Genomic DNA, 72,089 nt, shown 5'->3' with positions numbered 1-72,089 from the left:
TATATTCAACAATCATCCCTGGATTTGTTTCAATAAGCCTTGTACACAACCAAGGTAACAACTTATATGAACATGTGATTCAGCACATCTTTGATGAAATCCTCGTGATTGTATTCTAATATCAACATCTCTTGCTGAATATGGGACCGGTAAGTTAGACCTTACAATTGTTTCGTTCAATCTACATTATAACATCTAATGAATAAACATAAATATTTAAAAATATATAAATACACGGAATCATTTAAGATTAGATATTCTTTTGATATAACTTACCATTGTCCTCCATTCTCAATTGTTTCATCGTCTTCAACTATTGATGCTAAACATATATATACACGTGCAAATCGGTCACTAAATTGAAACATGTTTGTCAAGTCTTCATCATTTTTCAATGGTTGAAGTGCACATAGATCAAACGGGAGAGTATATGAAAATGTTGGTCCCACTATATCGATGTTTGTTTTCCCACAAATCCTTGAAACAAAATCATTATATGTCATTGATTGTTCTAAACTTAGACTCTCTCGTCTCCCACTCATATATTCCACATTGCCATGTTCATCCCTTACCAGCTCTTCTCCAATGTGTAGATAACAATAAATTGTATTACTTGGATCCATTTAAATGGTACTCGATCATGTGCAGCCCCTGTTTAGAAACATGAACCTTTAGTCAAGCTGAAACAATGAACTAATTTCTTAATAACACTGTCAAAACCAACTTACTTATAACAAAACTTATTATCATGCCTATGACCATCATATATTAATACATCGTTTATCTTTGAAACTTTACAAACGAGCTTCATTTACATTTCATGGTCTACAATTAATGGTGTAAATATAAACATGCACAGTGTATACTTAACATTAAGCAATGCAATTATTCTATTTTATTTTGTAGTAATTTGCTATGTTATATAAGTTAGGGAGTGAAACTCTCAATTCATGGGCCAACCATAGCCAAATTGTGCTAATGTCACTGTCTTCAGGCCAGCCCCTGAAACAACAGGTCTTCCTTTATTTTTCCCACTGCCCAGATTAAACCACAACAATGTTTACAACTAAAGGTCTACCTCCAAACAAATGGGTCAGCCTTTAATTCACTTACTACAACCTCTTATGAAAACAATAATTTCATCCAAATGTCATTATCTGAATTACGGTCAACCCCTTCATCTAAGGGTAAACCCCTACTATGACCACTACACACATAAACAAAACAAATTTCATATTTGTGATTGTGACCATCAAATTTACACCTAAGGCTCCACTACTATTTTCCCTAATTCCCACATAAATTCATGTCTGCTTTACTACATTTGTTTTATTTCTTCTTCAATTCAACCCTCATTCATTACAAATTCAAAACTTTTATGAAGAAATTTATTCAAACTTTACTCCCAATCATTTTTAAAATTTATACTCATTTACTCATGACTAAATATGAATTCTTTTCCTATGCATTAAATTCACCAATTAACAACTATAAAAAATTCCTCAACCTACTCATTTTGGAATCCCATATAAACAACATTAAACAGCAAAACATCTTGAATCCCATATAAACAACATTAAACAACAAATTGTTTGAACATTCCTAAAAATTGTATTCCCTTCTCATGCAATAGTCATATTTTTCTTCTCTTTTCCATATTATTTTCAACAACCACATACAACACAAACACAACAATTCAGAAAATAAAACAAAATCAATATAGTTTACCACCATCTCATTTTCCTATCATTTATCAAATTTTAAACCATATTTCATTTCAAATAAACCCTAAATAAATTAAAATATAAATTTAGATGCAATATTAATGAACATTCAACATGTAGAAATATGCAATGTAATCAAGTTTAAATCACAAAATTGCACAAATCACATAACTATGACATTATTTAAATCTCAAAGAATCAAAATGACAAATCAAAATAAAAAGTTATTACAAAATTTAATAAAATACATATATTACCTGGAAAAACACTTGCTTTAAAAGTTAAATGCAACTACAATATTTATATTCTTCGTTCTCTCGCTTTCTCAATTGCTTTCTTTCTCCTTTTTCGATGTAAAAGCAAAAGATGAAGTACAACAAGGAGAAAAATGATTATCGGTGCTAAAATGAGAAGAAGGAAATGAGTTTTTTGTCTACCTAGCCTTTGTTAGGGGGTTCACACTTGGACTTTTGTTTTCAGATTGATGTTTGGTGGGAAAATGATGATGTCGTCTTCCTTATGGTGATGGAGGAGAAACAAAATAAGAGATCAAGTTTGGAGGTTCTTTTGGGGTTGATGGGTTATCGCGAATTGAGAAGCTACCAAATTTTTTATGGATCGTTTCGCCTTGTGATGGGTTGTGCATGTGAATGAAGAAGAAAGAACATAGGTTTTTGGTGTTAAGGTTTGGTTGAAGAAAGAAGAAGACATTTGGGGGTAAACATTTTTTAAAAAATCAATCAATGTGGAGTGTCTAGTTGGATGGTGACATGTACATGATCCATGTCATCAGATTTAGTGGGTAGCTGACTTGGATCTTACTTACGTGACTTTTCCAAGTGGGTGATCCAACTAGGAGAGATCTCAAAGTGCAAGAGGGTATTTTTGGAAGGGTCTCAACATTACTATTAAAGTGTATGAAATATCATTTATTTTCCCAAAAATCCACTGAATTTGAAAAGTAAAAAGCAAAGTTTCTAAAAGGCAAAATTTTGCCCCTTGGTGTATGCTTACATAAATTTCCCTTTTTGTATTTTTAATTAATCAGTTGTATTTTCTGTTTGGCTCTGTTTTGTAAAAAAAAAACTTATAACCTGGTGAGTCAATTACAAGTGTAGCTCTCCAGGCTCTATATAGTCATGCATTTTGGGCATTTTGAATACATTTTCAGAAGCATGAATGAATTGCATATTTTCTCCATAAACTCTTTTTATTTTTCTTTTGATACAACTAATATCGTATTAGAGCATTTCCTTCTGCTCATCTCTGTTCGCTTTCATCTTTTTGTCTAATGGCTCAAGGTAATCAATGGAATGCGCATGTTGTGGTTAGATATTTCAAGTCATCACTAATGGAGGATTCTAGTAGCCCATTTTATCTTCATAATGGGGACCATCCTAGGGTCGTTCTCATCTCACACCCTTTAACTAGGAACAATCACAACACCTGGAGTAAAGTGATGATGATGGCCTTGACGACAAAGAACAAAGTTGATTTTGTCGATGACACCATTCTTTGTGTGGCACCAGACAATCTTCTCTTCAATGCTTGGACCCACTATAATAGCATGGTAATTCCATGGCTTCTTAATTTCATTTCTAAAGAAATAACGAATACTTTGATGTACATTGCGATGACTTGTGAGATTTGGAACAATCTTAGGGACCGTTTTTTGCTAAAGCAACGCCCCTCATATTTTTTTTCAGTTAAAGAAACATCTGATCGCTTTGTAGCAAGGGATGCTCGATGTCAATAAATATGACACTCGTTTCAAGATACTTTGGGAAGAGCTTAAGAACTTTCAACCCCTACATTCTTGTCACTGTGACAAAATGCAAGCGTGGTCAAAGTATTAGCACTAGGAGTATGTCATATAGTCTTTGATGGGTCTGAATGAGTCTTATGCTCAGTCATATGGTAAGATTTTGATAATGAAGCCTACTCCACCATTCAAAATGTTATAAGATACATGGATATCCACAGGATATAAACCTAAATTGAAGAATACACCAAGTCATGCTCACACTAATCGGACCTCTGTTCTCTTTGATGACTCAGCTCTTTCTAAATCAATGTTAGGTCATCTCTCTTATAGCCAATGTCAATAGCTTATAGCCTTATTGAGCTCCCAGCTACCATGTAGCTCAACTACCTTAGTGGAATCACAATTGCAAGAAGGTTCTTCTATGTCTTGTTTCAGTGGTAAAGTGATTCTTTTTCTCCTCTATTTCTCATATTCTGATTCCATCTTATTCTTGGGTATTGGATATTGGGGCAATGTGTCATGTGTGTTGTTCCCTACAATTGTTCAAAACCTGTTCTCTATCACATAATTCCATTGTCACTCTTCCAAATGGACATTTTGTTGTTGTCACTAGAGTAGGGTCTGTTGAATTGCTTGATCGTTTCATTATCGAAAATGTTTTATATGTCACATAGTTCTGTTTCAATCTCCTTTTCATTAGTGTCCTCACTCAATATCATCTATTACTTAGTGCATTTTGTATCTGAATCTTGTTTTATCCAGGATCGTATGCAATGGAAGATGATTGAGATGGATAGATGCAATGACAATCTCTATGTTTTGGATCCTACTAACCTTTTTCCTATACCTTCTAATGTCACAGTTGTTTGTAATAATGCCTCAAAGATCGAACACGGGCTTTCGCACAAAGGAGGCAATGGTTCAAGCATTTGGTGAGTGTTTTCCCTTCCCCTAGTTCAATGATGTTGATTGCTATTGGAAACTATTGTGTTTCAAAAAACTATAATGATGAACTTGTTCCAATGAAACCTCTATTAATCTCTATACTGAGTATTTATGTACGTTTTTGGAAGTTGTTATATTGTTGAAGTGATTTGGAGCAAAAAGAAATGAACTAAAATAAGGAGGAATGAAAAGTATGAACCATCTGCTTTCCAAATTTTCAAAATGGTCATTTTGGAAATTGAAAAAAAAGTTTGCCATAAGTCACATTCTTTAGCTCCGATCACTGTATTTTCAACTTTACATAGACACTTGAATCATAGAAGTCCTCCTAATAATTAACAGTTTATGCACAAATTTTCAAACTAATTTGGTTCCTTGGTATACAAAGAATACTCATTCATATCTTTTCTTGGATAAGAAAATGATGTTTTCTAATGTCACTATACAAGGCTAGAGATAAGAATTCGTTTTCACTTACTAGAAAATAACTATTTGCGTGTGTCACAATTTGTATATGTAATACCCCAAACCCAGTTTAGGGGTAAAATCGTAATTTAAAAATTAATTAATTAATCTAATAAGGGTATAAAAGTCTTTTCACTTTAAAAAGCCTTAGGTATAAATTAGATTTTCCCTATCTTCTCTATTCAAAAAACCGTTTTACACGGAGACCAGAAATATCAAAGAGCATTGGGTTGAAGATTAGGAGGTTTAGGGTTTGAAGATCAACTTTTTAGGTATGATTTTAATCATTGGATTAGTATTTTATATTCATTAATTAGATTTGAATACTTTAGAAATCTCAATCTAAATTAGGGTTTGTTTAGTTTATTTTATTTTATTTTTATCAAAAGATTAGAAATTTATGAATGCAGATTAATTTATTGATGAAAATTGGAAAATTTCAATTGAATAAAAATAAATTAGTGGAAGAAGAGAAATTTTATATTTAGAAAATAAATAAATAAATTGTTTGTGGAGGCTTTAGATTGAAAAAGAAAAATAATGATAAATTAAATTAATTATAATAAGAAGAATAGCATGTTTCGGAACTATGTTAGGGTGACAATTTCAAAAAGAAAAAAAGAAAAAGAAAAGAATAACGAATATGAGATTGTTGAGTGAAAAAAAAAAATCAATCTAACAATGAGAGTCAAAGGGTAAAAGAGTGGTAGAGAAATAAATTAAAATAATAATAATAATAATAAGTGGAATTGGTGGGGTTGTTGGAGTTGTTAAAAGTACATGGTAGTTTGTTAAGTAAAAGAGGATATTGGGATTAATAATAATAATAATAATAATAGTTTTTTTACAAGCTTTAATTTAATTTAAGTATATAAAAAAATAAATAGTTATGATAGAATTAGAGAGGAATATGAATTTTATAAAAATTTGGAAACTTATTAAATTAATTTATTATTATTTAGGAAGTTGAAAATAATATTATTTGTAATAATGTTAACATAGAAAATTAATTAGAATTATTGAGAACTATATAAAATATTATTAGGATTGTCAAATTTATATCTTTAGATAAATAATCAATAATAAATGTTGTGTATGATATTATGTTAGGTGAAGAGTAAATTCTCCAAGCTAAATTCTTCAAGATTTTGAGTGCTTCTTTAAGGTAAAGGAAATTGATGTAGATTTTGTAAAAGGAAATAAGTTTATATCTATATATATATATTATATTTTGAAATGTGTAAAAATATTATTTCTATTTCTATACATGGATCAAATATATGTTTTGTAGGAAAAATATGTTTGAGCATTTTCTTTGTTTATGAAAAATGAAAATTGTGAAGATAATATTTTGTTTTATAAGTTTGAATTAATGAAATGAAGTGTTTAACTCTAGTTTCTATGACCCTATTCAACGGGTTATAATTGTTGACATATCCGGCTCTAATCAACGAGTTATAATAGTTGATATTATATGACTTTAGTCAACAGGTTATAATAGTTGACCTTATGGCCTCTTGTCAACGGGTTATAATTGTTGACTTTTGGTTTTGTTCACCCTAAATGGAACAAATTTGAAACTAGCCACTCATTTATAAAGTCCCACCTAATTGGGCACCATTTGTTATTTGGTAATTAGAGTAAAGATATTTTGAATGCATTTGATTTGGTTTTTATGATAAATTGTTTTGGAATGAATATAAGAATGTTTTATTGAAAAGTTTGATTGTATTAGCATTTTGAACTCAAAAGGTTTTATGAAATAATTATATATTGTATCTCTAGTTTGTAATTGTAATTGAAAATGTTTGATCCATAAAACTGCATTGATGTTCCTTCTTGAACTTTAAGCTCATGCCTCTTTGTTGATAATTTTTCAGTTACTCTCAGTTTGGACTATGAATGATGGCTAGGTTGGGGAATTTTTCTTTGTTAAGATTTTGGTTCAAACTTTATTTTGGATATTGTTTAAATCTTAAAATTTAATTCCCGTTTGGATTATTTGAGTTTGAAGTTATTTGGACAATAACACTTGGGTAGATGTGTTAGTTTTTAAAGTTGATTATATAATTTATTTATTTTACTACTCTTAATAGGAATTTGGTAACTAGTAATTTACAGTTACAAAATGAATGTTTGTATTGTTTCCACTTTGAGCCTTTAGGTTTGAGGTGTGAAATGACTATCATGCCCATAGAATAGGTTTTGGGGCGTGACAATATATGCATGTGTACGGGTGTTACTTTGAAGTTAGATTCTTTAGCAAGCTTGATTTTTCAATGTATCATTTCCATTCAAAGAGAATGCCTATAATGTCTCAAAAATATGAAGATTTTGCTAATTATCATTGTTGGTATGATGTACATTGTGGTCTATATTCTAGTGGTTTAAACTTTTAGAAAAATTAGTAACTCAACATTTATGGTTAACAGTAGGTTATATACATTGTGGGTTGATATTCTAACAACTTAAAACTTTAGGTCAATTAGTAGCCTACAAACATTGTACCAAAACTATGGTTAACTTTGGTCGATTGGAAGCCTAACATGGTATTAGAGTTACAGTTCACTTAGGTGAATCGGTAGCCTCCAAAGCTTAAGTTTTTTAGTCTGTTGGAGTAGCCTAGCATGGTATCAGAGTTTTGAGTATCATAACCTAAATCAATTAGGTTATGGGGTTAAGGAGTCATCACGGCTTTAAAATACGTTTACAAAATTAAAAGAAGTTCATACTTACGTTTATAAGGTTAAAATGTGTTCATACTTATATAATGTCAGAAACTTTCATCTTTCTCGATATGAAACATCACAAATACTCTTATACACCAACTACCAAACAAGTCAATACTCAATTGGAGACAACATTTAATAACCTTTTTTTGTTTCTCTTATTTACTAGAAAATTGAAATAAATATAATTTACTTATTTTAAAATAGTGAGTAATAAAAATTTTTATTTGAATTTAAACAAATATTCTTTGTTTTCATCCATCCACATTTCAACAAGCAATTAACTTCCCGTTGGTTTGAAATACGTTAACGAGTGCCGGACCTGCCGGTAGCATCTTCCTTTCCATCATTTTCTCCTCGTTCCACACTTCACATCCAACCCAAAATTTAAAACATTTTGGAGGGAAAGAGTAATGGAGGATTCCATAGGGAGCTTCTGCAAAACCCTAGCTTCCTTCTGCAACCATCTACACTCCAGTTGTCACGCTCTCAAACAATCCGTCGACCGCCGCCCTATTCCTCTCGGTCCTTCTTCTTCTTCTTCTTCTTCTTCTTTCTATTTCTTCTGATTTGTTGCCCTAACTTATTTTTTCCTGCAACCAAACAGCGCCTATTGGAGGTTAAAATTTGAATTCTGCTGTTTTGTGTTAACAGATTCGGCGTCTTCCACCTTCGTACAATGCCTCAAGCGCAGAATATCATCCGCCAGCAGTGATCTCAACCTGCTTGAAACGATGTCATTCGGGACCGTCTCTTTCGAAGAGCTGTTGGGTCACTGCAGTGAAGTTTATAAAAAGAATCAGAGCGATCTTTCTGAGCTCGAAGATCGCCTAAGGGACTATGGATACGTCCCCAGTGCGTTACTTTACTCCTGCCTTTAACTCTCCCATTGGTTGCTGAGAAAACAGTGTTATGCTCGGCTGACTGTTGATTTTTATTTTGTTTTCTTCTCCTTTTCTTAGCATCCAAACAGAGCAAAATTCACTTCCCGCTTTAGTTTTTATTTTCTGAAATCGACGATTTTGATTTTTGTCTTTTTGGTCTAGATCTTGTGATTGATGATGACGATGATGAGGCTTCTGGTTTACCAACACCTCTGGGTTTAGACTCAAGGATTTCGGATTCTGCAACTGATTCGATTGGCAAGAAGTTCGATGAGGACCCTTTGTATCCTTATAGTCTAATTGTTAATTACCTGAACAAGTCTAACTTTATAAGCGATGTAACTGGGGATCCTTACTATGTAGTTCTAAGTGAAAACATTTTTCTTTTGTTGTTTTGATTTCCAGAAAATTAAAAACTCACCACAATTGAGGAAATAGTTGAATCGGACACGGTTGGGTTCAGGTCTTCATATTCTGGTTCCTAAAAATCTAAGAAAATTGAGGTTTTGATACCTTTTTCTTTTTCCACATTTTCTCAAACAACCAAATCAAGCACAAAGGATAAAAGAAGTTGAGTTTAATTAGCTAAGCATTGGGTTTATTAGTCAGAGTTTTTTCTGTCTTCCTTGACATTCTTTAGATCAGATGAGTCATTAAGTTTAAAGAATCTTGGTCTTTCTGAAGTTTGCCTTGCCACTTTAGCATCAGAAGGTCAGTGAGTACATTATTACCATTTTCCATTGTTGATTTTATGTACTCCTTGAATAAAAAAATTTCTGAGGTGAACTGTGATTTATCTTGACACTTATTTGTGTGTAATGTAGGACTTTTTTGTTTTTTACTAACACAAATTTCCCTCTCTCCGTGCAGCTTATGAAGAGATTGATAACCCAAATATATCCTGGAAAGAACCAATTAAGTAAGTTTTAAAGTTTTTCATGTTGTCTGATGAACTCGTTCTTCATATAGCCTTTTGGTGCTCACTGTATACAACTTGTGTACTTTTGTGCGCTGTTTGCCCTAATTAATACCTTCTCTTATTTATCAAAAAAAAAAAAAATGTTTGTTTTCTGATGTTTAGGCTTTATGAGGATAAATTACACAATGTAGAGGGGCTATCTCAGTCTGCTACAAAGATATTAGGGTCCATTGCAGGTAATAAGCCATTGAGCTTTTGCTTATTGCGATTCTCCTACTCTAGCATGTTTTTTCCATTAAATAATACCTGGTTGACAGATTCTATTTTTCATCCTTCTTATTATTCATTATGAACTGTAGGGGAAGTGGGAGATGACTTGAACTCAGTTGGAGCTCCTAAATCTGTGATAAATGTATCAAAGAATGATTATGAACAGCTCCCTTCCTATATGAAAACCTTGGTATCATGGGAGGTAAGAAGTTCTATATATTGCTGTGATTAAACTAATGTTAGTGGCCAATGCAGCAAATAGAAAAGAGACAATGCTCTAGATCACCATCCACAGTCATTATTCTCATTTCTGCATCTGAAAACATAAGATGGAAAACCTTAATTAAAATATAAACTACTCATAACAATTGGGAATGCTTACTCTTAAGCTTATATTAAGGTTAAAATTTACATTGCTATGACCTCGAGACTATCAAAATCAATTAAAATAGAACAATTTTATCTTGATTTTGTTTCTTCATTTCAGTTTCTTCAGGTATTTATTCTTGGTTTGTGGGTGGGTGGAGCAAACATGACCTCATTTGACATTTTTTATCTTGTCATTACTGCCATGCTCAAGACTTTTCTTAGATTGCATCCTACAATGAATGTGACCCAGGTCTGGTTTGCAGGTCTGTTAAAAATTCCTGGGTAGATAAATGGAACTATTTGGAGATATTTAGTTCAGAAGTGAAAGATATTGTTGAAATTCATGGGCTGGAGTGAAGAATTTTGGATGTCATTATGTTGTAAATTGCAAAATGCAACTTGGATGATTGGCTCTCCAATTTTCTAAGCTCTACCCATCATATTAGAAGTGCTACTGTACCTCTATGTACTGGCAATAGAATACAATATTAACAATTTCTTGCATAGGTTGGAGTTCTAATGTTTGTCTATCACTTATTTATAGGAATTTTAACTCTATGAATCCTCTACTTTCCACAGTTCTGTATTTGAAGAACTGTCATGATAATTTACTGATATTCATTGATTAATTTCTTCATAACCGAGTGACAACTGCTTCCTTTTGTTTCTGTGATCATAATATCTATATTTAAGCACAAAAAACCATATGATATTTCTCATAATTAGTATTTTCTTTAAAAAAAAAGTCAGTTTGTTGAAATTTTCTTAAATTCCTAGCCATCTTGTTGTATTCAAAGCTTAGAAGCGTAATTTTGCAGGATCTGCTTGCTACTGTGGAGAAGATGAACTCAGGGCTGAGGAATAAAGAGAGGGGCAACTTCTTCCACCAACATGAACTTGAATCATTGGAGTTGGGTATGTGTTTTCAACAAATATTTCTCCATCCCTTGATTTAATACAAGGAAAACAATAGAGCTGCCAGGTGCTGATGTTGAAACAAGCATAATATGCCATCAGATGATGCAAGGGTGCACATGCACTGAAGCCTTCATTTCTATATCTAAACCAGCCAACTTTCCTCAACAAGGAAAAGTGTCAGTAACTGGCAGTGTTATATTACTTCTGCTAGTATTGCAAAATGCCTGCAAGAGATCTCCCTTAAGAAAACAACTGGTGCAAACACCCAAAAGATGTTGCAAGTGATCCCAACACTTGGGTTGATCCTTGTATCTGCAAATCCTGAATTTTGATGAAATAGGCAATAACAGGTTTCTGTTGCAAGTCACTGAATTTTAGTCAGGTGGTTCTGTTAGTACCTTGAACCTTCACACTAGATTGGGCTTAAATTTGTCGCTTTGGTGCTATTTTATTGTTGCAGGACCTAAAGCGAGATCTTATCTGCTGCTCCTCGTGCGCATGAATTTGCTGGTCGTGGAGACGGTTGACGGTTCAATTTCCTATCGAGTATTGTAGGCGAGGCATTAAAATATAACTGCTGAGGTAGCCATTAGACCCATCTTATCATCAATGTGAGCACAGTTTTCAAACTCTTGGATTGAAATATCATGTTGCCAGTTGCTCCAATGTTCAAAGCATATAAAACCAAAAACCTTGTCATGTTCCTCTTTTAGTCACATGGAAGTGTGTAAATTTTGGGTAGTGTTCCTCAGTCCAAATTATAAATAACTGCATCCAAGATGAGATGGCTGATCAACTGTTGTTCACTTACTCTCATTCACACTGAATGCTGATAGGGATCCAATGTCATTATACACACTAACTTATGCGACTCTTCAGATGTCTTCCATGTTTCTTTGGTTTCCCCATCATCATCTATGCTGCCTTTTGCCCAATTATTTGCCTTTTAAGCTTAATTTCTCACCACTGCAGCCTGCAGATTCCTTTTGAGCCTCATAATCTCTTGCTAGGCCCTGTTAAGTTAAAATTATAGAGGAAGCAGTAAGCACTCATTAAATAGGAGATTAAGAATCATTTTTAGGTAGTGACCATGAAATATTCCTTGTATCAGTTTGGAAATGTGACCCAACCCAACTTGTGGCCCTAGTAATGGACAGGTGGTAATTTGAGTATAAAATAAGACAAAATATGTAAATATAAATCGATGTAAACACCATTCAGAGGTTCTTTTTGGCACAAGTTGAAAAGGATAGAAGGAATAAGTCAAGAAAAAGATAATCCTTTGGTTTGAAGTTAGATGTTGAATCCCATGGTGAAGCTAATCAACATCATTTTACACTCTACCCTAACCATATCCAAGAATAATATTTCATAGAAAGCAAGATTTATTCTTTCCACACTATCAAACATTCAACCATATAAAAACTACATCATCAATCATGCAAAAGAAACACATCAACAGAAATAAGCCAAATTGCTAAAAATTCAACCTCCTACTTCTATGCACAGCGTGATCCTACTCTAAATCAAAATTCCCACTTAGGTCAACATCTCAAAAGGTGAAATATAGAGTAAAGTAACACTATAAAAAGGGTGAGAGATAGGCTGGTAAAGCAAACTTAAATACCACTAAAAAATCTAAAGCAAAAGCATAAAAGGATAACAATAATTAGGCCTTAAGACAGGCTAAAACATAATTTCTAAAAGTAGGATCGACAATGGAACAAGTGTTTTTGTTACAAGCCCCACCCTTAATAAGATGAGTTTGAGAGAAGTCTATATAATTAGGATTAGGTTTGAGAATTTCTTTAAAAGATGAGTTGCATTTAGATATTGCCCTGTTGTGGCTTGCTTTGCTGCAATTATATATACTATTAAATAAAAAATAACTTTTTTTTTCTATTTTTCCTTTTTAACATATATATGATAAAAAATAAATTTATTCCGCATAAAAATAAATTGTATAAACTTATAATATTTATTTATGTATAAATTATATTTCACTTCTAATACAATTAATTCTTTAAATAATAAAAAAAAATTAAATGGGGTCATAAAGATATGAGAAATTCCTTTACCCATCCCATTCTATTTATTTTTAATTATTTATTTGGGACAGATGGATAGGGTTGAGTTAGAGGTGACTTGCCCTATTGTTATTGCTATCTAAAAGAAAAGGGAAAAGAATGAAATTGGTCCTATAATTGTATCTACATCAATCCACATCAATTAGTATTTAATTCAATTAGGCAGTTTCATAAAAAAAATAAGGTAGGGTAACTTTTTCCTCGTCGAGTCAATAAGGTCATAAAACATTTCGATTTTTTATCTTTTATTTTTAATGGATTTACCCAGACCAATACATGATTTTCTTTTAATCTTTTTGGGATCAAGTCTTATATTAAGAGATCTAGGAGTGGTATTACTTACCAATTAGATCGATTCTGCTTTTTCATTAGGATTGGTTTTTATTTGTATATTCTTATTTTATATTCCATCAAACTCCCATTTTGTAGCTACTGCACAACTCTTTATTTACATGGGAGTTATAAATGTTTTAATCATATTTGCTATGATGTTCATGAATGGTTCAAAATATTACAAAGATTTTAATCTTTAGAACATTGGAGATGGGGGGTTACTTCGGTAGTTTGTACAAGTATTTTTGCTTCACTAATTACTACTATTCTAGATATGTCATGGTACGGAATTATTTGGACCACAAGATCAAACCAAATTATAGAACAAGATTTGATAAGTAATAGAAACATGCCCAACATAACTAAGCACAACAAAATAAGTTGATAGGCTATAGGGCTTGCTCTTAGGGACTAACTTCTACTTAACCTTAATTAGACTAATAGACTCCTCATTTGAAAAAGAAAAAAGAAAAAGGATTCGATATAAAAGTTCAGTGAATGATCATGATATATAAGTATTAAGATGGTTAGTCCAACGTAAAACTATTCTAGAGCATATCATATAATAAATTTTAGTATAAAAAACTATTATAGTGCTTGTGTTTCTTCAAGGGGTTAATGCTAACAAAGAGTATCAAGTTCCAAGTAGAAGGCCTTTCAATCATGGTTCCTAGGAGTACTAGGATTGTCCCCACAAGGACTCAGTGATTTCACTGGTAGAGGCAAGAAATGGGTGTGTTGAAATGGTGTTTGTTGCAAATAAAGCTCTATAATTTTGTAAGTATAGTGGTTTTAGTCCACAATCTAAATTAATAAAATTAACAAGATAGACATCAAGAGTAGGGCTCCACAAGGACACCCACCCTTAGCTTAATCCTCTTCTTTAACTAGTTACTTTTGACTAGAGGTTAAGCAAGAGACAAGGTGATGAACCAGTGCTTTTGGCCTTAGGTTCACACCTTGACTCTACACTAAAATAAGTTATGCTCTACTTAAGATAAGGTCAATTTAATCTTGCTCAAACTTACTTTCAAGGTTGCTTGATTTTTTACCCTTATAATCTTGTAGCAAGCATTTGGCATAGATATACTTAAGCTTCACACATGGTGAATCCATAGTTTTAAAAGGCTCAAGGCGCACCAAGGCGCAAAGTAGTCCTGGAGCATGAGGCGCAAGGCGCACCTAAGGCGCGGGCTTTAGTGAAGTGAGGCGCACCCTAATTTACTTATATATTTTCTCCTATTTTCCTCTATATATATATATATATATATATATATATATATATATATATATATATATATATATATATATATATATATATATATATATATATATATATTCTTCTTCACTTCTCCAGCACGGCTGAGGCTAGGGCACGATTGGGAGTGGTCTCTGGTTGAGAAAGACCAGAAAAGGGGGCTGGAATGGAGGAACAGGCCAAAACGGCGTCATTTTGGCCTGTTTTTTTTTTTTTTTAAAAGGAACAGGGTCCAAAACGACGTCGTTTTGGACCCTTCCTTTTAAATTAAAAAGGGCCAAAACGACGCCGTTTGGTCCCACAAATTTAAAAAAAAAAAAATTAGGGTTGAGGGTGTAGAGTTCTGCAACCTGACGAGAGGAAGAAGAAAAAGAAGAAGGAGAAGGAGAAGGAGAAAGAGGGGTGCGTACCTGGTCGGACCGTCGAAGGCGACTCAGGCGAGGCGCCGGAGGGTGGCGTCACGTCGCCCCGAGCCTAGGCGCACCTTTCACAACTATGGGTGAATCATGACATAAGGCTATAAATTATCATGATTCACCAGGTTACTATACTACATGGACTCTCAATCTTGAAAGGGTATTAAGTTTATGTCAAAATCAATAGGAGACTTTAACTTATGGGTGAGACCCTATCATATATCCCTGTGGATTTGGTCATTATTGATGGATGCTAGTAGCAATAGATATTTTCAATAAAGATATCATTATATCTCATGGTATTGGGATAGTGTGTCTCTTTTGGTGATCCAAAAGACATATGATCTAGAAGACTATAGTCATATCATTTCTTTTAGTAGAAATTTGACATATGTTTCTTAGAATTAGAGTATGTCAATCGATCACATAATAAGAAATATTTGTAACTCAATAGTTAATCTTAATAAGTGATAACACTACCTTGTTAAATTACAAACATCAATTTATAAAGGGTCTACATGCAGTAGATAGTAGGTCACGGACCTAAGCCGCGCCTAGTAATTTCATATGATGTTGGAGTGTAGTGATTCTTTTTAGTAGAGTGTTGAATCAACTTCAAAATTGGATTTAAAGAAAGCCAGTATTTTCCTATAATTCCTAGTGGTCCCCGCTCAAACTCCTAATTCATGGAGGCATGTTTGTTTTGAGGGATTTGAGTTTCTAGTTTATAAGTATGTATAAGGGTGTTTTGGTATACGTGCAAGGTTGCACTAGATTTTATGAATTGTCTTTTTGGTATAAATCAACTAATTAATTGGAACATACTAGGACTAATTAATTATGACACAATTGGGTTAGATTATGTAACTCAAACCCAATTTGAGTTCAAGTAAGTTAAACCCATAGGAAGCCCTATAAATACTCTTGTTAAAGGTTAGAGTTTTAGTTTTGTTTGTCAATTTCTAAAGAGAGCCTCTAGAGAAAAACCCTAGCCACCCTCTAGAGAGAAAAGTCTACACTTTTCTTGTGCCCAACTCCATCGAAGGAGAGATCAAATGGAAGAGCACCTGATAGATGAGCTCTCTTTAAACCAAAAATAAACAATTTCCTTTTTTTTTTAATAAACATTTTTCTTAAATCAAATAAAAAATAAAAATAAATCATTTTTTTTTATAAATAAAAAAGATTCAAGTATATATTGTGAAAAAAAAGTCATTTTCTTATTAAAAATCATTTTTACTAATAAAATTGAATTGAATTTTAATATTTTTGTAAATAAAATTGTAAAAGTCTTGTTTTCTATAAAAATAATAAAATCAATTTGCTTGCAAATAAACTTGAATTGAAACATCTTTTGTAGATAAATTTATAAAAAAAATAAAAATAAAGTTAAATTTAAATAATTTGTAAAAATCACTTTCCTTAAATAAAAACTAAATTGAAATACTTTTGTAAGTAAAATTATAAAAATTCATTATTTTCCTAACAAAAAGGTAAATAAAAATTATTTTCTAAATAAATTTGTTTTTAATAAATTCTTTTAATAATAATGAGTAAGAATAACTTTCTTAAAAATAAAACTTGAATATAAAAATAAAATTGAATCAAATCATTTGTTAAAAATAAATTGAAACTTTTTATTTGTAAATAAATAAAATGAAAATGTTTTTAATATAAATAAATTCTTTTTAAAATTTCTTTAAAATGTTGTAATCTTTAAAATAATCAAATAATTCTTTTAATCATTTTGATAAATCACTTTGTGCAATTCTTTTATTATTCATTTCGTATTCTTATTATTTGTGTTTGCAATTGACATGTATATTCTTGTTATTCATGATTAATTAATTAATTGTCATAGTTCATTTTTACTTAGTAAAAACCTTTTTAAGGTTTAAAGGGGTGTTACCCTACGATACTTTCTCAATAAGTAACTTAATCCCCATATTCAAACTCGATTTTTGTAGAGTCACATTAAGGTTTTGTTTCTTATTTTGTTTTTTTTTTTTTTAAAATAACAAAAAGAAGTGATGACTCCAAATTTTCAAAAAATCGTTTTTTCACAATATAATAAAAAACGAGTCTTATCATCGAGTGGGAATGCAAATGAAAAATGCAAGTCCACAATATTGCATTATCGCATTCACCTGCATGGTTGTAAGGAAAAATAAAAGAAATAGTTGTATGAAATAGAAACAAGAATAAAAAGATTCCAAAGAGGGAAAAAATTGAAAAGAAAAGAAAATGAGAAATAAAAGGACCTCACTGATAGTGAATTAAGAATAAAGTGAGATCTCTAGTGTGAAAGACATAAAAATTTATTCTAGTAAGATTTCAAATGAATAGTATATTTAGGTACGGACACATATCCTTCAATGAAAGCTTGAGAATGATAGTGCATTGCTTGAGTATGTATAAACATTTGCATCATATGAACGATGAATTTATATAAACTGATTGAATGATGTCTAACATATGTTTGAATATATTGTTAGAAAAAAAATGATTTATTTATTTTGTTTATGAAAATTATAAATATTTGATATGATATATATTTAATTTTGTATGGTTGAGGTTTCATTTAATGTATAAAGTATAAATAAAATATTATAATATTTTGGTATACTATGATATTGTATTCATCTAGAATCGTTAACCCCATTGGGTGCAAGACACCTTACTAAGTAACGTGAAAATGTTCACCTCTTTCTTTTTAAAAGTTTTTAAATGTAAATATTATTCCTGAGGAACTAAAGGAAAATCAAGGAGTGTTCCAAAAAGTCCTAAAAAGTGAATAACTTAACAATGATTGTTCTTAATTTACATCACCTTTTTGGTATGTATTAATTTAAGTTATATAAATTATTGTAACTTAATCTATATTTTTAAATTTTGTAAAGAACCTTTGGGAGTATATTATCATAGGAATTATCATAAATAAAATGAATAATCACTTGTGTGGTAAGATGATTAGTAGACTTATTTTACTTGTAAGCAAGTGATGGTTTGAAAAAAAAATTATGTAGTAAATCCTAGTTTAATAAATTTATATGGTACTAAATGTCATTGTATTAAAAAGGAAAAAACCAAGGGCTTCACATTGGCTACCAGCTTGAATTAGGAGCAACTCTTAAGGTTTTGACCTGGGATCATGGGTCAGGTTCTGGGTTACCTAGAATTCTGAGGCATGACAAAAGTCATAACATTAGTATAAAGCAATAGGATGAAAGTTACTAAACCAATGGTACAAATTGATTTTTATTTAGTGAAAATTTGATTTTAAAAAAAAGATTTGGAATCGTCACTCATTTTTATTTTATTTTTAAAAGGAAAAACAAAATAAGAAAGAAAAACCCTAAGTGTAACTTCTGAAGAAAAAACAGGTCCGTGAAAAATCGAGTCTGAATTAGGAAATCAGGTTATCTATTGGAAATATACGGCCTCTACTAAACGAATTAAGGGACGAATTAAGGGAATTGTGACAATTAATTAATTAGTCATGGATACAAAGAAAAAGAATCACACAAATGAGTATGTACAAATCATGATAAATAAATAAAAAAATCAAATTACAAGAGTAAACAAAATAAATAAAAAAATATATTAAAAAAAATGGTTTTCAAGTAATTTCAAAGGATTTTATTAAAAATGATTTTAAATTAATGAATTCAATTTATTTATTTACAAAATAAGAGTCAATTTATTTTCTTAATTTCATTTGTATTTAATTTTCAAAAAAGTTATTTACACTTATTGTATCAAAAGAGTTTATTATAAAACTTCAATTTGGCCACAAAAATTAGTTTTACAATTTTATTTAAAAAAGTATTTTGATTTATTTTCATTTAAGAAAAGTGATTATAAAAATTATTTAAAAAAACATAACTTTATTTGTAAAAGAATTTTTAATTAAAAAAAAACTCTTATAGCTTAATTTACAAAAATGTTAAAATTCAATCCAATTTTATTAAGAAAATGATTTCTACAACTTTAATTTGAAAAAAAAAACTCTCATCCTATTTTCATTAAAAAAAATTAATTAAATCCTTTATTTCAAAAAATTACTTTTAATTATATTTTAATTAAGAAAAAAGAATTTATTTTAAAAAAATTGAATAATTTTATTAAAAATGAATTTTTAAGACAACTTCATTTACAAAACAATTTTCGAACAATTATTATTAAAAACAATTTTTTTTATTTTTTTAAAAACATTTTTCTGAATTTTTATTAATAGTAAAAAAAATTTATTAAATTATTTTTTTTATTTAAACAAAATTTGTTCGATCAATTCCGTGCCCAACAAGTATATATATATATATATATAGCCGAAGGGCAGTGTGAGCTCTCCTGAAGTTGGATGTGGCGGCGGAGGAAATAAAAATAAAAAATAAAAATGGAAGGGAAGTGTGGAGTTCGCGGAGAAAAAAAGGAAAAAATTAAATATAAAAAAAGGGGGGGGGAGGGGTATGGTCGTCCGAATGAGGAGAGAGAATGAGGGAGTAGGTGCGTGGTAAGTGGGAAGAGAGAGGAGAGAGAAGAAAGAAAAAAATAATAATAATAAAATAATAAAAATTAAGAACTAAAAATATCATATTAATTGAGGTTTGAAATTTATTGATGGAATTAATATAAAAATAAAATTAAGATAAATTTTAAGGTCTTAAAAAATGAGAAAGAGAAGAGTATACACCAGGTAGGAGTACTTTTTGCTCTTCTCCCCCACAAGGAAAATGCGTCACGAAGATAAGTAATCTATACAGAAGGAGAGTTCCACCCAATACCAAACTTAACGAGAAGCCTCCATGAGCCAGATTTTGGTTGTTCTACGTAGAATAAATTAAGAGGGATACAACGGAGCTTGTAAATCCATTATTTGAGGCAGTCTTTGACAGCTACTACAAAAAATATGAAAACAGGCTCATGAAGCCATATCACTTGCCACGCCACCATTTGCTTTGCGGTTCCAAATTGAAGTTGTCTCAATAAGTTGATGTGGTACAAGCCGCTTTTCCCGCTTACTTAGTTTACGGAAATTGCTGACTCTCAGCTTGGCTAACTTAGCCTCCTCTTCAGGAGTCATCTCTCTTACTACCACTGTCAATCTACATTCTGGTCTCACTTTTATCCCACATTTCCCTTTAGCATGGTATGACACTCTCTTTTTAAAAAACCCCTTCCCTACAAATGCCTCCGCTGTAAGAAAAAGACAGTACAATTAGCAGTGTATATATAAAAAACAGAAATGAAATTGATTTGCATTACATACCAACTAGGAGTCGATCTGGATCTAAGCCATGATTATGGGTTGCATTTGCCCGTGCTGAGTGTATAACCTGCATGACACAGATTTCTATTATGTAGTATTGAACTTCTGCTATTAAATTCCTTTTCTTCGAAATTCCAAAAACACTTCCGAGAATCAAAGATTAGATCGAGTGTCAGATTAACTCAAACAATGCTAATCATCCATAAATTAAGTTCATTGCTCTTATGAGAAATCGGGAAAGGAAAATGTGGTACAAGGTCAGTGCTTTTCTTTTGTTACCATAAAAAAGATAATTAACAACCACATTGTCAATGTTTAGAATAGTCAAATTACCTGATAGACAGTTTTTGAGGCTCGCTTAACTGTCAATTGTAACTGCAATAATGCATCTTCAACACGCATGCCACGAACTAATTCAGCAACTAAATTGACCTTCTTTGGACTCTGAAACCAAGTGAACTAGAAGCGATTAAAAAGGGTTGCACAGAATGGAAAATTTCCAAGTTGCAAAATTTCACATACAAGTTCATGGCATTGGGGTCCAGCTGCATGAAGTATCTGATTGTGCAGAAAGGAAACTTTCCAAGTTCCTAAATAACAAATACAACCTAAATGGCGAAACCATTGGATGCAGCTGCATGGAGTATCTGGTGGCCCATATAACAAACCATTAATGTTTAACTTGCTCTGACAGAAAAGATTTACAGAAATAGCAAAACTTATTTCATGCTGTTTAACCATGGAGTAACCATTTGATTAAGAAATTACAGAAACAGCAAGATTTCCTTTACTTACTAGGGATGAATTCAAGCAAAAACACCTATGTGGATCAGGAAGGACATCCTATTGCAGTTTTCAGTGAAAAACTGAATGAAGCAAAGCAAAAATATGCAATCTATGACAAAGAATTATGTTGTGGTTCAAGCTTTGCACTATTGGCATCATTATCTCCTTCCAAAGGAGTTCATTTTATATTCTGATCATGAAGCTCTCAAGTATGTCAACTCTCAAAAGAAGCCTAACCAGCATCATGCGAAATGGGTCTCCTTACAAGAATACAACCTTTGTTATTAAGCATAAATCTGGTGTTGAGAACAAGGCAGCTGATTCTCTTAGTCAAGTGGTGTATTCCTTTCTTCTATAGCTATACAGGTTGTGGGATTTAATTTGTTGAAGTGGGATTATAATTCTTGCAAGGATTTCAGCATTATATATGCTGCCTTAGTAGCAGGGAACTTGGGAGCATATCCAAATTTTTTGCTGCATGATGAAGACCTCTTCAAAAGGACCTGCCTTTGCTTACCTAACACATCACTTCAAGAGCAAGTGATATGGGAATTGCATTCTGGAGGAGCATTTGGTCATTTTGGAAGCGATAAAAGACAATCGTAATGATAAGAGGATCATTTTTATTGGCCAGGTTTAAAAAAAGATGTGGCTAAGAATGTTTCTAAATGTCGCACATGCCAACCATCAAAGGTAAGGGAGAAAAATATTGGACTGTGCATGCCACTTCCTGTGCCACATGAACCATGGCAAGACCTACGCATGGATTTTTTCCTTGGTTTGCCAAAAAACTTTCAGGGGACATGACTCCATATTTGTCGTGGTAGATCGTTTCTCTAAAAGGTGCACTTTATCCCATGTTCATAGACTTGGGATACTGTCCATGTTGCTAAATTGTTCTTCAAAGAAATTGTTTGACTTCATGGTTTGCCCAAGACTATTGTTTTTGATCAGGGTGCAAAGTTTTGGAGTTATTTTTGGAGAAGCTTATGTAAGATGCTGAACACAAAGCTGAAATTTTCTTCAGCCTTTCACCCTCAAACTGATGGCCAAACATAAGTTGTTAACTGAAGTTTAGGTGATCTACTTCGCTACCTAGTTGGAGAACATGTCACTAATTGGGGTCAGATTCTTTCAATGGCTAAGTTTGCATACAATAGTTCAATAAATAGGTCTACCAATCACAGCCCTTTGATATCGTAACTGGCTTGCTTCCCAGGAAGCCTATTAATTTAAGCACAATCAAGTGTTGAAGCTGCTGCTTTTAGTAAGCATATACATGATTTACATGACAATGTTCAAAGGAAGATTGCTCTTAGAAATGAGAATTACAAGGCACATGGTGATTTGAAAAGAAAGTTTGCTGATTTTAAGGAAGGAGGTATGGTTATGGTAAGGATAAGGCCTAAACGATATCCTAAGGGTATATACAAGAAACTTCACTCAAAGAATGTTGGTCCATACAAAGTGCTCAAAAAAATTAGTTCTAATGCTTATGTTCTTGATTTACTAAAAAATATAGGCATTAGTAACATCTTCAACATCAAGGACCTCACGCTATGTTCTAATCCTGAAGATGTTACAACTAATTGTGGCCCAAAATGCTCACTTATCACCAGCTCCTCATTTAAAGGAGGAAATTAAAGATGTTATTGATCACCACATTGTTTCAACTAGAGGAGGTGGCTATCAAAAGTATCTGTCAAATGGAGAGGGAGACCACTTTCAGATTACACATGGATCACAGATAAGGAATTCCAACACTTGAATCAAGACCTTTATGAGAGATTTCATGTCTTTAACTCATTAGGGTCAACTTTTCCTAATCCAGGGGGAGTTGATGGAGGCAAGTGGCAGCCGCTTTTAAAAGTTTATCAAAGGCGCAAAGAAGTGGGCTCCAAGGCCCAAACTTTAATTTGGCACTCTCTAGATGATAATGGGCTTAATTGGGGATCTTATATAATTCAATATGGGTTCAAACTAGAAAGTATTTTTCAGAAATCAAATTATGGGTCTAGTCAATGGTTATAAGTTACCAGTTGCAGTCATTATCATTGTCATTTCCCAATAGTCTTTAATGTGGTCTCATAGTCAGTCTAAGTTATGTTATTTTCAAGTTGCATAATTACCACGTGACTAGTTCCAAAGAGTTATAAAGTCCCTAGAAAAGTTTTATATAGTAGTTGATTAGTCTTTTGAAAAGAATCAATCAATGAATGAATTTCCAATAACCACTATTCTCTTTGTGTGATACAAAGAGTACTTGCTTGTGAAGCCTAAAGGTTTCTAAGAGTGATTCATGGGGTACTTTCAATTATACACTACTCTCCTTGCATTTTATTTTTCGTACAGCATCACCCAGCCTGTGAGAATATCTTGTATCATAACCCCAAAGTAATTGGACGATATAAGAAGAGATGATCAATCGTCTCTCCAATCCCCCTACATAGGATGCACCAATCAAGATTAAAGGCTTTGAACAACCTTCTCAATTGTAGCATATCATTGGTATTTATCTTCTTATGTGCCACTAACCAGGCAAGGGTCATGACCTTAGAAGGGGGCTCTTGATTTCAACAAAAATTTGGAAACGATAAATTGAACAAGGCTAAGAAAAAGATTTTATTGAGAATACTCCTGAAGAAGAAGGTACCCAAGCTTTCACATATGGAACAAATTGAGACAAATGTACATGGGAGAGTGAAGTCATTAGTCTTTCAAGATCCTCAATCTCCACATCAGTTAGATCCTAAGACAAAGAGGTGTCATTACCTAAGATGGCTGAGATGGATAGGTTTCTAGTTGTGGTAACCCTAAAATGTCTTAGAAATCGTGAACACAAAGGCTGATCCCCCACCACAAATCTTCCCAATAATGAATTCTAGTCCCATCACCCACCACAAAGGATGCATAATGTATATCAGGCTAACATAACTTATCTACTACAAGCCCAGTTGGAAGCGTCACCCCTTTTGGAAGCGCCGACGCCTGCAGTTGAGCTTTCCCTCCCCATCGAAGCTCGCAAGCCCACCCAGTTGGAAGCGTCACCCCTTTTGGAAGTGCCGCCACCTGTGAAGGAGCTCCCCCCCCCCCCCCCAGTCGAAGCTCGCAATCTTCAAGGTATGCTTTCTCTACCCCCGATCTCCTTGAGAGGGGAGTCATCCTCTTCTTCTTCTCCTTTTTGGGACACGGGGCTTGAGAGGGGAAGGGAACCTGGCTCTAGTCCTTTAATCTCAATGGCAAGGGATGTAGAAGTGACGCCGAACCCCCTGTCCACCATGCTCAGAGATGGGTCAACTGTGATTTTGACTAAAGCCCCGACCTCTGATCTGGAAAAAAATATGGCAAAGTAGAGGGACCTGTCGGATTACCCCCCGTGTGAAGAAGGATGGTCAGAAGAGGAGCTCTCCAAATTATTACTTTTTAGTAAAGTCTTGGGAATGCCTGTTGAAGGGCATGAAGTTGAAATTCTGGAGTTGCTTACGAAATTGAAGCTGAGGACTAGAAGTAACTCTCTCGGCAAGAGAAGGAAGAAGAAAAAATCATGTTCCACCTGATTTGAAAGAGAGTTAAAAAGATTGGAATGCTCTGTTAGTTATGGGGGGACATCAGGGATAACCAAAAAATCCGGTCAAAGCTCCTGGGATTTGATTCCAATTGATTAATGAGGATTAAAATTCTCTGCTAGAACGTCTGAGGGCTTAATGATTGTGAAAAAAGAAAACTGATCAAGGGAGTGGTGAGGAATCAAAAGCCAGATTTGGTATGTCTCTTGGAGACGAAGGTGAAAGATGTTTCTATGCAATTGGTGAAAAGTGTGGGAGTAGGAAGATTTCTTAATTGGGCTTCAATGGACGCAAAGGGCACGGCAGGAGGCCTCCTTCTCTTTTGGGATAACAGAGTCTTGGAGAATTTGGAGGTAGAAAGTGGGGGGTACTCCATCTCTGTTCGTTTTAGAAACTGCATTGACGGATTCTCTTGGATCTTCTCTGGAGTGTACGGGCCAGTGATAGGTAGCGAAAAGGAAGACTTTTGGGAAGAGCTTGGAGCCATCCATGGCCTTTGGAAAGACCCTTGGTGCATAGGAGGGGATTTTAATGTTGTTAGATATCAAGAAGAAAGAAGAAATGCCCCTAGACTCACAGCCAATATGAGGAGATTTTCAGAGGTGATAGGGGAGCTGGGGTTGAGGGATATCCCACTGGCTGGAGGTCCTTTCACTTGGATTGGGGGCTTGAATTTTCAAGCTGCCTCTAGATTGGACCGTTTTTTAATCTCTGACCAATGGGAGGACCACTTCTCTGCCATCACACAATCTGCTCTCCCTCGCTTGGTCTCTAACCACAGCCCCTTAGTTCTAGAAGCTGGTAGTTTCTCTTCAAGCAGAAGCCCCTTCCGTTTTGAAAATATGTGGCTGAAAATTGATGGATTCAAAGACCTAGTAAGAAGCTAGTGGAATGGATATTCGGTTGAAGGCTATAGCAGCCACTACATCGCTGAGAAGCTCAAAGCTCTTAAGAAGGACCTGAAAAAATGGAACAAGGAGGTGGTAGGCAACGTCTCTTCCAACAGAGCAGAGGCCTTCTCCCGCTTGCAACGGTGGGAGGCCAAGGAGAATGAGAACACTCTTACTCCTGAAGATCTAGAGGCTAAAAATCTGAATCTTGAGGAATATAAGAAATGGGCCCTTCTGGAAGAAACTTCTTGGAGACAGAAGTCAAGAAAAATCTAGTTAAGAGAAGGTAATAAAAATACCAAGTATTTCCACAAAATGGCCAATGCTAGGGCAAGGAGGAATTTCCTATCCAAAATTAAAGTGAACGGGGTAAATCTCTCTTCCTTGGCAGAGATAAAAGAAGGTGTTTGCAGTGCCTACCAAGCCCTCCTCTCTGATCCTGGGGATTGGAGGCCTAGTATAAACGGCCTTAACTTCAAGGAGTTGGGAGAAGGCTTGGCCAGCAGCCTAGAAGTTATGTTTTCTATGGAAGAAATTTTCGCAGCCCTAAGCAGTTTCTGTGGAGACAAAGCCCCAGGTCCGGACGGCTTCACAATGGCCTTCTGGTTATTCTGTTGGGACGTTGTTAAACCAAAGATTTTAGGCCTCTTTAGGGAGTTCTATCTCCATGGGACCTTCCAAAGAAGCTTAAACTCCACGTTCCTCTTGCTCATTCCTAAGAAGGAGGGGACCGAAGACCTAAAAGATTTCAGACCAATCAGCCTGGTAGGGAGTGTGTACAAATTGCTTGCCAAAGTCCTAGCCAACAGACTGAACACAGTGATGGGGGAGGTGATTTCTGATTCTCAGCATGCTTTCATCCATGGGAGGCAAATTTTGGACGTTGTTCTTATTGCTAACGAAGCCCTTGATTCTAGATTGAAAGACAACATCCCGGGCCTCCTTCTCAAGATGGACATTGAGAAGGCTTTTGACCATGTCAATTGGAACTTCCTCGTGGAGGTGATGTCTAAGATGGGATTTGGGCATAGATGGATTAATTGGATAAAATGGTGCTGCTCCACGGCTTCCTTCTCGATCCTCATCAATGGAAGCCCCTCGGGCTTCTTTCGTAGCTCTAGGGGATTAAGACAGGATGACCCTCTATCCCCCTATCTTTTCCTTTTGGCCATGGAAGCTCTTAGCCAATTGTTGTCTCGTGCAAGAAATGGAGACTTTATTTCCGGTTTCAGAGTGGGAGGAAGAGGAAGTGAGGGGCTGTTCGTGTCCCATCTCTTGTTTGCCGATGACACCTTAATTTTCTGTGACACTGATGCAGATCAGTTACAATACCTTAGCTGGACCTTCATGTGGTTTGAGGCGATTTCAGGATTAAAAGTCAATCTGAGTAAAACAAAGGTCATCCCAGTGGGGGAAGGCATTCCTATGGAGACTCTTGCGGCGGTCTTGGGATGTAAGATAGGGAGCTTACCTACCTCCTACTTGGGTCTTCCCCTTGGAGCCCCCTACAAATCCACTAGGGTGTGGGATGCAGTGAAAGAAAGATTCAGGAAAAGGCAATACCTCTTTAAAGGCGGCCGTCTTACCCTGCTGAAAAGCACCCTCTCAAGTCTACCAACCTACTTTCTCTCTCTCTTTGTGATCCCCAAGAGAGTGTGTGTAAGGCTTGAAAATATCCAAAGGGACTTCTTATGGGGCGGTGGAGCCTTAGAGAATAAACCTCACTTGGTGAGTTGGAAGGTTGTTTGTGTCGATAAAAAGGAAGGTGGCTTGGGCATTCGTAGTCTAGCTACTTTTAACAAGGCCCTTCTTGGGAAATGGTTGTGGAGATTCGCTAATGAGAATTGAGTCCCTATGGAAGCAAATTATCTTTAGTAAGTATGAACTTCAAGAGGGAGGATGGTGCTCCAAAGGTGTAAGAAACCGGTATGGGGTGGGGGTCTGGAAGGCCATCAGAAAAGGTTGGGAGAATTTTCGTTCTCATTCCCGCTTCATCATTGGGGACGGCACTAGAGTGAAGTTTTGGAAGGACTTGTGGCGTGGAAATCAATCTCTGGAAGAAGCTTGCCCCATGTTGTTTAACCTCTCCGTCAATAAAGAAGGATGGGTTGCTGAGGCTTGGGAGGAAGATGAAGGAGGAGGTAGCTGGGGGCTTCGTTTTAATAGACACCTTAATGATTGGGAGGTGGGAGAAGTTGAAAGCTTATTAAGCAAGCTTCATCCCTTGACCATTAGAAGAGGTGTGGAGGACTTGTTCCGGTGGAAAGAGAACAAGAATGGAACCTTTTCTGTCAAGTCCTTTTATAGCTCATTCTCAAGGGACGCCAAGCCCCCCTTCCCGGCTAGAACTATTTGGACGCCTTGGATCCCAATTAGGGCTAACTTCTTTGTTTGGGACGCGGCTTGGAGCAGGTTGCTCACCACGGATCGACTGAAGAGATTTGGTTGGAGCATCCCCAACAGGTGCTTTTTGTGTAAATATAAGGAGGAAACCACAGATCACCTTCTTCTGTTTTGCGAGAAAGCCAGAATGTTATGGCTTCTAATCTTCTCCCTGTTTGGGGTGCAATGGGTGATGCACTCCTTTGTGAAAAAAAACCTCCTAGGTTGGCATGGTTCCTTTGTGGGCAAGAAAAGGGAGAAAGCTTGGAGAGCTGCCCCTCTCTGCTTGATGTGGACCATTTGGAAAGAAAGAAATAGGAGGGCCTTCGATGATATGGAGAGGAACGATCAAGACATTAAATCCATTTTTTTGTACACTTTTGTGAATTGGGCTAGGGTGTATATAGAGGAACACACTTTGTCTTTGATAGATTTTGTAGATTGGCTAGCCACCAAGTAAGGGTCAGGTTTGTTTTGCCCCTTTGTTTTTTGCTTCTTTGTCTTTGGTATACTCCGTGTATACCTTTTCTCTAGCCTTTTGGCTCTTAATGAGATCTATTTACCTATAAAAAAAAAAAAAGTTATTTTCTTAACTTTTATAGTGACCTTACACAAAACAAGTACTAAAAAACAAAGACATCACTTATCAAAACAGAAAAAGAATCACATTGAGAGTCCAGATTCAGTGCATATATATTCAAAAAAGGACCTAAGATGATTATTGATAAAAGTTGCAGAAAAATCTGGCATGCTATACCTGCTTTATGCCCTTTAGAACTGCTTGAACTTTTGAAGGCTTGGAAACAACTTTCTGGTCTTCAGTTTTTCCACCATTTAATGCCAAAGCAGGTGTCAATGGAGAAGCAACAGGTGTTACATCAGAATCTGCAAGTAGCTGCCTTGAACTAGAAATTCCCTAAAACAACAAAAGATGAAACAAATTAAAGCCTTTTTTTTAGAAAATGAAATAAATAAATATTTAAAATGATCCAACACCAATTATATCTACCTACTCATACTGAACGTTTAACCAATAGACAACACTTACACTTGTGTGTGTGTGTGTGTGTGTCATACGTTGGACCACAAAATGAAAAGATACATATTACACAATTGGAAGCAGTCTTCTCCATCTTCAATTTTTGGTGTGTCGTTCACAACCCCAAAAATAGCACATCGAGAAATTCACAACAATGTATTTTTTAGCACATACATTGATGAAATTAGAATTCGCCATGGGGGAAGCGACACAAATAATCAAATATTTCTCTCAAAAAAGAAAACAGAGAGATACAGAACCAAACTCCTCCATGGTTTGACTAAAATGAAGGATAGGAAGTGAGGAACCAACTACATAAATCTTGTACTAACCAGAAAGAATACTAATCAATATGAAGGACAAGTAAGCATTACCAACTGTTGGAAATAATAGTAATAAGGCCTTGGGATGGTAGCAGAAGGTAATTTCCACAGCCTTTGCAAATAAGGCAACTCACCTGTAAAAGTAATCCATATTACTCAGCCATCAAAACTTTGAATAATTCTAAGTCATAGCAACTCTGAATGCATAAAAAGAATAATATGTTCAAGGCCAGTAGCTCAACTTCATATAGCAAAACAGGAAAAAAGAAACAATACTCTTCTACATATTGCTTGTTCAAAAAAGTTGATAAAATTGTCAAATTCAAATTTATATTGACATTCCTAAATGCCTGTGAGGAAGATGATTTTTTACCATGCTTAAACCAAGAGATTTGAGATTGATTTACCTACTAGCGGTGATGACTCCAACCGGGAACAAGAAAAGTTAGCAGATACATTGTAATTATGTTCCACTCTTTTCCCAATTTGAGTAAATACATTCCGTAAATGTCTCTGCCAGCCCACCATGGCTTAAAATGCTAAAATAATAAGAAAGAAACCAGTTAGCAAATATCAAACCATCTGCAGAGAAAAATTAGTGCAATTAGTTTGGAAGTTAATGAGAAAACCAAAGAAAGGCAACAACTAGTGGATACAACAAGCAAAATATCCATTCCTAAGTTTTCTCTCATCTTCTACACCCCCACAAAAAAAAAGGGAAGAAGAAGAAGAAGAAGAAGAAAACCTGAGGTTAACTAAGCAATCTGAATCCCGAATCCTCATTGGTTGAAATTTTATATGCATCTAAAATAGATATGTTGTTATACAAGAAAACATTCCCATATAGAAAACACTGTCAATCTAACAAAAAGAACGTAATTACTTTAATTATCTACATCTATCCTTCTATATCTATCTATCTATAATCTATATCTACAATGTATATTTATAATTTTTTTATTTTTGATAGGTAAAAAAGTGATTAAATTAAAAGCCCTTGAAAGAGGTGCATCAAAGTACACAGAGTATACAAAAAGCACCTTCCGGAAAGCCAAAGGAAATGGCAACAGCAACCTGCCCCTGAACCAATCCTAAAGCCTAAAGCTTAAAAGACCTGGAGAAAACAAAGTACCTCTAGACAACCTACTTGTAGGCCTGCCTACCAAACTGGTTGTTGTGACCCAAACATAGCGAACGCCCATCTAACATTCCAAAATGATGATAAAAAGCATCTTCTACCCACTGCCGTGTTTTCCCACTCTCCCTATCCACACCCTCATCAATTACCTTCTGATCCCTTGTAATTCACAGAACACTCCAGTTTCTTTAATTCCCTTTCAGATTTTGAAGAAGAGTTCTTCTTTCTCTTCCCATCCTCTTGCCTCACAGAACACTCCAGTTTCTTTAATTCCCTTTCAGATTTTGAAGAAGAGTTCTTCTTTCTCTTCCCATCCTCTTGCCCCCTTACCTCTTTTCTAGTCTTCATTTTTCTGAGGAGTGCCAAGATCTCAGCCTCAAAGCCCACTGTCGGCATGCCCAACCAGTTGTTGAAAGCTGACTTTCCTCACCATGTCATGCTGTAAGAGCAATCCTTGCCCATGTAATTTTGCACCCAAATACCCTCAGATGTTGTTTAGTTGTAAGTTGTACTATTTTGCTTATTTTAGAGCGTTTCAAATTTCCTGCTACATTGAGAAGAACTAGTGCAACTTGTTTTGATATATTTGATAATTTGAAAAAACATGTACAAGTGGTTAACTTCATAAGCATAAGTTTGCTTTTGCACTCTAGAACACATGTAGATGGAATAAAAGCTTGAGGGGCACTATTGAATATCATGAGGGAAAATTAAATTGTAGTTTAGTTTTGAATGAAAAAGAAAATTAGCTGCATTTGCAGTAGATTAAAAAAAACGTTCAATTTTGATATTGTTGGGAACTTTGTTACTATATATTAATGCCTGGAAGAAGAGAGTTAGCCTAATGATCTAGGCATACCTGTTTTGTAGCCATGGGAGCAACAGGAGCACGAAGAAAATGCACCCAAACTTGCACAATTCAAGCTGGAATTTTTGCAATTGCTTATTTTGTTAACAAGAAGAACAGGAGGACAGATTCAACAAAGCTGTTGATGTATTGGAATGTCTGTTAGAGACGGACTTTATGCAGAAAAAAAAATAGAAGTTCATGGAAGCTTGAGGGCTTCTTAAAATTACTCCATCCTCATCCTTTAATAGTCTCTTAGCTGTTTATCAATCCAATCCTTCAGTCATAGGAGCTGCTAAGTTATTGATTTGGTTATTTGCATAATATACAATCATGAACTGTTGGATTTGTGTTATATTAGTATATATCTTTTCCTTTTTCGAACTAAATTTCCATCATTGCAGGACCCAATAGAAAAAGGAGATGGTAAAGGAGACCAAAAATGATCTGAAGATCAATCCAGGGAGGGTGAAGAGAACAAAACGAACATTGCCTGAAAATATGGAGGTCTTCAATGAACCTGATAATTTTCTGATAACCATGAGTGAAGTGCAAGATACTCTACTAGAAGGAGATTCAACTCTGCAATCTCTGGTTGATGGTAACTTAAAAGAATGACATAGAAACAACTGAAAGCCCTGCCAGTGTGAATCCTGTTGCTGAAAGAAATGGAATTGAGAAATAGAATGAAGAAGAGGCCTGATGCACTCGAAAATAAGCTGCTAGAGAAAGGTGACCTCTCCAAATCTGACCGAAATATCATATCAACTGATAAACGCTCCAGTCCAGAAAATGGTGATGAGATATGTAATGACTGGAGTACACCAGAAGTGCTTGGATTTTCTGGTGAACAACAACTGGATGTATTGAAAAGTTATTGTACCAAGGAAAAAATAATGCCAACCTCATCAGATTTAATACAAAAACAGGATAACTCACTGGAGGTTCATGAAGACCATAGTGACGCCTTATCAACAGTTGTTGATGATGCCTCCACTGGTCAATTTGCTGCAAAGGTTTCAGACAATAGACCTGCATCTGTAAAGGGAGTGTGGCAAAGGGATTTGAAACCCACTAGCAATGATGACAAAATTTCAGATACTAAATCTGATGATCCTTCCTCCAAGCAGATAGCAGAGAAAAACAAGAAGTTCAAAGATGAGTTGGAGGCTCCACAAGAAAGAGCACCTCTAGGTGATTTGAGGAAAAAGCTCCTCATTCTTGATATAAATGGGCTTCTTGCAGATATACAATCTCATACTCCAAAGGGGTCTAAGGCGGACAAAAGAATTGCAAAAAGGGCAGGTAAGGATCGACTCCAAAATGTTTATCTGCTCATGAGTTTCAGGCATTTTATTTATTGTTTCCATTTTGCCGTTAGATCACCAATGACCTTGGGCAAAGGAGAAAGCCAGCCTAGAATTCAGTTCCTTTTAGTACTCTTTGGTGCATATGAAGAGCAAGGAATAGGTTCTTGATCATAAAAAACATTTCCTCTTCAAGGTAGAACCCATGTTCTGTACTTTAGTTTTATGGGGGCATCTTCTATGAAGAGGGTAATGCATCCTATGTAGACTTTGTATGTGGTTGAGTCATAGGTAATTTTGCTCTGCATTTTTTTCCTTTACTATCTTGTTTTCGGGTTTTCCTGCATATGCCATTTGTACTGTGACTGAGCTGTGTGGCTCCTCTTAAAGGAGTGATCCTATCTATCTTTAAAACAAAGCATACAAGAAAGAAGGCCTATCAGGTGTGCTGAACTTCTGTATCATGTTCCAACTTGTAAGTCAGAATGTCAGGTTGCTTGAGGACCAATTCTCCATAGGCGCCTTTGCCCTTGAAACCAACCCAAGATATGACCCCTCTTCCTTATCCTTCTCACCCACTGCAACTTCGATCAGGATCACCCCAGTCTCTTCAAACTCCAACGAAGTGTTGTTCACCAAAACCATCCTTAGGGGACCGCTATCCTCTCCCAGAGAATCAACAGCAAAAACCACCTCACATACCTCTGAACCAAGACCAGTCCCACCAAGAGAAGGATAAGAAGCTGCCCATGTCCCCAAGGAAGAAACAGAGAAAGAAAAAGTACCAGGATGGTTTATAATCTATAATCTATGATCTATAATCTATAACTATATATAAAAGTATAAAAAGTTGGTAGAATTTTTCTTCCTAAAATACCCCTATATATCACTCATTTCCTCATATTTCACATTATCATTTAACTATAACAACCATAACAAAATCACTTTAAAGACTATAATAAATTCACCTTTTTATTATTTCTCAATTATAACTAATAAAATTAAATTCACTTACTTAGTTTGCACTTTTTATCAGATACTTATTTTGCACTTTAGAGCTCTTCATTTTCCCTTTTAAGGTAAGAGTTTATATCTTTTCTTTAGGTGCTCTTCCTTTTCTTCCAAAGGCTTCTATTTTCATAACATGGTAGGTACTTAGTGAATTTTATTCAAGCCAAATATTTTTCTTTATATAAAATTGTTAGACCCAAGTCTGCCCCATTAATGGTTAAATGAAAGGATGAAAGGATAAAGCATACAGAGCATAGACATTCTATTGTTAATAAATCCGTCCAACTAGGAAAAAGAGTTAATAATAACAATACCATGTATAGATGGCAAGCTACCAGTGAAATAGTGTAATGTACAAGAAATTTCATACATCACATACTTTCTTAAATTACTTATTATCTTACAAATGAAAATGTGTTCAAACTCTAAAAATAAGTTTAAATATGTAACCATTCAACAGCAAAACAAAATGAATTGATTACCAAGATGAACATTTAGCGAAATTTGATACTTACATCACCTAGGGCAGGTTGATGAACTTGCTTGGATGCTTAAAAGGAATCCAATATAGGTCTCACAACAGTTGGAAGGAAGAGGCCTGAAATTTTCAGAATAGAAGACCAAGTAAGATGAGATTTTCTCCACCATAAAGGATAATATACACTCATATAAGATTAATTATAGAAACTGCCCAAGAATTTTCCCTTTTTATTAGCTAAATGCATAAGAAATTATGAAGGATTCAATTTACAAGATATTCCCCTTTACAAATAATGGATGTTTAAATCAGTGGTTGAACTAATTACACTTGTCACTCCAAATCACGGTTCAAAGTAACGACTGATAATGGTACGAATCGACCGAATCATATCCACCTTTGTTATGGCCATGATGAGTTTGATACCCGAGTTACTATCATGTAGTTCAACAATAACTTGGTTTGAACTTAAATATGAATCACTTCACCAACTCATGGTACAACTCGGTTTTACAACACAAAAGTTGCAAGCTCATTCATTTTCAAAATAATTATTTTTACCAATCACCTTTATCATTTTTATTTTTTATTTTCAAAATGTACTATTACTAAAAATTGGTAATTGGCATGAAAATGATTATAGTACTATTTTAAAAAAAACTTAGTTCTTAACATTACCATAAACTAATTGCAACACCTATTTTTATAATTATTTAGATAATGTTAAATATGATAGCTGTTAATTTATTAATTTTTTTAATCCATCTAACTTATAATTATTTTTCTAAATTTTGCATTAGTCTTTTAGAGTTTTTTGAATTTTTTTTAACTAATATAGTGTGCGCATCATGATATATTGATCCAAGATACTGAGACCGATATGCCTCGAGACTTGCCAAGTCAGCAACCAGTAACCATGTTCCAAATCGCGCCATTTACAAATTCCTCTCTTTCTCAAATTCATTTCCAAGATATTGAGATTGATATGCCTCGAGGCTCACCTCAAGGTGAGGCTCTACAAATTAGCCTCGAGACTATAGCCTCACATTGTTGAGGCTTATAACTTTGAGGCTATAGCATCAAGGTTGTTGAGGCCTAAGCCTCAAATATCCAAAAGGTTTTCGGTCTTTATGAGCTTTTGGTATATATTTTATAAGAGGCTTAAGTCTCAATATTCAATGAGTTTTAATGGGTTCTATTATCTATGCTTTTGTAGACTTCTAATATTGATTTCGTGAATTTTGTATTGAGTTCCCACTTTATTAAACCTTTTACAAAATAACGGCTTAAACTTTCAGTGAACTTTTAAAGTGGAGGCGAAAAAAAGATTGAGAAGAATAAGGGAATTGTTGTCACTCCTAGTGGTTGATCTCACATATAATATAATTATTAATAGATAAAAAAAATATATATATACCACCACAGCGGGTGGACGAAGAAGAAGGATATGTGGATATTAACACAAATGGGGAGGATAACATAGCAAATGGATATTATTATATTCCTTGAAGGATCCTAGTGATAGTAGTAGTAATGTTAAAAATTATTTGGCAAAACCATGAGAAAGCTAAATTTTATGAGAGAAAAAGGAGCTAAATTGGAATTATTGACAATGAAAAATAAACCATGAGAGAGAGTTAAATTTTATGAGAGGAAATACTAACTTAATTAGAATTATTAACAATAGAAAATAATTAATTTTATCATTATGAAGTTTGTCTTAGTTTGTCTTTTATATTGTTCAATTTTATTGTGATTTTATGGGTATTTTTTTATTTTTTGATAAATTTTTATTATTTATTTGTTTAAGGTGAGGCTTACACTTCATTCTGCCTCGAGGCTTATGCCTCACCTCATTTTGGCAAAAAGCCTCGAGACCACCTTTAGCTTTTTAAAACATTGTTCAAAATTAGTCAATTTGTTCTAATATTTCTTCATCTAGGTGAAAAATTTTCCATGGTTATTGTCACAGTAATTCAGCCTCATAACTAAAAATGGTTTTAGCACCATGAGGGAAATGACACCCCAGTGATTATTTGGCCTTTTCCATCTAGTCAGTCCAGAATGAATTCCTAGAGTTCAAAATTTTCAAAAATAGCATAGACAGGTTACAGGTATTCCAAGAGAAACCTAGCCCTCTGTTAGATTTTAAAAAAATACAGAAATGAAAGAAAACAACATTTTCATTCTTAAGTTATTTCTCTTCTTTTGCTTCAAAAAAAAAAGAAAAGAAAATGCCCCTCAGCAACCTCAATTTTAAGTAGCATTTTTCTGTATTCTCGAATAGTTCATTGGCGAAAATTTTAATCACTTCTTTCATATTTTTCTCTGTATCTAAACTGCATTTCTTTTTATACCGGAAAACACTCCCAACTAGCAAAGACCATCAATCTAAAAAAAATTTCAGTGTGAGCCGTAATCCAAACTAGCAATAGTTCCACAGCCATTTAAAGAGAAACCCTAGAAATCAAAACTCACAGCAATAACATTCCCAATCTGACAGTGAAATCCAACCCCCCGTTTGGGTCACAAAGAAAATGAGAAAAATAAAATAAAAAATAAATAAATAAATAAAAACATAGCACTACATTGTGAAAAATTTAGGATTCAAACGATTCTATATAATCTAAAAGTCCATTGAAATATTAAATAAAGTTTCATTTTCTAATTATTTTTTCAGCACCCAAACGATTCTATATAATCTCAAAGTCCATTGAACTAACTGGGAATAGAGTTTGGAAGAATACCTTGAAGGTTTGAACCCAAAGATCGGCCGAAAAGCAGAGTTTGGAGAGGAATGATCGCTTTCGAGCACACTCAGATTGGAGCTCCTTCTGCTGCCTGCCATCAAACCCTAGAGTGTGTTTCGGTCATGTGATAGTGGGCTGGGCCTAAGCCGGTCCAATTTCTGGACTACTGGGCTACATGTGACTAGATTTCTGATACACCCCAAATCTATTCCCAATAATTGAGTCCCCTTGGAACTTGGCTAAAGATTTCAATCCACAATTAATCTAGAGCCCGTTTGAAGTCAATTGCGGTTTCATAATCCAATAAATGATTTATTTTTTTAATTTATACGAATTCAATTCATTAATATCTTATTTTAATTTATATTTTATTCTATCCATTTATAAAATATTTTTCTAATATTATATTATAAAAGAGTTAGGTCATATTTGGTAACTATTTTCTAAAACAGTTCCGAAAAATATATCTTTAAAATATACTTTAAAAATAATTTTTATATCTAAAGCTTTATTTTTAATTATTATATATGTTTATGTAATAATTTTTTAAAACAATTCTCAAAAAAATAGAAAAAATGTTCTACAAAAACACTTTATTTTATGTTCTTAAAGAATACAAAACATAAAATAGTTTTTTAATTATCAATAATATTTTTTTTTTTTTTTGTTACGAAAAACAAAAAACTATTCTAAAAAACAGTTGTCAAAGGGCCTCCTAATCACTTTTTTTTTATTACATTAATTTTTAAAAAATTTCTTTCCCATAATCATAATGTACTTTCCATCATTCTATTCACATTTAATTTTTCTTATTAATATTAAAACATCATTTGTTTATAATCAATATATTACATAATTATATTAAAAGGTTTCAAGTATATGCGTCAATAGAATTTATGTTTCAAAATGGATGTGTAAAGACATTTTATTGATGGATGCAAATATAAACCGCAGATTTTATCGAGAATTGTATGACAAGATATATGGTGACAATCCCATCTCAAAAACCAATCTAACAAGGTTATTATTACTTTCGCACCCCAGAGTGTTGGCTACCAGACTCCTGAGCCAAGTCGAGAATTCAGGCATCTGAGTGCAAATAAGGTTTTAAACCAACCTGTGTAGAAATTGCTGTTATTCTCTCTTTAATAATCTATAAGATGGTAGGTGAAGAAACGTCTCTGACCCTAGAGATTGGGTGGCGTCAGTCTTCGAACACTGCATACACGAGAATTTAATACTCTCTATTCACTGGATAATGCAAGTAAAATAGACCTTGAAACAATAATTTAACTAAAGAGAAACCTCGTAGAAAACCAATCTGGGCTTGGCAGTTGTACCTTTTACACAAGATTAGAATGTGACCTTTCATCCAACCATTATACAAACCCCCATCCCCTAATAAAACATCAAATGAAAATCCGGACCAATTAGGAGACAAGGAGGGGAAAAAGAACTACAAAGGAAAAAAGAATGATTGTAAAAAGGTACCCCCACTATACCCGGTATACATCCCTTATCCAAAATCTTCTTTATGTACTGCTAGATTACACTGGAACCGGAAAATGGAAACCCACTAACCCTCTCATCAAGAAAGAGCAAAGGACAAGGAAAAGCTCAGGGTTGAATGACCACATTTGGGAGAAGACCTCCCCTCTCCCCCCCCACCCACATCACGGGAAAAAAAAAATTATATGCCCTACAAAACCAACAATCAACCAAACCCTACAGAAACCTTGTGAAAGCAAGCTGCTTTTGTTGTGTTCCAATCTGTTGTTGTCCATTCATCCTTTTCCCTTTTCACATTGTATGTGTCACTCAGAAAATATCGGGTTCAGTCATGCACTGAAGGAGGTTTCATCAATCCTTTTCTAGTTGTATATTTTAACCGGCTTCTCAAATGTGTGGCGGTTCTGCAAAATTTTTAGTGAGATCAAAAACAACAATTAAGGGTTTCCAGGGCATCCCGTACCCATTCTGGCACAACTATGACTACATAAAAAAAATAAAAAAATCTAGTCCATGACATGGTAAAAAAACAAAGAAATTGACATAAACCAAACCAGATATTTTGCAGCACCAATGCTTTGAAACCTTACATAGATTTAAATAATACATATCACTATACCTGATTTGCTGCATAAGCCCTTTTAGGAGCAGTATCAGAGTGCTCCAGCCCAAGGTACTGTTCCCAAGCACCATAAACATCTCTTCTCTGAACAAAATAAACCAAAACATTTAAACTCGAAATTCAATAAAAACCCTATCAGGATAAATCACAAGTTTTGCACAGGCCATCGGCATTCACAAGAAAAAAATAATTTTAAATTTAAGACACCTGAAAACGGCTGGACACAATGTCAGAATCCTGCAGGTACTCTGGACGACCCAGTGATAGAAAAGCAAACTTCCACTGATCACAACAAAAAACCAAATTTCATATTTCAAATCAAACAATAGTACTTATGATATACAATACAAAGGTTTTTTTTAAACATATGCAACATGTATATACAGTGTGTGTGAGCGTGTGTTCATGATTAGTGATGTGTGTGAGCGTGCATTCATGATTAGTGACTGCTGCAGCATACTGCAACAGAGAGGAGGGGCACAAAGATACCTTTCTTTTTTTTTTTTGATAAGCAAACACAATTCATTAACAAAAGGCTAAAGAGCCCCATCGTATACTGGAGGCAACAAAGGCCAAACAAGCAAAAAGCCAAAAAACAAACCACCCCTTAACTGGAGGCAAGACACAAGGATACCTTTGAAAACTCCTCATCCGGAACCTGCAATTTCTTTTGTATGCGCTCTTTAACTTCAGCAAGAGTTTCGCCTTCATGGATGATCAAGAAAAAGGGTTCACCAAAATTTTGTACTTGCTGTCAAAAAAGCATGGTAAAAGGAATATAAGAATTTAAGTACATTGCAATGCCTAGCTATTTTCAGCACCAAAAATATATATATTCAATACCATCTGATTCTGTACAGTCTCCTTTGTGAAGTGGTAAACATGAATCAAGCGATCATGGGGACCAAGATTCTTCTCTTCTTCTGGAATCTGAGATGATTAAAAAAGTTCAAGATAAGATTAGCCAACATGAGAACACCAGTAAAGATATTTGTGTACATCGATCTAAAGTTCAATGATCAAACCGATCCTCTCAACGGTTAAATACATTATAGTTCCTGACAGAAGCCAACCCTTTTCTCCTAAAATATGATCTTTTAATCCCATCCCTTCTCTAATCATTGTTTCTAACTTCAAGTAATTTCTTCCACTTTTTCTGCATTTCCATTTATTACTCCTTTACCTACCATTTTTTTTTTCTATTTTTTTTGCCTTCTACCCAAATTAATGGCTAAGAAGATCTACTTTTTATCATAAGTTATAGTTATGCCAGTTTACATTGTGTAAAATTAGGCCTGTCTGTTTTAGCATTCTCCTTGTTTATATCACATTTTATATTGCACAAAAGTATAGACTTGGCACTTTCAAGCTCCTATTTTATTCAATCAGATAGTTGTTCATAGAATAAAGTTCTGGAAATATAGCATAAAAATAGTTGGACACAAAAGACATGTAAAAAGGCCTACTGCTCAATATTCACCAAGCTGTTTAATGGAAGAAAACATATGGGCAGAAAGACTTGCCTCCTCTGCACGGAGTGTCCAGTATTGGTCATTTATATTCTCGATTTTTTCACTGGGTGGAAAGATCTGCAAGGCAATATCACAGCATAATGAGCTATATAACCAAGTAGAAAAGAAGAGGTTGAAAGAAGAATGGATAAAATTTTATTCAAATTATTGAACATGAAGGAAGTTCATTCCGAATCAGATGCACATGGATCATATGGCAAAGATGCAGGAAGCAACATTCAGGAGAAGGGTCACTGAGTAATCAACTCCACAAAGAGTGACAAGTCAAAAGAGTCTGTGTTTAGCAGAAAAAGAACACTATTATATTGGTAGAACTTCAAGTCCAATCATAAAGCCATTACCTTATAAATCTTGTGATAGAAAACTTCAAGCAGTCTAAGTTCTGCATTTGGATGAGACAACTCAACCTGTTCCATAATGCACACCAGACAGGAGTAAGTTTTTAACCACAACAACTACTGAAAAATTGTTCTTGGACCTATGAACATGCACAAGAGTATTATAAAAAATTTGCCTAAGGCCATGCTTCTTCGAAAGCTCATTCACAAAAATATAACTGTACAACATAATAACCAACAGAAACAAGTATACTGATAGATGTGTTCCCCTAAATGCTGGATGGAAGAGTTGAAAATGACTTTCATGAGAATGCTTGAGGAAAAATTTTCCTCTCCATCAACACAGAAAGTTACAGTCCAAAAAATGGACCTCTTTTTTTTCTTCCCCACTAGAAAATGGTATCTAACAAACAGAGCTTAAAGAGAACCTTAGTAATTCATAACAACACAAAAACTATTCTTTTGAAACTTTTCCCAGAAAAACATACTTACCTTTGTCTTAAGTTCATTAATCACATCTCCAACAGTACTCTGTTTAGGCAATCTAATATTGTGAATTATCACCTGAAAATAGTCCAAATGAGATTGCACAATAGGCTTAAAAAAAACATCAATGATATATAGAAAGGTACGATGGTGGAAAATAGATAGTTCATTAACTCACATCATCCTTTGTAGCATGATGAAAAGCAACTTTCAGATTTTTCAGACCTTGCAATTCTGGAAGAGGGATGTCTAGAACTTCATAATATAAAATATCAGAACTCTGTTCCAAAGGCCAAAGAAGAAGGAAGAAGTTTCTGTTACTAAAAGTTATATAAAAATATATATATATAAAAAAATAAAAAAAATAAAAAACAAACGATCATATCAAGCATCAAATTTGTCTCAGTATTTGTGAAAGCAACCTGATTGTAATGCACAAGCATGTCTGACAAATGCTCTACACCTCGATATTTAATTGGTTGGGGCTTAGGTTGCTGGGAATAGCAGTTGTGAGATGTAAGTCTGATTTTGGATGGATCATCCAAACCAAGTCTACGAGCCACTCTTTCCACAACATCATCATAATTGTGTAGCTTTGACCTTGAATAATATAAATGAAAGAGGGTTACAGACATCAAATAAAAACAACAGATTCTCATCATGTCAGAACCACTGATTAGATGGATATGTACTTACAACTCTAGACAGAAATCATCCTCCTTAGGTCTCTCCAAAGCTCGAAAATGCACAACCTAAAAGGCACCAAATCATACAAATAACTAGCCTGAGATTAGAGAAGTCAAAAGAAAAGATTCGCTAGAATTTGAAAACAAAATGAGAAAACATAAATAGAATCTTGGAGTACTAAGAATTGGGTATTGAAGTTCAACATCTACACTGATCATGATAAAATAACAACACTAATGACCATGAATTTTTATTTTTATTTTTGACAAGTAAAATATCATTTGTATGAACAGCATATATAGAGGCGCATAACATATACAAAATGCATACAAATATGCAAAAAAAGGCCAAAAAACAAGGCAAGGTATAAAAATATGCAAAAAAGGCCAAAAAAACAAGACAAGGGGAACACAAGAAACGGCAAGCACGCTTTACTTAGAGCCAAGACACTTCACAAAGTCCAACATGGATGAGGAGTGATCTCCTATAGACACCCTAACCCATTCCAACAAATGGTACATGAATGACTATTTAAGAGCTTGGACACCTACTCCAATATTCTCAAATGCTCTCCTATTTCTCTCCCTCCATAATGTCCAAGCCTTTTTTCTCTTCCTTCTGACGAAAGACCCATGCCAACTAAAAAGGGCACCTCTCACCAAAGAATACATCACCCATTGAACAACAAAAGGGGCATAGATCAACTCCCACAAAATAGCTGTTACTCTTCATGTTCAACCAAACCAAATAATCTTCCATCTCCCTCCTAATAATTTGCTCATGAAGTCTCTGAAAGAAAACTTCCACCTCCTCTAACCATCAATCATCAAATAGCCTTATAAACCTAAGGTTCAAACTGCCCCCCTCCCACACCTCAGCTGCCCATTCAAGAAAGAACCAGACCAGACAATTGCCCTCTTGAGTAATAGGAAGCAGGCTAGTCCCCGAAAATGCTCGTTCCTTTGTCGTTGGGGATAAAAATCTCACTTCTGACTCATTCCTTCGATCGAGCGTTCTTTGGACGTCGATCAATCTCTCATTCAATCGCAGGTCGCACTCTGTCATTGTCTGATTTTTTATCCATACAAACTATAGATCAATTAATCAAATGCAGCTTTCTCTTTGAGGCCCCTCCCAACCAAAGGAAATCTAATAAAGATGAATCTCTAAGATATATATATATATATATATATATATATCAAGAAAGCAACTTTTGTATTAGTTGCATTGAAAGCAGGATTAATATTACTTGGAATTAAATTAGAATTAGTATTAGTTGAAATCAAATTAGAATTAATATTAATTGAAATTAAACTATGATTAGTATTTGTTAGAGTGAAATTAGGATTAGCTAGTTACGTTATAAGACAATAAGAATTAGAGTCACAATAGGTTATTAAAATTTTAGTAGACTTTGGATTTCTTAGAGAAGCCTATAAATAAGGCTAATCAATGTAAATCAAAGAAACGAAATGATTGATATATTTTTCTTTCTTTTTTTCATAAGCAATGAATTGATTGATATTAATAATATCATGTTTTTTCATTGCAAGTATTGCAATCCTCAATGGTGAGACTCTATTGATTTTTCTTCTAAGTGAGACTTCTAGAAGACCTTAGTGAGACTCTAAGATGTCTATTTTTTTCATCATTTCTTCTCTCTCTATTTTTTTTATTTTATTTTTCTCTACCATAAGCTTTATTCCTTGATCCTCTCCTTATACTCTAAAATAAAAATCCTAGCCCACCTACTTTCGAGTGTAGGCAACCATCCTTGGGTAGCACTCACCATTTTTGGGGATGACAAAAAGTATTTTTTATTAGTGTTAGCCTTTCTCTTTTTGATAAGTATTGTCTCTTTCACATAGTCAATCTTCTCTAGAATCTTCCCTCCACCCCATCCCAATCCTAAGAATGCCTGCAAGGTGCTTCCAATGGGAGGCCTAGATAAGTGGTGGGGAGATTACCCACTATACATCCCATAACTCTAACCAACTCCTCTATATTAGGGGTCCCTCCAACTAGAATTAGTTCACTTTTGTCCAAATTGATTTTTAATTTGGATACAACCTCAAACCATATGGATGCCCAAAGCAAAGCTAATCTTAGCAGGATGGGAGAAAATAAACATCTAAACTACACTCTTCCTTGATGGATTAAAAAAGTTGCCTAATGTTGGAGTTTTTCATTTTACAAGAAACAAAAAAATTATTAAATTCTCCCTATTCTTATGGCTTATGCGCTAAAAAAATCATCAATTCCTCTTTTATAATGCTGAAACCAAGTAGTGCTCTGCTCTATAGGACCAAGGAAAAGAAGAGACCAAGGACTATCTAACAGATAAGCCCTAAACCTAACCCTGGGACCCTTCCAGAATATAAGTGCCTACAAGGAATCACCAAGAGATCCCCAACCATGAATGTGATCAGAAAACCTCTCAAGTCCTTGCTCACCTCTTAGCAAGGAAATCCACCTTCATTCCACCAGAGCACAAAAATCCCATCCCCCACCCAACACACCCCACCAAGATAATAACCACAGCAAAACCTCCATCTATCACGGTATTTTTTTTGTCCTTTGAATCAAGCTATGACAATCTCTTCTTTATCCAAAAAAATAAAAAATAAAATTTCAGACCAAAGTGTAAACATTAGCTTTCTGAGATATGATTTTGTTTATATTAGTGGGTGACCGGTATAAAAGTTAGCTCAGTCCAGAGTTTTGCATTTTTTTTTTTAAAGGATATATCGGATTCTTACCCCTATATTTTAAACATTATTCTTTGAGTTTCCTAACATGATGTAAGATAAATAGATGTTCCACCCAAAACACAGGTATGATAAATTTCTACAATTCGACATGGCAGCATGTGCGACACATAGCAAGTATACTTTTTCACGTTTTGCTGTCATCATTATCTCATAGATTTTAAAAGATTTCAAACTAAAATTTCCATCCTTCCTGGAATTATGTCAACTTCAAAATCAAAAGAGAATAGATCCACAAGAATTAGAACTTCACAGTAGCAATCCTTTGAAACTGCACTTAATTATCTTACAGACCAAAAACCTTAGTGAACCTTAAGCAATATTTACTAAAGTTTCACCATATTGTACCTGACGATTTTGCACATATTCCAAAAATGAAGTGACATCAGAATACCGGCATTGTTCTTCACTTTCAGGAGGAGCAGATTTCTGGAAGCAAATGATGTCCCCATCTTCAATCTGCATACAAGGAAACAAAAATATATTAACAACTACAGTGAATGTCACTTTACAAAAAACTAGCTAGCAAAAAAGCAAGGTACCTGGCTAAATCGAAATGATGTCCTCTTAGCGAGGTGTTCACACATGACACAAGGCTCAAATTTTATTTCCTAAACCATGGATAACAACCAATCAGATATTTTTTACTAATGTAACTACACATAAGGCATAGAATAGTCAAATAAGAATGATAAAAGCACAGATGATCGAAAAACTCGACAGGAAAAGAACCTCATAGAGTTCAATCTCTTCATCAGGAGCAAATCCAGCCATTTCATTTAGTTTTGTTAGAATCTCTATTGGTTTACCAGAACTCTTCACAAAAAGTCTACCAACATATCTGGAAAATGGGAGAAATTTACGTCAAAGAGCAGGAAGAAAGAGCATAGAGTAAATAGTGTTAAGGGAATAAATTAATAGTACCGGAGCTCTTCTTTCTCAGGGTCATAAAGCTTGAAGAAAAGCAGAATATCTTCTTTAGTTTTTTCAGGTGGAGGAATAGGACGCAGATCCTGAGGTATTATATGGAGTTAACTAAAGTGCAGGAAAATATCTTGCCAGAAAAGGACATTGTACATAGAAATTATTAATTCCAAGCAACAATTATGCACCAGTCCTGAATAGCCGAAAAATAACTCAAACACTGATTAAATGTTCTTAAGGATAAAATCCGGATTATGCAGTGAAGATATACCGGCCCAAGTTCAACTTCCAAAAACAACTTTAGTTCTGCATTGTTCACTTTAGTTGATACCTCCCTCAACTGCCCAACCTACAAAACAGAAATATTATTAAATTGAGAATGAATTTGTTACAAATTCTACCCACGCTTAATTGTAATTAGTATGTCAGAATCTAACAACAATTCCCACAATAATCAAAACAAATATGAAAAGCAGGATTATGAACTGGATCTTGCAGACAAAACATTGTTAGGAATTTTTTATTTTTTATTTTCTGATATGTAAACGCACAGAAAAATGATATATATATATATATATATATATATATATATATAAAGAGAGAAAAGGGAACCTGAAGGCTGACCCAAAGCATACGGTGGCTATACAAGAGGCGACAAAAGGCAAGAATAAAAAGAAGAGAGGATACAAAAAATCTCACCATCCCTCATCTAGAACCCAACCAATTAAAAAAGTTGAAATGTTAGGAAAATAAATCAAAAGATCCAAAAAAAAATAATAATAAGAGAATGGAAAAAATAGAAAAACCCATTCAAAAAAAATATATATACACATTCAAAGGCAAATAAAGCCCTTGGTAAAATTTCGTAACACACATGAATCAGCTTGGAAGGACATCCAACAGAAAAAATACACATTCAAAGGCAAATAAAGCACTTTGGTAAAATTTCTTAACACCATCAACAGACCCTAACATATGAAAATATCACTATGTTGGCTTATTGTATCTGTCACTTAAGGGAACAAATATATCCACAATCCAAGAAACTTTCTTATGGCAAACTTGGCCTAACCTTGATTCCAATTTCAAACTCTGCTAAAATTGTTGGAACTGAAGCAAGAATCTGATACAGTAATGAGATGAAAGGGGGGAAGTGCTGGTTTGGAATAGAGTCCAAATCCTTCAAAATCTCAGTAGAGGTTCAAGAAGAGGGTGGGAGGTAGAGTTCTAAAAAAAGGCTGTGGTTTCTCTAGTTGGATAAAGTAAGGGAGAAGAGTCTATCCCTTTTGCTGGAGGGTGTGGAGGCATGCTCCTTTGGAAAGGGGGAGAAGCCTTGTCAGAATGTATAGAAGGAGACAGGCAGGTGGTACAAGACGGAACTTCGTAGCAATGGAGCAGGAGGGTTTATTCCGTGCTCAAGTTGCTCTGTGGAAGAAAACTGGTTTACTCTGGTGGTCCGGGAAGGTAGAGGGTTAGTTGGGGTCTGATGCGGATGGTAGTGTAGTAGCACAATTAAATGGGAAATCTTTAGCAGTGGTTCTAAGAAAGCCCAGTGTGTAACTATGCGATGTTGTGTAGCTGGAGTTAAGAGAAAGAGGAAGTTGGCAACAAGATCAAGGTTGTGAAGAGAAGATGTTTCATGGGGAAATGGGGGAAGACTTCAGACTATGTCCCAAATATAATGATGCTTAAGAGATGGGCTATGTGTAATTGGAACTTAGAAAGGGACTTACAGGTGGTTAAGTTGAGGAAAGCTTTTCTTTTGTTTGAATTTCAATCAATGCATGAATAAAGTTTGGGTGAGAGTAGTTGGATTACCAGTGCACTTCTGAGGTTGGAATTTTTTTAAAAAGGCTGGGGGATTCTTGCAGAGGGCTTATTGCTGCTGTCCTGCAGAACAGTGAAATTTTCAATGGGCTAAAAACTAATGGGAGAAAGGTGTCAGGATCAGTGCAGGTGGCAACGGACCACAGGAATTTGTATATTCAATTATGGTGGGAGGTGCTGCCATGGGTCCGGCAGGTCATTTCAGATTCCAGGAGCAGAGAGCCATAGGTTAGGGAAAGAGTTGTTAGTCCACGCACCAATAGAAGAGCAAGGAAGTTGAGTTCTCTTGCTAAAAGTAGGGGTGGAGAATGTGTCGTTTTCTCATGCTAAGTATTTTGAGAAAGGTATGGTTGTTGGTGAAAGGGGAGAGATGGGACAACAGGGTGGGACCCACTGGAAAAGGTGGCATATTTGGAGAGCAATGGTGATAGTGCAAAGAAGTTGGGCTTAGTTTATAATGTGGCCAATGGGTTCGATGAGCTGATCCTAGAGGTCCAAGTGGTCAGATCAACTCCAATGGGTTAGTGGATGCAGGCCTGGAGATCATGTCATTACGTCCAAAAAGACCTTGTCCAGCTTGGATCGGGCTATGGCTGGTGGTGAAGGGCCCATTCCTCAAAGGTGTCAGGATCGGGCAAGGGCTTTGGGCTGGGAGCATCTAGAGATTTCTATGGTAAGCCAAAGGATGTTTGTAGTCCTGGTCTTCTCTGCGATGAGCCAAAGGAGGGTGCTTTGCAATGTAGGATCATTGCAATGGTGAGCACTGTGTTGAGAACGACGACGGCAATGGAGTTTCACCGCCGCTATTCCAATGATTTTCCATGTAGGTTCTCTTCCTTTGGATTTCACTAGCGAGTGGGACCAAGAGGAGTTGAAGAAAGTTTATGAAGAGCTCCTTGTTCCCTTAAGGTATGAGGAAGGGGACCCTTTAAAAATGGCTCTTCAATATGGAAGCTTAGTTGAGGGAGGGCCAATGGATACAATGGGGAGGTACTGCAAACCTTGAGATGGGGACAAATATTTCTGTTGAATGGTCAAAGAACAAGCTAGTTGTGTTCATTGGGTTCGTGGATTCGCCAGCTGATGGGTTTGAAAAGAAAATTTTGGCCTTGTTGAGGAAAATGGAGGGTAGGAAGAAGAAAGGTTTTGTCTATGAAAAGAGTAGAAAGACAAATTCTTTATCCATAACTGAGATTGAGCTTCAGAATCTAGAATTCTTAGTGAAGTATGATGGCACAGCAGGAAAATTGGAGAATGGGTGGGAGATATCAATCTTTCCTTCAAAATTAAAATTTTGTCATGGAATGATAGAGGGGTTAATGCCAGAGAGAAGCGGAAAAGGATGATGTGGTCTATTTGCAAGAGACTGAGGTGCAAGAGATGTCAAGGCATTTAGTAAGAAGTCTTGGTGTGGGAATATTTCTAGAGCCGAGAGTAACAGAAGCAATGGGGTCAACCGGTGGCTTAGTGGTTTTTTAAAAATAAATGAGTGTTGGAATTATTCGAGATGGCATGTTATTTTAAGAATTGTTAGGATGGTTTTACCTAGGTGTTTACAAGGGTGTACAGACCTATTCTTACGGAGGAGCAGGATGATATTTGGGCAGAATTTGGGGACATAAGCGGTTTGTTAATGACACACTGATTTTTTGTGAAGCTCACAAGGACCAAATGATCTATCGTACCTAGACTTTGATAGGTTTGAAGCAATATTTGGGATAAAGATCAACCTAGAAAAAAGTGAGTTGATCCTAGTTGAGAGTTTCTTCAATGTAGAGTTAGCGGATATTTTGGAGTGTAGGGTGGGGTCACTTCCTTTCAAGTATCTCAATCTCCTTTTGGGTACAACCTTTTGATTGACTACATCTTGGGTCCAAAAAATACATAGGATTTGTTGTCCAAACTTCCTTTCTCTTTTTTCCAACAAAAGACCCGTTCCAACCCAAGAGTGTCATTTTAAAAGAGGCTGGCAGCACCCACTGCACCCCGAAGAGAGTGAAAAATAACACCCAAAGTGTCCTTGTCTTGGCACAGTGAAGAAGAATATGATCTATCGATTCCTCATACATTTGACAAAGGTAGCATCTATTTGCTAAAGGTCATCCTCTTTTTTGAAGTTGGTCCAAAGTAAGGGTCTTCCCCCAAGTTGCTTCCTACCCAAAAAAACTCACTTGGGCTGCACACATGATTTCCAAATGACATTTAATGGGAAAGAGGCTGATGGTCCAGATTCTAGGTCTTTGTAGAGAGACTTAACTGAGATCTTCCCACATTTAGTCTCTATCCAAAGCACCCTATCTTCCACATCCCGCTTAACACTCTTCTCATTAAGACCCAATAAAAAATTGTGCACCTTATCCATCTCCCAATCATTGAAAAGCCCTACAGAAATACGGGCTCCAACTCCCCCCTCCCTTAGTGAAACTCCACACATCTTTTACCCAGGCGCCCTTAGACCTAGCTAAAGCAAACAAAGTAGGAAAAGCATCACAAAAAGGTGAATCTCCACACCATCTATCCTTCAAAAATCTCACCCTCTAACCATTGCCCAATACAAAGGAGAGTCTACCACTTACAACATGCCACTCCCTCCTAATTGCTTTCCACAACCCCATGTCATATCCACCCCTCACTTCCTTAGAGCACCAACCCCTTGCTCCTTCCCATACTTTCCCCTAATCACTTGATTCCACAAGGCCCCTCTGTCATTTGCAAACCTCCAACTCCACTTGCACAAAAGCGCCTTATTAAGAGAAGAAAGGCACTTCACCCCCAAACCCCCTTTTCTTATGTCAAAGCGCCTTAGTAAGCGCCGTATTGAATCATGCTTTTTGAGACTACAAGAAACATTAGTGAGTAGGGAAGTAGATGATAGAACAGCGTGGATGGCGACAAAGGGAGGCAACTTTTTAGTTAAATCTTTTTTATACTAAGATCGTTCCAAGGAGATTTGAATCTTTTCTGACAGATGTTGTTTTGAATTCATAGGCTCCAACAAAAGCGAGGTGTGTCATCTAGGAAGTAGACTAGAAAGGGATTTTGACTATGGACAATACAAAGAGGCAAGGTCGGATGTTGGTGAACAGATATCTTTTGTGTAAAAGTGGGGAGAAATCTAGTTACCACATCCTCCTTCAATATTTAAAAGTAAGATTATTGTGGCAATTGATCTTCTCCTTGTTTGGAGTTGCATGGGTCTTGCATTCCTCGATAAAGGCAACATTATTAAGTTGGCAAGGTCATTTCACTAGAAAGAAGAGAAATTAGGCATGGAAAGTTATTCTTCTACGTTTGTTTTGGATTATTTGGAAAAAGAGAAATAGAAGAGATTTGAAAATGTTAAGGTATCGCATCAACAACGTATATTTTTCTTTTATGTGTAACTATTTAAAGTGGACCAAAGGAGGCTTAAAGGTTGGGTGCATGTCCATGCTTGATTTTGTCAATTGGTTAGATTGCAAGTACTGGAAGGAAGTATTTTTTTGTTTTTCTCTCTTCTTGTTCTCTGCTTTGTAGCACACTTACACACCTTGTGTACTTTATGCAGCCTTTCTTGGTGTTTTTCAATATATTGATCATTTGCCTATCAAATAAAAAAAACTCCACAACCCAAGAAAGATGTCAAGTTTACCTCACCACTTTTCTCTATTATCATCAGTCCTCATTGTCACTTTAAATTCTATCAAGTCATTCTTGTATCTACTCCAATGAATCTTGGTTACCAATAAAGACTCTGGAGAGGCACATTCTCATGGGTTCATGAAAGTGAAGGAGGCTTGTCACTTCAAAAGTGGCATATTGGAGTTAAGCTCATACAGGTCAGCCTGTTGGAACATTATTGCCAGCTATGAAGGAGAAACGGAATTTCTTGCTTGTCACTTCAAAATGCATGTGTTTCCTAATTCATATCATGAAACTATATATTTTAGCGAATTATTACTGAAGAGCATAACAACAAGCATTTCCAGGTATATTGGATTCTTGTGGATTACATTATTTGCCTGTTTCCAAGAGTTCTCCATGATATTGCATTTTCAACACAATATTTATGGTATGCTTCATTAAAAAGATAAGGAAGCAATATGTACATATACAAGTTATGCACTGGTAAAATTAGCATACTGGATGAGACATGAACTTTCTGATGATTCACTCCAGAATACAAAGTAGTGTTTCATGGTAATTACAACAATCATTGCATTGTTAGTATCTAAGACACCACAGAGGTAAAGATATTTTTTATATGTATTTTTTTTTTTTTTTTTTTTTGTTAATTCTCACTAGGACTTGAACCTAGAACCACCCATTGTTTTAAAAGGCCAAAGGCGGTCTTAAGGCATTTTGCACATATGAGGTTAAGCGTAAGCCTTGAGGCAGAACAAGGCATAAGCCTCAACTTTAAAAAACTAAATAAATAAATAATAAAAGAAAAAATCATAAAAATACAAATAAAATCACATGAAAATTAAATAATAAGAAATATATACGAAAAGGCAAAAGTCATGACAACCAATGAATATTGAAACTTAAACTCTTAACAAATAAATACGAAAAGATCATGAATGCCCTAAGCCCATTAAAACCTTTTGAATATTAGAGGCTTAAGCCTCAATCAAGTGAGACTTAAGCCTCGATTACCCTTTATGGAGGCTATAGACTCACCGCTTGCCTCAAGGCATACGCCCTCAATAGCCTTTTAAAACAATGAAACCACCCCAGCCCTTTACCATTTGAGCTAGGCAACAAGGGGACACCATGATGAATGTCAAGGGTTCTAGCTCAATTAGAAGAAAAGATAAATTTGCTCAAGGAGTAGGCTTATTGTAATCCTACTTCCCCAATATCTCCATCAAATAGTGGTCCCAAAGTACAGTCGTTAAGGCAAATATATTAGAGAACAAACAAAAGAAAATTTAGGTTAGGCCCACAGCAATAATTGCAAGATCAACTGTTAACTGAAGTCAAGTAGGCTTATTGTAATCCCACCTCACTGAATATATCCATCAAATAGTGGTCCAAAATTTCAGTAATTAAGGCAAATATATTAGAGAACAAACAAAAGAAAATTTAGGTTAGGGCCACAGCAATAATTGCACGATCAACTGTTAAATGAAGTCAATTAACATCACTAATCCAATCCATAATAGCAAATACCCTGTTTATGAGCGCAGGAGAATTGGTCAAAGTCACTAAAACAGTGTCTTAAAAAAGCAAGTCTTTGAAATAAAACAAACTTTCCCTGACAACTGGTACAAACTAGGATCAAAGCTAATAACAGTAGAATGGCTATCAACACCAGTTCACATAGAACTTATGCAAAATCTCCAGTCATCAAAGAACACAACAATCAAGGAGATCCAATCTAGAAATGTGAATATTGTTCAGAAGGATCTTGTCCTAAATAATTCTTCCTGGGATTTTCTACCACACTCTATTGTCATAAATGACTCTCAAAAAGAGAAGGAAATTAGAGTTCTTAGTCTCATCCCAAGCCAATAATAGAAATTTTATATGTTGACCCACTGGACCGACCCAATAATAGAAAATTTGACGATCCACCCTTCAGGCTTCACCTACAGAATTTTATTAAAATAAAATTTTTAAAAGGAAAAAACAGTACAACCTCCCTCACAACAGTGGTCTTATAGATGCCAATGACATGTTTTTCTCACTAAAACATTCACCAGCATTCTCTAACCCTCATCTTAGTTGTAATGACTGAACGGTTTATTTATACTATTTTTTTTTATAGGTGACTGAAGGGTTTATTTATCCTATTAGTCTATTAAAATACTAATCACTATCACAGACCTCTGCCATCATAACTACTAGAAACTATCACATGAGATATGAATGAGGCAGAGAGAGAAAGAGAGAGCACATGAGAGAGACTTGGATATATACTTACAGACTGTGCTTCCTCTTGGGGTGTCAATGGTCTATTGGGACGATAAGTATGGTTTTGCCGCTTCGCCCAAATCCAAAATCGTTGATATTGGACTGGAATACCAAACTCTTTGGCCACTTCCTCCTGTGAAACACTTTATAATCAGAGCTTGAAAATTTTGGGACAAAGATGAATAAGCTTTAATAAGCTTCATTATGATACTACTGAACAGGTTAACCTTGTAACAACAATATCAAAGACCAGTGCACATTCACAAAGGGGGGGAACCGAAAATTTAAAAAAAAAAAAAAAGAAAATTTGTTCAAGAGGCATTTTCGCGTGCACACACACACACATATATATACATGGAACTTCCCAAATTAGTGGTGCCGAGAACTGTTTGGAAACAAAGGGTACTTAAAGAGCCAATGCTAGCATTTGTTTGTAACTATTCTTACAATCATTCACCAAATAACCATTCTTCAATGAGAAAATTGAACAATCACTATTCAGAAAAGCATGTAATATGGCTAATGGAAAAGACCGTCAAACAAGGTTATAATACAAGCACACCACAACCAAAAAAGATTTAACAAGGGCAAATAGCAATAGAAAGCATCACCAAAGATGTTGTTCCCCTAACTTGATATGGCTTAAGGTTTATGCCCTTTTAACTTAGGGTGGTCCAACATTATCAAAGAGAGTGGGATTGCTGTTGATGAATGCATGAACAGCAGTATGACTCTGAAAATCTTATCCCCTCACTCCTAAGCCTCCAACAAACAGCTAGAAGGGCCAACTATGAACAAACCAAAATCCAAGGGGCTAAAAACAAGGAAGTAGAAGCATTAAAAAGGAAAAACAAACTAGGCCTGATTTTCTGTAAGAGCTAACCAAGATTTCAAGCCATTGAAGAGAAAGAACAGTGAATCACCCAAATCATGAGAAGAATAGGGAATAATCAATGGAAAGAGAAATCTCCAACTTTGTTCTAGGACAACAAAAGTTGACATAAAAAACTCTCAAGTAAAAAAGTGGCATAGGTTCTTTAGCAACTATATTACCATGAGGAGAGTTCCCCTAATATAAGGTAAAAAGTGAAGTAAAACTTTTTTTTTTTTTCTGTGGGCAAGGATTAAATATATTAAAAGCGCCCAATAAACGGAACACAAGAGCATACATGGTGCATAGAAATGCACCAAAAAACCAGATAAAGCTAGACAGACAAAACAATTCCCTTTTCCTACTTAGAGCTCAACCAATCAACCATGGACATTGAGGAATCCCTTGTGTAGACAAACGAATTGTTTGATTGTTTGGTCCACTTTTTCATCTCCTTCAAAATGGTTCAAAAGAACCAGAAAGGAGCCACTTTCCAATCTTTCTTTCTCCTTTTCACAACAAAATATTAACGCCAACTCAAAAAAATGCTTCTTCCCAAGGAATGCATCACCAACTTTATGACAAATAGGGCATAAATGAGCTGTCACAAGATGCCCAATTGGTTAGGGCAAATACCCAGATGTGTGGTAGACGCACACAGTACTAGGTTCAATTCCTGCCACTGGTTGAATGCCCTAGATTAGTAGATGTTGGTTGTGACAAGCATGGTCAACACCTAAAGGTTTAGGTCCCCATTGAGAATCCAAAAGGCTAAACCATGGAAGGTTCCTTGATTATCAAACTAAATAAATAAATAAAATACATCAGTTTGCTGCAAGATGATTGCTTTCATGCAATAAAGCAGGGTATAATCAATAGTTTCTTCTCCATTACATAGATAGCATATGTTTAGCTTCCCAAGATTTTTTATTACTTGATCCACTTTTTCGTTGTTATCAAAAGCTCTCTTATTTCTTTCCTTCCAAATGATCCAAAATAAACATAAAGGAGTAGTTTTCCAAGCTTTCTTACTCTTTTTCCCAACAAAAGAACCATGACAACTCAAAAGGGTCTCCTTATTGTGGAGTGCTTCACTCACTCAATCCCAAATAATGCGTAAATTAGCTACCACAAAATGATTGATTTTGAATAATGTAGGACAATACGATCAACAAATATGATCAACGGTTTCTTCTTCTTCTTCTTGGCACAAATAGCATTTATTCATAATTCTCCATCCCTCCTTTTAAGCAAATCCAATATCGATATCCTTCCCCATGTAGCTTCCCAAGCGAAAAAGCCAGCCCTCATCCATACCCAAGGATTCCAACCGCACTTATAGGATATATCACTAATACCAATACATATTGATAATTGCCACATTTGAGTTCAATCAACCCATCTTATCCTTTATTTCTAAAGAATATCACTAATAACAATACATATTGTCATCAATACCCATATCTACCACTACCATAATAGCATAAAGGACTAATAAAACACTGACCCAACCTAAAGCACCTCTGATGCAGTGGTTTCTCTAAAGGATGCCATATTGTTATATACAAAAAATATTCTTACGCATGAATAACATGCTGTCAATTTAACAATATCCTATCACATATCATTAAGGAGAAAATGTTGAGAATTTTTTTTTTTATAGGTAAATAGCAATAGTATAAATCGAAAGAGGATACGCTGAACACAACATTCCCAAGTATACAGGAAGTATACAACAAAAGCCAAAAAGATCACCCTAACTAGCAAGGGGGAGAAACAAAAAACATCACCTACCCTTACTTTGAGTCTAACCAATCAATGAGGCTAAAAAAAGACAAAAGGGGTCATATCTAGAACCACTCTAGAACAAGACCACAAATTACATACAAAAAAAATTTTCAATCTTTGGATCAATAACTCCCCACTGTCAAACGCTAACAAATTCATTTCCTTCCACACTATCCAAAATATACATAAAGGGGCCGCTAGCCAAGCCTTTTTACGGGTTTTACCCACAAAGACCAATGTCACCCAAGAAGAGTTTCCTTTAACCGAGCAGGAGAGAACCCAAGACACCCCAAAGAGGGAAAAAAGTAGATGCCAAAGAACCCACGACTTTGCACAATGAATAAGAATGTGATCAACAATTTCTACTTCAAAGTTACAAAGGAAACATCTATTTGCCAAATAGAAACCCCTCCTTTGGATCTAATCCAAAGTTACAACTCTCCCTCAAGTTGCCCCCCAAACAAAGAAAGCCACCATAGGAGGCACACAAGATCCCCAAATTATGCTGCTAGGGAACACAAGAGAGTCTTCGGGTTCCAAAATAGAATAAAGAGATCTGACCGAGAAGTTCCCACACCTCGATGTTGTCCAAATCACCTTGTCATCCACATCCCTGTACACCCTAGTTGTTTGAATCTTTTGCAAAAAACACTCCACATAATCCAGCTCCCAATCATTAAAGGCCCTAGAAAACCGAGGGGGTCCAACCAACCCCTTCACCATTGGGGTCCCACATATCCACCACCCAAGCTTCCTTAGATAAAGAGAGGGCAAATAAGGAAGAGAATGACTCACAAAGTGGCTCACCTCCACACCACTTGTCCCCCCAAAATCTCACCCTCTGACCATTACCCACTTGGAAGGCCAATCTAATACTCAAAATATCTCACTCTTTTCTTATAGCTTTCCACAACCCCGCACCATACCTCTCATTTACTTCACAAGAACACCACCCCCCAACATCTTCTCCTTGACTAATGACTTGCTTCCAAAGGGCTTCTCTTTCATTGGCATACCGTCAATTCCACTTACATAGGAGGGCTTTACTCCTCATAGAAAGATTCCTCACACCCAATCCTCCCTTCTTTTTCTCCACACAGACCATTTTCCACCTTGCTAGATGTTGCTTCTACACAAGAGCCCCACCACCCCAAAGAAAATCCCTTTAAATCTTCTCTAACCTCAACCTCACCTACCTTGGCAAACAAAAGAGAGACATGAAATAGATCGGCATGCTAAAAAGAGTGCTACGAATTAAAGTGAGTCTCCCACTCTTAGAGATATACTATCTATTCCACATGGCTAGCATTTTTCAGAATCTCTTTTCAACCCCATCTCAAACTGCCACAGATTTGAAAGTGGCCCCCGAAAGGAGACCCAAGTGGTGGGAAGGGAGCCCGCCAACCTTACATCCCAACTCCAAGGCCAAGGCATCAATATTTTCCACCCTCCCCACTGGAATAAGCTCAATTTTATCCAAGTTGATTCTCAAGCCCGAACCAACCTTCAACCACATAAGAAGCCAACTTAGATAAGTCATCTGGTCCTGCGACGCCTCGTAAAACACCAAAGTATCATCTGCAAATAACAAATGAGAGATTTGTATTCCTACACCACTCCTACCTCTCACCCACCACCACCTAGCCAAGTAGCCTCCACTCTTCGCCCTCTTCAAGAGACAACTAAAAACCTCCATGGCATTCACAAGAAAATTCTCAAAGAGACATCCCAAGTCTCCTTAAGCACTATAAGTTTCTCTCCCAAACGTTTTCCAGCTTCCTTCTTTAATCCTACAAAATTTGGGTGTTCTCTCAAGTCAAATAACATATAAGTAGCAAGATAGCCCCTCTCACAAGCCCCCACTCCTATGGGCTTTTCCCAAACCCTAGGAGAAAAAGCAACATATCTGCAATGCTCCTTGGACCAACTCACACAATTCCAAGCCTACAAAAGAGAGCAACCTCAACAACAATCCTTGTGCAAAGGAGCAATAGAGGAAGAGAGGGTTTGACAACTCGCCACTCCTCACACAGAGAATGAAGAGATAAGAAGTAAAGTTTTAATAGGCTCTCCACGAATTGAACCAAATTAATAGCATTGACCTTTTTGTGATTGACCAACCATGCAAAGGGGCAAACATTTGTGGGACTCTTCAACTCACAAAATGAACTTGGCTAATAGAACACAACAGGGACAGATTTAGAACAAGTAGAAAATGACAAGAAAAAATCACTTGTCCCCATGGTCTCCACTCCTCTTGTCTGGGTTAGACGAAAAAAGAGAAGCATTTTGCAAAAGTAGAAGGAAGTGAGATCCTTAATTTTGTAGGTCTCTCAAGTTGCTATAAAAATCAAAATTCTTAGTTATGAGAGACATAGAAGAAACCTTATGCAGTTAACAATGCTACTTTCTAATATTGATTAGAGAGTATTTAAAGAGTAGAGCATGACAATATGACGTGAAGCTAAAGTCTATTCACACAAGTCCTCTAAGGGGACATTGAAGGATGCATTAGCTGTCATTAGGAGAAGAAACTACACAACCAGTAAGAGCTCTTAAAAAATCTGAAATAAGACAACAGATTGATATTATATACTCCAAAAATATGGAACTAACTTAGTATGCCCTAGACAACATGAAGATCAGTAATTAAACAACCAGTACCCGAAGCTTCAATTAAAGAAACTGGCAATGATGATAACAATAGAACAAATTTAACTTTATCATATCAGAGACAAAACCGAAGTAAACTATACCTTGAAAAGGGTAAAAGGCCACTGTTTCTGAATGCGAAAACTGCGGACTTTGTCATGATCCACAAGATCAAAATATATATCCTTTCCAATTTGCTCTGCAAGGTCTTCATCCCGTGCAACCTAGATGCATCGATTGATTATTTTAGTTAAAAGATCCCCATGAGCAACAGGTTCCAGTCATTTCTAGACCTATTACCACAAAAAATGAGGGCAAGAAAGAAACACGACTTACCTTTATAATAGTAAAAAGGTGGGCTTGTGCTTTATATTTTCTCTTATCCTCCTTCTCTTCTTGTTCTTTCTTCAACCTTATCTGGGATTAGATTTTGATTGTCAGTCTGGATCCACACATGCAGACACATGGAAATTACCAAATCTCTGTAGTTCAATTACAAATAAAACCAAATGTTTTACCCTAAGGTGTTCAGCAATGTCCTTCTCATCCACATTACAAATGATTTTCTCCTTGTCACTTTCACGTATATACACAAGCATGTATGCATTTGAGTATTTCGTGAATTTAAATGGAGTGTTGTTGAATCCAGGGTTTGTCTGTGGCAACTGTTTCATACAAGCAGGAGAAGGTAACCAGATCAGTACACAATTACCCAAGAATAAAGTTGACGGAGTAAAGAAACACTGGTAAAGACATGCCTCTTCCTCGCCACCATACTGTTCCTCCAATGCCCTCCTAGTATCTTCTTTGGTTACCCGCTCATCATCAAATTTGAACCTGAACAACAAATACGAAATAAAATCAGGAAGTTCCCTCACTGTGATGACATTTGGCATCAAAAGATAAACTGATATAATTCCGCAGCATCCAAAAAAGTACAAATAAGCAAACACAAAAGCTGCCTGAACATTCACAACATTCCATAAACAAAATATGTAGGTCAATAATAAAGATAAGAACCCAGCATCAAGGATGCCCTTGAACTATAAGAGTCCCTGTTCATTGAACTTTCATTTTTCCAAAGGGTGCAAACTATAAAGATTTTTTTTTCTGACAACTTGGTAAAAGTTTCAGGTTTTTTTTAATCAGAATCAACCAATTTACCAGATAAATAGTAGAAAGCCATGCGTCAAAGCTAGAGTTTACAGGGAGAGTGCCAGAGAATAGGTAAACAAAGAACAAAGGCCCCATAAGGGCAAGAAGTGCCATCTACAACGGGAAGTATATTCAAGGGGACCAATACACCAGACGACATCAAAAAAACCAGAACATATTTCTTTCACATTCAAATGGAACCAGGAATAAATGCTCAACTCTAGAGTACATCCGCTTCCCAGCTTGTATGAATCCATCAAATCTGCTCTTTTTTTTACCTCTCTAAAGGTAATAAATTCTCATTTTGCAGCCTATGAATTTCTTGATCCGGTCAATTCTTCTCAGCACCAAAAGAACAAAGCTGTTTCTACAAATTTGTCTTACTAAGGCAGAAGATTCAAAAGAAATGTCACAGAAGTTCCATAAATGATCCTTCAAAACCGATCTCCCTTGTGGGGAAAGCATCAACCACATCCAATCATATATTCTCTGTAAAAACACCAAGGTGAGCCAGGAAATGGACCTGGACTATGCATCATGCTTGCATCCCTTGAACGGAAAAAGTAAGAATTTGGGACTCAACAACAGAGGCACTAATGTGATATATCATGGTTTAGAATATCAATCAGAAGATGACATAGGATCCTTTAATTTTTATGTTGGTGGTTTTAGAAAGTTCAAATAATTTCAGATACTAACAAATCCTGACTTCGCTCTGGAAGGCAATATTATTAGGATGTGCCTGGTGCCCAATACAGTATCAGTATAATACACGATAATCAAGTAATATTGCCCAACTCATAGGGTCTTGGGCATACTAAATACAGAGGAATCACACCACTTCAGCACCTGAGACCATTTATCATATATCACAGGCAAAATTTCTTATTCATGCTTTCACTAGGAAAGTTCAGAATTTTATTTCCCACACAATTCAAATGTTTTTTATATTAACAAATATATGAAATTTTTCAAGACAATTCATCAGAAAAATTAGCTCATCAAAATAACAAAGATCAAACCCAGCGACTGTGAAGGGATTTCTAGCTTCCGGATGCAAAATATGCAAATGCACACAAAGTTATTAGCAAAAAATCTTATAGTATATGATGCATACCACTGATCAGAAAGGGTCGGCCTGATAAAAGCATAATAATGTCCACCATGCACACCACCGCTATGAACCAAAACACTGCAAAAAGGAAAGGAAAAAGCCATGTTAATACGTATGCATATCTCAGAAGCAAATGCTACCATAACACTGCATAAATTGCATCATAGACAAGGTCATCCAGACAGATCATATTTGCACTGAGTCAAAGCAAACATGAGTTCATTCATTTTTATTTTTATTTTTTTTTCTTTGTTTCTATCAACAGTTACATTTTTTAGTTTACAAGTAGATAAAATAATGTAGAGTCAAATGAAATGTATAGCCACAAATACAAACAAACTCTCAGCAGACTAGTGTCAAGATCAATAGCAAATTTATCAAACTAACTCAAAAAATTAAACAGTAAATCCATCAGCAAAGCAGGCACTACTAATTGACTCACACTTTGGTGGAAAGTTTCAGAAGTAAAAATAAATCCAAAACTAATCAAAACATGAAAAAAGGTGTCTCTTTGTATCTACTATGGTGTATGGCATCTTTTTTTAATATTTATAATATTTTCCTTCTTACTTATCCAAAAAAAAAAAATAATAAGAAAGAAAAAAGAAGCGGGGATAAACACCACCTTAAACATAAAATTTATCAGGATAATATTTCAATTATGAAGCGTACAACATACATGACTAAACAGACTAAACTAAGGTCATAGAAGAAAGGTCCATCCCCTTTTTAATCCCACCAGGACTAAATGATAAAAGAGATTTTTGGGAAACAGAAGTACAAAGCAAAATAGAAAAAAACTTTAGCTTGGTACATCATCTGCAAAGCTCTAATGAACAATCTCTGGTTCAATAGTCCTCTTACTAGCAACATATGATCAAGGTTCTTCCTGTCAAAAATGTATTGGAAGTCATGGGGAATCAAGGCTATTTTATTTGGAAATCCTCATTCATTTTTCCAATCTCATGGTATATTTGAAAAGATCCCAATTGGAGAATCTTTGGGTTGTGAGTTTGCACGCTCCATTATGAAAAATTTATAGTTGGCACAGTTTCCTTCTTTTCTTCATTTTTGGTTTTTTGTTGATGCCTACTCTAAAATTCCACTCCTGAATTTCCATAGAGCTAGGGAAAGTTATCATCTCTTCACCTAGTTCAACAAACCAGCTAGCTTAACACACTGTTATTATTCAGTCAATCCTATTATCATCTTGTTCTCTCTAAGTAGAATGTTGTAGAGACAGGATAATCAAACAGGTAATCCTAAATAGTTAGGATGCCAATTAAGAAATAACCATAATAACAAATAGAGAAAACTTTACCAAAACTAAGAGCATTACATGGTTCTAATTGCTATATGAATATCAAATGAAATAGATGTTTATAGAGAATTTTACCAAGCAAGACTTATAAACCTCGTGTTTTTCCTTAGCATACAGATTGTACTGAGTTGGACGGAAGAGGATGACTAGTAAAGGTAACCCTCAGCAGTTGTCAGTGAGATGGAATAACAACAATCATAAGATTTGTGGGCACTCAGTACTTCACAATCCAAGGTTTCAAGATAACTATGGGCAAGCCAACATATCTACACACAAAATGTGCTTGCAGCAAAACCCAGTGTTGAAATCAGGGAACAATGAACATTTATGACTACAAGATATCCAAAAGTACCATGTTCATTAGATTTATTCACTCATCAGCAACATGGTAACCATCAATCTGATTGTCATTAGCTTCATCACAATCATAAATTGCTGGACATTATATTAAAGGTTTCTGTCCATGGATGAAATGAATGAACACCTACTAGATGAAAAGTAAATTTATTTTTTTATAGGTCTGGTTAAAGTAAATTTATGAGATGACTAAGGACAACCATGCCTTGTGGTAAAAAACATTGGTAGTTAAGAAACAGAAGTCCATAAAATGAGCTTTGTGAAATTAGGATGTTGACATGGGTGTATGTACAGACAAGATAGAATAGAACTAGAACAAATGCACTCATGCAATATTAGAGAAAGTGCCAAACAAGAGAAAACTGCACAAGAAGATCTACTTCTATGCAAAAAATTAAGGATCACACATTGGGAGAAGTTGAGCACTTTAGAATGACAAGAGGAAAGTTTAAAGAGAAAGAAAGGCAAAGCAATGGGGAAAGACAAGATGACCTGCAGTGTCTAACAGAAGAAATGCCTTTGATTGAGCAAAATGACAAAAGAAAGCAACAGCAAATAATTGGGATAAAGCAAAGTTGAGTTATGGTGGTAATGGTAATAACAACAGTGATAAAAGAAGCAGCAGCAGCAATATACAGTAGCAGTCAGGCAGCAGCAATGATAATGGTAGAGGCAGTAGTAAAAAGAATTATTTATACATTCATAATAAAACCAAGTACAACCAAGATACAAGAATCAAAGACAGGTAGCAATAGAAAGAGAAACTTGATACCTGTGAAGTGTGTAAAGGTTGCGAACACTCCTATCTGCGTCAGGTGACAAATATTTTCCATTCTCTCTATCAAGGTCAAGTTGAAGAGGGAATTCATAACGGTCATTTATCTGCACAACAAAGCCATTATTATTGCTAGGAAAAAGATGAAGTATACAGTAATCAGAGACACATGGCACTAGATTTTTTAGAATTTCATAAATACTATTAGTTGCTTACAGTAAGCCCATATAATTTCACCAAATGACCTCATACCTTCTATTATCTTGATGATATAGTCAAATAGCGTTGTCTCCTATTTACCAAACCAACACGTGTGTATTTTTTTTTCAACTAGTGTGTTCCAGTACCACACATCTTCTATTACCTTGATGATATAGTCAAATAGTGTTGTCTCCTATTTACCAAACCAACACGTGTATTTTTTTCCGACTTGTGCGTTCTAGTACCACACATAACATGGTGCAGTTAGTTGATCATATCCCACCAACACATTCAAATATCCCTCATGTAAAACACAATCTAAGAGATACCATAACCAATGTTTTAATAGCTAAGTGACAGTTGTGTTAATAGAGCATATGTTTAAAGTTCTTAGACTCATAATAGGACAGTATGACACTTCCAGCAACTTCTATAATTTGACTTAACCAAAAAAAGGGAGGGAAAAGAGAAGGGGAGAGGGAGGGAGGGAGGGAGGAAGAGAGAGAGAGAGAGAGAGAGAGAGAGGTCTTTACAGAGATCAAGCTACATGAAATACAGAACCTAAACTAGAATCAGCAAGTGGTTTGAGGGGAAAGCTCTGCAGATGGATTGGTGGAGGCCTGATGTAGGCTATTTCAGGGTTGAGAATTGCGTCAAAGAGGTTTGGGTGCGAGTGGTAGGGTTGCCTCCACATTTATGGGGAGAAAAATTCTTCAGGAAGGTCTCTTAGTTCAATCCATTCTCACCTAAATTTTCCAAGCACCACTGCAATTTCTACTGGCGGCCATCTCCTCAATGATATACTATGGCCTCCCTTCACTAATACTCTTCCTTGCTCTTGAAGCCAAACTACTCTTTCAATGGAGCCCACAAAGAACAACCTTTTAAAGATCGAAAATGGGGTTGTGGACACCATGCCCCTCATACCCATCTTTCCAACAAAAATTCTTCCCACTTCTTCCCAATCTAGATTTCCAACCTCACTTTCACAAATCACACCTCTAGCCTACTTCCTGACTGGGATTATAGCTCCTATTTTTGGGCCCTCCTCTTCAATAACTCTTACATAGAAGCGTTTCACCCTGCAAAGACCATCACTCACTAGCTTCTATGATTCAATAGCATCTCTTTTTCTAACCATAACAGCCCCAAAGGGAGCTCCAACATTGAAGATATCTCCATCCTTAGGGTTTCCAATCCTCTACCTTTCTCATCCTCAAGAATAACCATTGTTGTGGTTCTTCAATTCATAGCAAACTTCGACACTTTGTTGAACCTTCTTATGTTGTTAAAACAAATCTCCAGAAGATGCCTCCTGGTTTTTCCCCTATACTTTTGAATAAAGGCCAAAGACCTCTCCAGCTCCAACGCCTTCTATAGTTATTCTAGCAGCCAACCAACCTCATCTCTTCTGAAAGCTAAGGAGAACACAGCACCTTGACAAGCTTAGGTAGGCACATTGTCCATAACAACACAACATTTTGAGTTTTAAACCACTTCCTAAAAGCACTCCTCAATAAAGCATTTCTTCATGTTAGTCTAAGCAGACACTTAGGTAGGCACATTGTCCATAACAGCACTCAACTTGTATTGTGTAAATTCAAGTCATGATAATTACCATAAACCACAACTGAAAAGGAGAAACAGACGTCTAATCTCGTGATCAAATAGTAATATGATGTGTGTCTTGAGAAAGACACATTAATTTTGCTATCAAAACCTATAACTTCATTATGTATGCACTTACAATATCAGCCATCCAACCATAAGAGAGTATAGTTTTATGAGGTATAGACAAGAACACAAAAACAAAATATTCATAATGCAATGTGGAAGCCTCAACATCAATATGATATTTTTTTTTTAAATTACTATATGCTGATTTTTTCATATTTTCCTAAGTTATATGACCTACACAATCAATACTAATGAAATACAAGGAGACAAGCAAAACATTCAACCAAACCATGTAACACTAATCATGATGAAGCAAAGAGAATTTCCTAGTACTGACCTTCACCATAGTGTCCCGCATGAAGTCATACTCAAACCGCTTTAGCTGAAGTTGAAGAACTGGTGGGAAGTCAATAAATAAGACACCCTTCTTAGCATCCTGAAGTAACACAATTCAAAAATATGGCTTGAGAAACCATCTTCAGGAAAAAAAAATCAAAAAACTTAGCAAGAACATAGATTCGATCATGAAGAAAAGTAAAAGGAAAGATCAGCAATCCTTCAAGCAAACAGAATATAGAGATTATAAAAGAGTGAGGATCCTCAAAAAGCCAATAGGAAATCTGAGGAAACCTAAGAGAAACCAGCTCAAAGGGAATGAATCCCCAACTCAAGAAAAGTTATTATTCAAAATAGAGCTACAGCTTACATCCATGGCTATAGCATATACTTAGAGGGAAGGACACAGACTATCACAGGCCCATTGCTAACAATTTACCCCTTTTAAGGCCAATCTTACTTCAACAAATGTTTAATGGGGAAACTTGGAGGAAATTTACCAAAACCATTCATCACCTTCAGGGAAACATAGCTTTATAACTTGAGTTCATTTACCTCTTAGAAAAACCTTCTCCTGGATATATTTTCCATTATGAGAGTCTCAGCTCATGATGAACAAACTGTACAAAGCACTTCCCAAAACTTTGAACCATCTTATATGCATTCAAGGGCCTGTTTGTATCATTAGAATTGCTTCACCCACACTGAAGAAACCCATCCCTATTGAATCCGTTACTAAAGCATGTGAGCTGGCACATTCTGGGGCATAAGACATTGAAATTTGGCACATCTCCTAACAAGTATGGTTGGTTTCCAATACATATGGCCAGATAAGATAAAGCACACCTGGAGAGTTTTTCGATTCTTCCAAATAGATCCCCTAATGTGCTTTAAGCCTAAGTCCTAAAAACATATTAGTCCAACATTCACACACACAGCACAACAGAATCCTATCAAAGCACCATATATAAATAGCAACCAACCTGTAAACCATGATTCTCAGCTTGGTATCTGTTATCACCTTCAAGACGTTCAACTTCTACATACTTGTCAAAAGAAGCATAAACATCCCGGCATCCTTTTACATCAAGTTGTAGGTCTGCCATGCAAAAATAAAAATGCAGTTCATTTTTTTTCCTTTCTTTTTATATTAGGACATATATAGTTCAAGTATCATGCATTCCCATTAATAGCGAATGCCTAGCTACAAAGAATGTAAGCTTGAACCAAAAATGAATACCATAAAATGATTCCTTTCTTGTAGATTTGTAGTCCACATTGATGCACTCAATGTAGTTCATATGGTGCCCTTCAAACAACTGCTGTATTGTCCCCTCCACTACAGTTCCCTGTCCAGTAATATAAAATAAAAAACTTCAGAACAGTGAAAAATACTGAAAGCTGCAGCTGTTAAACCTCATATACCTTCATCTTATCCTCAAGCTTTTCACATAAAACTCTATTAAGTTCTTGCACATCATGCTGCATAAAAGAATCATATGTGTCCCATCCAAAGGACTTCGTCAATTCCTTAGTTGCAACACTGTTGTCATTATACTGGAGCTTATAAAATAAACTCTGCAGAGCCAATGGAATGCTTCCTGAAGGCATATCATTCTCTGTAGTTGGCATATGGTACACAGCCTGACATACATAGTCCAAAATAAGGTATTTCCTTTTAGATACTCATTGAAATAAATAATAATAAACAATAAGAAAAATATAAGATACTCCTAACCTTTCTGAAATAAGGAATATGGTAGAGAGTTTGTAAGAGAGAATTCATGTAACAAGTAGCCCCTTGGTTCTTCAGTCCAACAAAACCAGTCTCCTTTTTTGAATCATAAGTCCAGTAATCTAGAATCTTACGAACAGCAACCTCAGCTTCAATTATACATGTATCATTCACAAGGTACCCTCTACCAGGGTCATAAAGATCGCTGAGGGGCATGAATGATGTGAAGCCCCAATCACTCTCTCTCGCATTGAATTGGTGCTGTGTGTCTGCAGAATCCCAAAAATAAAATAAAAAATGGGGTTGAAACTATAAACAAGTTTAACTTACACGGTCTGAGCACCATGTGAGACAAATAAATCAGACAGAAGCCAGCTTTTCTGATAGTTTCTGGACTAAATAAGTTCATATTTGCTCATGCTAATCCGTTTGGTTCAAGTAACCAATTCACAAACCAACCATCAAAAGATTTGTTCTTAAAGAATAGTGTGATTGAGCAATAAATTGAACTAGATTGGGGGCTCATTCTGGGTTGAGTACAAGTTCAAAATTAAGGTTTTACAGCTTGATTAACCCAAATTTCATTTCGAAAATTCTAGTTAACATTGCATTTGGACGCTTTAGGCTAGAGATACTAAATGTTGGAAGAAAGTTTCTTAATATGCATAATGTGTATCTCAGATGCATAGTAACTGTGCATATTCCCAGCAGATTCTCTTACTTCCATAAGATATGGCACGAAAGTTGCACTTTTGCACACACAGACTGCTTTGCTGCAGTCTCCCACCCTTCTTAATGCAATGTTTTAGTTTGATACGCATGGCATGAAACATCCTTTTGTTTACAATTGGATAAAACAAAGAAGTATTTGCAAATATAATGTAAAGGATAATTATTAAACACATGCTCAACTGTTAATGGTGATTACCAAACATGAGTATGTTCAAAAGCAATCAAAATACATTGCTCTTACCATACCATGGTTCAGTAAAACTCAACCAAAAACACATTATATCGTCAGAGAGAATATATGGCAGTCCAACTGTAGTGCCAATGATATAAATGAAAATTTAACCCACACACTGAATTTCTTTCTACTATACACAAATGAATTAGTTAAGTTTCATAAATTTGTTGTACACTTTGTTTGCAACTAGGAATTGGTAGAAAAGAAATCAAGCAATAAAAAAATAAATGAAAATAAACAAAATAAATTCTTTTTCCTTTTCTGTTTTCTTTTTTTTTTTTTTTTTTTGCTTGGTTGGGGGAGGCCAGGGTGGGGAAGTGGGAATAAAGGGAGTATTGTGTGTTGTTCTTTGTTTATCACTCAGTTTTGGTTGGCCTTTTGGCACCTTTGTATACAGCATGTATACTTTTGTGCACTCTTTTGTTAAGGCTTTCAATATATTTTTCTTTGCCTATCAAAAAAAAAAGGAGGATTGTGTGTTCTCTCAGAAAACATATTTTAGTATATAAAAGAAGAGTATCACGTGTTCTCTAAACAACACATTTTAGTAATATAAAGGTAATACATCAGAAGGATGAGAAGTGCCTCAAAGAGAGAGAAACAGAAACAGAAGAACAGAAAAAAATTAAAAAGAGAAAGATGCAAAAGGAACCCAACAAAACCCTGAGTTCCTGATTGAGTACATCTCAATACAGGGCTTCCCTCCTGATTAGGCAATCTGGGCTTTCAATGGAAAGTACTTTCTTCCACAGGATGATAAATCACAAATCTTTCTTGCCTCCTGTTATTGGCCAATAAATAACCACAAAGGGTCCCCTTCAACAAGAAGACTCCAGATGCCCCTGGAGAAAGCCTCCTTCAGTCTTTTCCACAAAGCTAAAATTTGCATCATAGAACCAAAACCAGTCAGCATAGAGAACAAAGGGACCATCTCTACCTAGACTTTCTCCCAGTGCCCTAACCTCCTACTACCACAGGTTACCTAGCAAGCACTGATCAAAATTGAACTTTTTAGGCTGCCCACTGGGTTGTAGGCATCCATTGGCATGTAATACCACCTTCCATCTCAAGAGCTTCCCACAAGCCATCAAAATAGATTTCAGAGGAGTTCCAGAAAACTCAGTCATAAACCACACTCATATCAAGGTCAGAACCCAGCTTAAGGATTAGCACAACTACTCCAATTTGCTATGGAATACAGAAATTAACAATGTACATTTAAGTTATTAGAAAATATGGCTCAATTTATCATGTTGGACTATAATGCACCCTTGAAAAACAGTGAATCATCTTGGGCTTAAGGGCCTAATAGGGTGCTCCCATGGCTCAAACCCGTGATCTTGACTTTTATATCAATTATTTGATTAAACTAGCACCTTCTCAGCTAGAACTGGATGCTCAAATTTCCACATAAGCAATAAAGGCAGAAAATGATTCCTATGTCTCCATTACATGCACTTCCCAAGAGCAAGAATGGACCAGAAACAGAAACAGGTCTTGATCCCAGCACTAGATTTCATAGACCCAAACAAAGCGATGCATTAAAATTTAATTTTTCTAAAATCTATGCACATTCAAAAAAAAATCTAAGATTATAAAGATCACTCATTTCCCATCAGGCTTCCTTTTCTCAGTTTCCCACCCAAACCAGATTGAGGAAAATAAAATTTGAAATTAAGAGTCTTCTAATTTTCCAGTTCCAAACATACAGTAAATATACCCAAAGTCAATACTCAAAGTTTGGAAAAAAATATTTATTTTCCTGCCAAAATCAAGGCCTTAAACCATTTAAATGGGTAAAACAGAATAGAAGCCATATTTCATTACAAGAATATAAATCACATCTTTTACTACCATTGCAGTTACTTATGACATTCATTCGAGAATACTTCTGGACACAATATAAGATATTGAAGTGAAGCATGTAAATGATGACATGAGAATCACAAATTTCATGCAATAAAAATGCTTGATGTAAATAACTAAGGACAAAAACACAATTTTCATATGAAGCTCTGACACATAACCAATAAAATAGGAACAGTGAAGAGAATACCCTTTCTTATTGAGTATTTGTTATGAATCTGATTAACAACAGACAAGCTGAATTGTGCGTAACGACTCCACCCATATGGTAAGGTTGCAGAATCTGCAACATCTAAATACATTGACAAGTGGTCTACGTTGTTTCCTTTTGGAAAAATAAGCACCCGCCTGCTCAAACCAATGCAAGTTAAAAATCAACCATGGCAAACGAAATAAATCTTGTTGGGCCGCATAAAGGAGCTTAGTGAGTAGAGTCATCTAACTACCATTTAAAACCACCAACGACGAATATCTCGGAATAGTGCTTCTTGGTGTTCAACCTAGAAAAGTTCTCAATTGTCCATGTGAATCTAGATGTCTGAGGATCCTCCACGGGCTGATTCTCCACAGCACTACTAGCATCTGCTTGCGCCACCACTAGTGAAACCACAGACACAGATTAAATAAAACGAAGCAAAAAATAAATAAAAATAAATAAAACCCCATACCTCTATAAGCTTTCTAAGAACAAGCAGAAAAAGGGGGAAATGAATTTGGAAACCAATCCAATACTAAAAATGATATTTTCCTTTGACGCATCCTAGTTTTCTCAGCATCCAAACAAAGGGTAGGATCAAATTCCGCCAATTAAAAACTATATCTTACTATGAAACCAAAGCCGGGATCAATTCTACCATGCACAATGTTTCAAACTCGTGTACGCCTACAATCGATCACATTCGCAAATAAAATCATCGTAAAGCCAAGAACACACCTTCCATGGGCTGAGGACCTTCGACTAAATCCGAATGGGGAACGAGCATCTCCTCATCTTCTTGCTGCTAACACACAAAAATCAAATCAAATCAGAACTCTGATCCACCAAAAACCCAACCCTAACCCTAGCCCACTCAATAAAAACCCTAGAAATCAATATTTTTTCAACAACGAAGTTGCGAAAACGAAGAGTTGAATCCGAAACCAAAACCCTAGAACCCAAAAATAAAAAAACAATACAGAAAAACCAAATAAAAACCAAGTCAACCAATAAAAACCCTAACAACAATGATAAGAAACCACAACATAGAAAGAGGCAGAGAGTGTGTGAGACAGTAGAGGGAAAGAGATGGGAGAAAGGTATGAGAGAAACACAGAGCTGGTATATACATCCAATGGCGCAGGAGTCATGAGAGTCATGGCGGAGGCAAATGGATCGTCCGATTGACGAATCTGAAGAAGGGGAGAAGAGAGAGAAACAACGGGCTCTGCAACAAGGGACGAGGAAAAAAAGGAAAAGAAAACCTGGGTGAATGGGAAGGCGCTTGGGGGAGTTTAGTGTGGAGGAGGGTAGTTTAGGTATTTTGATATAAAGTTATAAAAGCAAACGGAGAAAAAGGCTTGGGTAACAGGCAAGACCGTGTGAGAATGAGCGAGAGAGAGGGGTTGACAGGTAGACATGTAAATCAAAGTGTATTTGGTGACATGGGATATACCATCTGGCACCTTTGTACGGCAAATCCTCATGCCACGTATACAAAAAAGTAAAAATTTACATCAAAATTAAAATTAACAAACTTTTTTCTCATTAACATACCCCCTATTTTCTATTTTTAAAATCAAAAATTTTTAAATAATATAACCTTTTCATATAAAAAT

General features: G+C 35.4%; 3 protein-coding genes across 4 annotated transcripts; 1 reads left to right on the top strand and 2 right to left on the bottom strand.

The window, feature by feature from the left end:
* The first annotated feature begins 7,926 nt into the window (after positions 1–7,926).
* On the top strand, positions 7,927–11,882 carry LOC100261551 (uncharacterized). The gene is made up of 9 exons (XM_010654925.3): positions 7,927–8,153; positions 8,283–8,483; positions 8,675–8,795; positions 9,153–9,223; positions 9,383–9,431; positions 9,594–9,667; positions 9,791–9,903; positions 10,889–10,985; positions 11,449–11,882. The coding sequence occupies exons 1-9, from the start codon at positions 8,042–8,044 to the stop codon at positions 11,541–11,543; spliced, it is 933 nt and encodes a 310-aa protein (XP_010653227.1). The 5' UTR covers positions 7,927–8,041; the 3' UTR covers positions 11,544–11,882.
* A 7,791-nt stretch (positions 11,883–19,673) lies between these two features.
* Positions 19,674–37,130, bottom strand: LOC100266839 (uncharacterized). Its single transcript, XM_002267796.4, has 8 exons — positions 36,866–37,130; positions 34,156–34,238; positions 29,745–29,876; positions 29,389–29,471; positions 28,733–28,891; positions 20,685–20,795; positions 20,352–20,418; positions 19,674–20,278 (listed from the first exon to the last, which is right to left on the bottom strand). The coding sequence occupies exons 3-8, from the start codon at positions 29,863–29,865 to the stop codon at positions 20,004–20,006; spliced, it is 816 nt and encodes a 271-aa protein (XP_002267832.1). The 5' UTR covers positions 29,866–29,876; positions 34,156–34,238; positions 36,866–37,130; the 3' UTR covers positions 19,674–20,003.
* Positions 37,131–38,138: 1,008 nt separating this feature from the next.
* Positions 38,139–71,859, bottom strand: LOC100244518 (ubiquitin C-terminal hydrolase 12). Of its 2 annotated transcripts, none has more exons than XM_010654924.3 (32): positions 71,601–71,859; positions 71,209–71,272; positions 70,721–70,871; positions 70,465–70,622; positions 67,445–67,710; positions 67,132–67,350; positions 66,947–67,055; positions 66,690–66,805; positions 65,708–65,806; positions 63,490–63,599; positions 61,043–61,117; positions 59,529–59,607; positions 59,289–59,435; positions 59,107–59,187; positions 58,875–58,994; positions 53,470–53,592; positions 46,006–46,083; positions 45,735–45,823; positions 45,543–45,651; positions 45,353–45,421; positions 45,159–45,269; positions 42,052–42,107; positions 41,778–41,955; positions 41,534–41,635; positions 41,362–41,433; positions 40,873–40,938; positions 40,523–40,588; positions 39,843–39,929; positions 39,634–39,750; positions 39,207–39,281; positions 38,997–39,083; positions 38,139–38,781 (listed from the first exon to the last, which is right to left on the bottom strand). In XM_010654924.3, exons 1-32 carry the CDS (start codon positions 71,628–71,630, stop codon positions 38,740–38,742), a joined length of 3,351 nt encoding a protein of 1,116 aa, XP_010653226.1. In that variant the 5' UTR covers positions 71,631–71,859; the 3' UTR covers positions 38,139–38,739. The 2 variants fall into 2 exon arrangements, with proteins under 2 accessions (XP_010653226.1, XP_002267555.1); XM_002267519.5 differs by having other exon boundaries at positions 71,209–71,275; positions 71,601–71,855.
* Between the last annotated feature and the right edge of the window lie 230 nt (positions 71,860–72,089).

Source organism: Vitis vinifera, chromosome 8 (genome assembly GCF_030704535.1).
Source record: "Vitis vinifera cultivar Pinot Noir 40024 chromosome 8, ASM3070453v1".
NCBI lineage: Eukaryota > Viridiplantae > Streptophyta > Magnoliopsida > Vitales > Vitaceae > Vitis > Vitis vinifera.
Note: the sequence above shows the minus strand (reverse complement) of the source record. Positions and strands in the feature narration are given on the sequence as shown.

Coding starts and splice junctions, on each gene's coding strand:
- LOC100266839 (XM_002267796.4), bottom strand. CDS start 29,865: ATGGTGGGCTGGCAGAGACATTTACGGAATGTATTTACTCAAATTGGG. Junction 28,892..29,388: donor ACTATTATTTCCAACAGTTG/GTAATGCTTACT, acceptor TTGTTGTTTTAG/GGAATTTCTAGTTCAAGGCA. Junction 20,419..20,684: donor CCTCAAAAACTGTCTATCAG/GTAATTTGACTA, acceptor TGTGTCATGCAG/GTTATACACTCAGCACGGGC.
- LOC100244518 (XM_002267519.5), bottom strand. CDS start 71,630: ATGACTCTCATGACTCCTGCGCCATTGGAT. Junction 71,276..71,600: donor TGACTCCTGCGCCATTGGAT/GTATATACCAGC, acceptor TTTGTGTGTTAG/CAGCAAGAAGATGAGGAGAT. Junction 45,824..46,005: donor TGGAAGTTGAACTTGGGCCG/GTATATCTTCAC, acceptor ATAATACCTCAG/GATCTGCGTCCTATTCCTCC.
- LOC100261551 (XM_010654925.3), top strand. CDS start 8,042: ATGGAGGATTCCATAGGGAGCTTCTGCAAAACCCTAGCTTCCTTCTGC. Junction 8,796..9,152: donor AAGTTCGATGAGGACCCTTT/GTATCCTTATAG, acceptor GACATTCTTTAG/ATCAGATGAGTCATTAAGTT. Junction 9,432..9,593: donor TCCTGGAAAGAACCAATTAA/GTAAGTTTTAAA, acceptor TCTGATGTTTAG/GCTTTATGAGGATAAATTAC.